The sequence below is a fragment of the Ruditapes philippinarum genome, unplaced genomic scaffold, assembly GCF_026571515.1.
Source record: "Ruditapes philippinarum isolate M1 unplaced genomic scaffold, ASM2657151v2 ctg3454_1_1_1_1, whole genome shotgun sequence".
Taxonomy (NCBI): domain Eukaryota; kingdom Metazoa; phylum Mollusca; class Bivalvia; order Venerida; family Veneridae; genus Ruditapes; species Ruditapes philippinarum.
Genome location: NW_026863246.1, coordinates 29 through 72,117, shown reverse-complemented (window position 1 = coordinate 72,117; position 72,089 = coordinate 29). Strand labels below are relative to the sequence as shown.

Below are 72,089 nucleotides of genomic sequence, written 5' to 3'. Positions count from 1 at the left end.
AAGAACACTTTCAATCCACGTAAAGGAAAAACGTTTTCGAGTGAACAAAGAAACTAAATTACATATTACTTTCTTTGTTCACTCGAAAATGTTTTACCTTTAATTTACATTAAATTTTTAAAAATTTCATAAAATTAGTATGAGGCTGGAGTTTTTAACATACTTTTTTCACCTAATTTCTACTAACAGTGTTATCTTTAACATGTGAAAATTAGATTAAAAAGACTTGTCTCAAACCATCATTTATCAATAACAACAAGTATTAATTTCGCTTACTTACTGTCAATATTAGAACTGCGATTCTATTTAACGAAACATGCTTTTTTCTGACATGTTTTTTTTTATTGTCTGTCAACAGTCTTACTTTATTTTCTTTTCTTTTTTACTCGTTTTTGTAAAGTCCTTTATCATAACCCCTCGAGCAAGGATACGAATGTCAGTCTTTGTAAAACACTTTAGACCTTACCGCTATATTAACTATTTAGGTGTGAAAATTAAATTGCATTACTCAATTTCAAGTTTACTAATGTGATAATGTATAAATGGATTTCCAAAATGGTAATAAATCAGAGCGGACGCTGTGGTGCAGTGGTAACACTGTCGGACTACAAATCTAGGGGTTGCGAGTTCGATCCCCCGCTACTCCACTTAAATACTAACAATCTTTCTACTTCACTAAAATACTAACAATCCACCGTATATTAATAAATAAAAACTACTCACAAACTACTCAAATATTTACACACATGACACTATACACACAACACGAACTCAAAAGACACAACTCACATACTGACACACGGGACACTACTGCAACACTGACACATAGAACACTACTGACACACAGGACACTATTGCAATAATGACACACAGAACAATACTGACACACAGAACACTACTGTAACAGTGACACACAGGTCACCACTGACACACTAACACTACTGCAGTACTAACACACAGAACATTACTGACACACAGGACACAACTGCAACTCTGACACACAGGACACTACTCAAACACTGACACACAGGACACTACTAACACACTGACACACAGTACACTACTGACACACAGGACACTACTGCAACACTGACACAGAGGACAATACTGACATACTGACACAAAGGGCACTACTGAAACACTGCAACACAGACAGGACACACAGAATTCTTCTCAAACACTAACACAGGATTCTCAAACACTGAAACACAACACTACTCACACTGACACGCAGATGCAGACTTCTCAAACCCTTAAACACAGGACAACTCATACCCTGATACGCAGGACATTATTAAAACACTGACACGCAGGGCACTACTGCAACACTGACACAGAGGACAATACTGACACACAGCACACTATTGCAAAACACTGAAACACAACACTACTCACACAGAAACGCAGATGCAGCACCGAAACACAGGACACCTCTCACACACTGAAACACATGACTACTCATACCCTGATACGCAGGACATTATTAAAACACTAACACACTAATACACTGATACCAAGTGGATACTTCTCAAACACTGATACGCAGATAACTACTAAAACACTGACACACAGGGCACTACTAAAACAATTATACGCAGGTCACTGAAAAGGACACAACTCATACACTGACACACAGGAAACTTCTTACGCACTAACCTGACAGACAGGACACTACATAAACCCTGCCAAACAATGCACGTCTAAAAGACTGACCTGAGACACAGGGCACTGTCCACACACTGACGCATAGAACACTACTGATATAGTAAACATGACTCACAGACCATGCATCCACTATGTTCGAACATATCATACAGAATAAAGGAGGGGACCAAGTTGGTTATTCGCGCGAATCCCCAACTACCAACCAGTACTTGGTAATTCGAACGTAGCATGTTTTCCCTCAAAACAGAAGGTATTTTTAGGAATAAATGCAACAGATATATAGCAAGATAGATGTGTTCTTCATTATGGAATCACCTTGTTTCCACGTGTCTCCATATAGGGGAATCAGTTGGTTATTCGCGTGTATTCCCAACTACCACCCAAAAGGTAGTTGGTTATTTGAACATTACATGTATTCCTAAAGATGGTGCTTCGCGTGAATTGACAACTATCTTCTGGTAATTCAACCTTTGCATGTTTTCCCCATTAAAAAGTAATTTCCCGAAATAAATGTAACGGATTTATAACACATGGAAACACAGTCTCCTTATGGCCACCAGTGGACTTGGTTGGTTATTCGCGCGAATCTCCAACTACCATCCAGAAGGTGGTTGGTATTTCGGAATAAATATAACGGATATATAACAAGAAAGATCTGTTCTTCAACAAGAAACACCTTGTCTCCTTATGTCAAACAGGGGACTCAGTTGCTTATTCTCACATATACCCAACAACATACTTGGTAAATCGAACTTTTAAGGTTTTCCCCTCAAAACAGAAAGTACTTTTCCGGAATTCACGCGAATAACCAACCAAAAGTCCCCTGGTCAACGTAGGGCGATAGCATTTGGTAGAATTCATCCATCTTGTCATATTAACATGTTAAGTTCGAATTACTAACTACCTGCCGGCAGGTAGTTGGGGATTTGCATGAATAACGGACTGGGTCCCCTCCTTTATTCTGTGATTAAATATTTATGATATGTTAAAACATTTCAAACTGGTGATAGTGGATTTAATTACCAAGGACCAGCTGTTTAATATTTGGGAATTACCAACTACAAGCTAGTAGGTAGTTGGTTATTCGAACATTCAACTTCTAATTACCTACCAAAGTGATGCTCATCAAAAATTAATCAAAAGTCAAAATCTTTAAAATCATCATCATTTCTCTATATGCTAACCTGATAGCTTGATAAAATTACACAAGAAATCGTAAAGTAAAATTTTAGTACATAAAATTAGCGTTTAGGAAAATTGTTTATTATATGGAAATGACGTGAAGCTATCATATTTTAACAAGGCAGGATCGAAAGCAATTCAAATGCAGAAACAAACTGATTTATTGCATGTTAGGTAGGAAATATATTTTTGAACAGCACCAAAATCAAAATCGATGATAGGAATGAAACCTATTTCAAAATCGATGCATTTCTACGCCAGAAAAGAGAAAATTTGCACTTTATCCTAAATGCGGATCTATTTAAGTATATTATCATTATTATCATTGTGATTATTATTATTATTCTCAGTTTAGAGCATGTTAATTTTGTACTTTTTGAATGCATGACGACTTAATATTATTGATTAAGATTCTGGAAAGGCTGAGCCCCTTATTAATTCGTTGTTTTCATGTTAACATTGCTGCTAATACAGTACGTGTAAGCCCCTCAAATTATGTACCCTTTTGTAAATGAAATGATTTCCAAACAATATTCATAGTGGATGTTTTTGTTACACAATTAAAGAGGAAGTTAATATTGTGAAAAGAAGAAAAAAGAGAATAATAGCAATAGCATGAATAAAGCACTTACAATAAAAATATACAACCTGAAACAACGAATAACAGACAAAATATTTTGATAATGCATTTAATATGAATCAGATAGAGTTACAAACAAAGTATTATTTGCAACTGTTTTTAATCTTAAGAATCATTATCAGAAGAATGTGTGAAGATATATGTCGAGTAATAATCATATTATTAACAAAATTTACGGTAACAGAAACAAAAAGGCACCATAATTGCGATAATAAGCGGCTAGACATGTTATACCAAGAAGCAGTTTAAATCTACAACTTCTTTTTATGGTGCACTGAGCATAAATTTGTTGTTTTTTTCCAAAACTAATCTACATAATTCTTTAAATTTCATATTGTCTACACGCAGTTTGTTATGCGATATCTGAAGGATATCATTCTCTAAAGCCAAGGCCAAGTACAATTGCATTAACATTTAGGACCTTGCATCGCCGAAACTAACTGATTTAATGTGTTTTCACGTGTTTGTCTGTGATATAATGTTTCCACTTATAATTGAAACTATTAAAACTATTCATATGTCTAAATTTAAATTCTGATGAAACTGATTAATCAGAGAATGGCATGACTAAAATGGGGATTCTAAATAAAAATGATGAAGTATGAAAGACAAACACAAAAACATTAGAATTTGAATTATCTCATAAGATATGGCATATTGGAATAACAAAGGCTGTAAGAATTGGTTAAATGGAATTTGCTTGTTAAACACTTATAATGGAATAATTCTACGTTATTTCTATCTATGATTGCATATGTTATGATGTTCCTGACATTGTTTGCATTTCTTCTTTTTACCAATTCGATATGCTATGAAATTCAACAATACCCATTAAATGTTTGATAAAAAATATATTACTTTGAAGTATGATTTTTTTTGAGTTTTTTAAAATTCTTGCACGCAACTGGTAAGAATGTTTAGAATCTGACAAAATATGTTTTCCATGACTGTTGAATCCATAAAAACATCTTCAAGTATATTTTAACATAACAAACTGAAAAGTCACACGACATTTCCAAATCTATCACGTTTACATGTATTAGCAAAATTATACACGAAATCAGGAATCAAAATTTTATGCGCCACAAGTCTGAGACATACACGTTGGAATTGTTCTATATAAAATGCAGTCTATGACTTAGAAAACATTAACCTTCATACAAAACATTGTATGAGAAATTGAACGTGAAGTGCTTTTGCTCATATAAGAAACATCAGGGAATTAATACAGTCATTTTGAAGTTGTAACATAAGCATTTCACCAGGAAATATTACGATTAATGACGTCGATGCTTCTGTATTAAATAGCTGTATTCTTGTTTTATTAAGGACGACATTTTTATTGCTTTCAAAATGGGCTTAGATGTCGTTTTTTTCCGTTTCAACACAAGGAAAAACAAAACATTATATTGTTTGTTTTTGGAAAGTTTGACATCACAAAATGTTGTTGTATTCAAATTCTTTTTCGATAAAGGTTAACAGTGTTATTATATCAAATATCATATTCTGAAGACAACAGTAAAATGTATGTTGTGATATTTATATATATATATATATATATATATATATATATATATATATATATATATATATATATATATATATATATATATATATATATATATATATATATATATATATATATATATATATATATATATATATATATATATATATATATATATATTTATTCATTATATTAGAAAAATCCTCATATTGTACACAAGTGGTTGAGTGAATAAAAATATCTGTCTGTCAGTCAGATTGTCTGTAAGATAAAAGACAACAATAAATTGTTTGTTGGAAGGCTGAAGGACAACCTTAGTATCTTTGCTGCAGTAGAAGACAATCTAAGTATTTCTGCTGCGGTCAAAGACAACATTTGAATAGCTGCTTCGGTAAAATAACGCATTTAATCAAATATCCTGATGGCGAACGAAACATTCTGCCTGCAACACGGGACGTGGAAATAAAACAAACACCAGAACATATTTTAAATTTTATTTCTTTCCTCTGTTTGTACTTTACAGGTTATTGCATGTGCACAAAACCATAAAAAATATTTCTCTTTTAACGTAATTGCCCAAAATTAATTTCATTGCCTATTAGAGAATTGAACCATGAATTATTTCATATCGATGCCGAATGTAAAGTCCAATTCACTAAAGTACATAATAAAACACTCATACATTGTTTGAATGTTCTGTAAATAACATTTGGATGATAACATTATAGCAACGTAAAGATTCTTGGAAAACCACTTGGTAATTAACGTACAATTAACCGTAAATATAGCTGTAATTGATATTATGCTCCAGCAATGATTGCTCTTGAAATAAAACTGGTGACAATATGACAATTAGAATGCATTTATGAGATAAATGAAAGTACAATTTTATGCAACTTTTCAGAAGATATACGTATTTAATGAACGGCCAAGTTTGTACGTTTCTACTTATTTCTATATTCTTGTAACTTATGAGTCCATCTAAGATGCATATAATCATTGTTTTATATAAACAAATGTGTTTTTTTATTTTTTTAAAATTATCAAAGTACAGAAACACTATTGTATAGTTTACCTAAATGTTCGTGAAAGCTCTTGAGATCAACATACTGTAAGGTGCTGCTTCTGTGGTAACTTTACACTCAGATGATTCTGTTTAATCTCCAATTATTTCACTGACATTTGCTGGACTCGTAACTCTTCTGATGTTTTAAACACGCTTTACTTGCTTTAAAGACATATGATGCAATAACTTTGATTACAGTAGTCCATATTTTGCCAATTTCATCAATGATTGAAATATTCTCAAGACAGCAATTTTCATGTCGTAGAATTGCTTTTATCTTTATGATAATTATGTTATCTAAATAAGCCCCTGTTATAGACGACTCGATTGGCAATTCTGTTAAACGTTATTACAAATTGTTTATAGGTTGAAACAAGATATTACTATAAGCGTTTTTATCTGATCCAAATAAATTTCTAATGCAACATATCTGTTTAGATGCATATTCATTTGGCCTCAATTAAGGGTCTCAAATGAAAATGATAAACAACGCACACCGTCGGGTTAAACCAATTTGTAGATCGTTGCACCGTGAATCGGTCCAACCGGGTTGATTTCTCGGACGGTACAGGTCACTTTCACTGTTATCGATCATGAAATCCTTTCACGGTCAATTGCCCTGTATCTCTGCATTGGCACATATAGAAGTAACAAGAGTACTTTGCGAAGTGAAGGCATCAGGTATAGATAAACTGCTGGACAGCTTGCCCAGAAACGATGCTGTAGCTGAACTGTGTTCTGGTGAATTAAAAGTGTCTTACTGCTCTGAACCGGAGGCTAAACCGAGCCTGCAACATTTTCAATTTTGCCGTGTTGGGCTTTCTTTAGGGATTCTGTTTTTCTCTTTTCTAAGATAAACTTTGCTTTTGATTTCGCATAACATAACATAAGTGCGTGTAGACAAAATAGAATTTGAATAATTATATCGATCGGATTTTGGAAAAATGTGCACAATGAAATACGAGGTTGCAGACTTTACTGCTTCTGTCATTACTTGTCTAGTATCTTATTATCACAAATGTGATGCAGTTTTGTTTCTGTTACTGTAAATCGGAATTGCTTTTTCGTTATGTTCCGCGAATATGATTAAACTTAAACAGATGCTTTCACATATTATTCTGATAATAATACTAAAATCTAAAATAATCTGAAAAAAATATTTGTTTGTTAATCTATCGCATCGATATATATTAGGCTATAAAATATGTTTGTCTGTTAATGTGTTGCTTCTTGTTGTCTTCTATATTTGCTGTTTTGTTGGTGTTTTTATACGCATTCTTCATTTTCTTTGCCCTTCTTTGTTCTATTATTCTTTTTCTTGTTTTCTTTATCCCCTTTATCTTTGATTTTGTTATCAAAACTAGATTTTTTTTTATTTTATGGCATTTTTATTTAACCAATTACTTCATGAGCATTTTGTGAAAAATGGCTGTTTTCATTGAAAAGTCTCCCGTTACAAGATCAAATTGCTATAAAACTATAAAAACTGCTTCAATACTAATCAAACTTGGCAAACATGTCGGCACATCCCCCTTCTGGCAACCCCCTGATGTATCTTTTGGTTGGGGGTCCGCGCCGAAAAAATGGTCACTTTTTTATCAACATTTCTCAAATGAAAACATGTGTTTGGGGCCCAAACAGGACATTTTTTCACTATTTGAGGCCTAATAGAGGGGGGGGGTCGAAAGTGCGTTGTTTCGCGTATATATGAGATAAAGGGTTAATAAATTATGAGCTTTTTTATACTACAAACATCATAAGTAAAAGGTAAGTTTTGAACATCATTTTATATTTTACCACTATAAATACTGTTCCGAAATCAATGTGTTTACATAACGGTAAAGATGTTAAGGGGCGAGGCTTGCACGTATCATGCTGGTAGCAATGAAGGACGCTTTTTACATGTAAGAAATATCCTTTTATCATTACAGCCAATATGGTTCGTGTTTCGAGCCCCTCATATTGTAAGCCCTTTTGTAAATTAGATGACTTCCGAATATTATTTGTATTCAATTTTTGTTAAAAACAGGTATTTTGATTACACAATCAAAGAGCAATGAACAAGCAAAAAAGAAGAATAATAAAAGAGAAGGAAAGAAAGCAGAGATAAAGTCATAAGAAAGTGAATAGAAAAAGGATAAGCACCTGCAAATCAACAAATATGCAAGACAACAGGAAACAACATAGTAGACAAAATGTTTTTACAAATCATTTTAATCGATCAATTAGATTTACAACAATTTTTTATTTGCAGCTGTTTTGAATTTTTAAGAATCGTTATCTGAAGAATGTGTGAAAATATATGTCGAGTAATAATTTTATTAAAGAAATTGACTTTAACATAAAAAGGCACCACTTTTGCGATGATAAGCGACCAGACATATAATAACAAGATGCAGTTTAATCTTCGTATTTTATAGTGCACTGTGCATTTATTTGTTTTCCCCGAAACTGATCTACATAATTCTTTAAATTTTATATTGTCTTCACGCACTTTGTTATGCTATAACGGAAGGCTATCTTTCTCAAAAGCCAAGGTCAATTTCAATTTCATTAAAATAGGCTGAACCCTACTGATTTAATGTGTTTTGTCTGTGATGAAGTTTTCACTTATACTTTAAACAAAAAGAAACATATATCTAAGTTTCCATTCCGATGAAACTGATTAATGACTAAAATCGGAATTCTAAATAAAAAAGTATGAAAGACAAACACAAAATCATTAGAATTTGTAAGAATTATCTCTGCGACATTGCATTATTGGAATAACAAAGGATATCCGTATTGCTGTAATGGAATTTACTTATTATTCATCTTAATAATTGCATTTGTATGATGTTCCAGACACTGTTTTTTTATCTATTCGATATGCTGTGAATTCAAAGATCCTTTATACCTAATAAATGGATGAAAAGAAATAGGTCATATTGACGCATTATATTATTTGAATATTAGAAAGAAAAAAAATACTTGCCCACAACTGGAAAGAACTCATAAAATATATCATCTGAAAAGGTGCACAACACTGTGCTCATAAACTGATTGTTGTTATATTATCTACATGTTTGTTTCAAGATCAATCATTGTTGGAGCATAATATCAATTACAGCTATATTTACGGGTAATTTTACGTTTATTACCAAGTGGTTTTCCAAGAATCTTTACGTTGCTATAATGTCATCATCTAAACGTTATTTACAGAACATTCAAACATTTTATGACTGTTTTGTTATGTTCTGTTGTGAATTTGGACTTTACATTCGGCATTGATATGAGCTACAGCAAGATTCAATTCTCTACTAGGCAATAAAACAATTCTGGGCAATAAAAATTTAAATAGAAATAACAAAATCATTTATGGCCTGGTGCACATGCAATAACCTTTTAATTTCAAGTAGAAAAAAAGAAATAAATATAAAATATTTTACGGTGTTTGTTTTATTTCAGCGTCAGAATTTTTCGTTCGCCATCAGGATTTTAAGTATGTTATTTTACCGAAGCACCTATTTTAATGTTGTCTTTGACGCAACAAATATACCAAGATTGTCTTCTACTGCAGTTCATATACTAAGGTTGTCCTTCAGCCGTCAAACATTTATTTCTATCTTTTATCACAAAGTACATTTTCATATAATATAACACAGTTATCCTTTACCACAAAAGCATTTTAATACATTCACATTTTGTATTATCAAACATGCCAAAAAACAATGAATAAAATGTTGTGTTTTCCTTCTTTTGTACCGAAAAAAAATATCTGAGCTCTTTTTGGAAGCAAAACAAATGTATCCTTTAATAAAACAAGAATACAGCTATTTAATACAGAAACATCGATACAATTACTCGTTATATTTCCTGGTGAAATGCTTATGTTACAACTTCAAAATGACTGTATTAATTCCCTGATGTTTCTTATATGGTAAAAAGCACTTCACATTCAATTTCTCATACAATGTTTTGTATGAAGGTCAATGTTTTCTAAGTCATAGACTGCATTCTATATAGAACAGTTTTAAGATGTTTGTCTCAGACTTTTGATGCATTACAATTTTATTCCTGATTTCATGTATCATTTTGTTTATACTCGTTAACGTGATAGTTTTGTAAATGATGTGACTCTTCAGTTTGTTATGTTAAAAATATTCTTGTAGATGTTAATATGGATTCAACAGTCATGGAAAACATATTTTGTCAAATTTAAATTGTAATTCTAGCCTGCAGATGTTTTCTCACATGCATCTAATAATGATTCTAAAATCAAAAAAGTATTTGTTTTAATTCTATCTCATAGATATACATTTAACTATAAAATTTGTTGTGTGTCATTTTGTTGCTTCTTGTTGTCTTCTATATTAGTTGTTTTGTTGGTGTTTCTTAGTGCTTTCATCTTCTTATTATTTTTCTTCTTCGTTTTCTTTTTTTCTTTATTCTTTTAATCTTTGTTTAGTCCCTTCTTTGTGATTTTTGTAATCAAAACTATCTTTAAGATTATGAGCTGATGTGTTTATACTACAAACTTTGTAAGTAAAACGTAAGTTTTGAACATTATATTTTACTACTATGAATACTGATACGAAATCATTTTGTTTACAAAACGGTAGAGGTATTAAGGGTCTTACACGTGTCATGCTGGCAGCAATAAAGGACGCTTTTTACATACATTAAAACAATGCATAAATAAGAACTCGCTTTTCATGATCTTGATAAATGATACATGAGTCGTCATGCGTTTAAAAAGTATAAAAAGAATGAAGATTAATTGGTCCCAATTGTGAATAATAATAATGATAATCATGATGACAATGATGATAATAATACACCTAAATATAAATGTATCTTCATTTAAGTGGCATGTATATGATAACTTTTAAAGTGCAAAATTTCTCTTCCCTGGCGAAGAAAAGCATCGATTTTGAAATACGTTTCATTCCTACATCGATTTCATTTTTGTGCTGTTCAAATAAAATTGTCCCTGTCTAAGTGTTCAAATAAAATTGTCCCTGTCAAAGTGTTTTTGTCCCTGTCTAAGTGTTCAAATAAAATTGTCCCTGTCTAAGTGTTCAAATAAAATTGTCCGTGTCTAAGTGTTCAAATAAAATTGTCCGTGTCTAAGTGTTCAAATGAAATTGTCCGTGTCTAAGTGTTCAAATAAAATTGTCCCTGTCTAAGTGTTCAAATAAAATTGTCCCTGTCTAAGATGCAATAAATCAGTTTGTTTCTGATCGATCTTGCCTTGCAAAATTATGCTTGTTTGACGTCATTTCCATATTATCAACTTTTTTAAATGCGAACTTCTCGGCAAAAATTTTAACGAAACGTTTATGTTCATAATTTTGCCGGTCTTAAAGAAGATGATTATTATATTTAGAACTTATAGGAGCATTTATCCTTTCAGAGAATTACTTTCGTAAAATACGCGATTCAACGCAACATACCGTTTTCTTTCATCTAAATATACCCTTTGTCTACTCACAGTGATCCATTCAACTAAACGCGATATGAGCCGCGTCACGACAAAACCAACATAATGGGTTTGCGACCAGCATGGATCCAGACCAGCCTGCGCATCCGCGCAGTCTGATCAGGATCCATGCTGTTTACTATCAATTTCTCTACTTAATATACGGATGCTTAGGCTTGTCTGGATCCATGCTGGTCGCAAACCCATTATGTTGGTTTTGTCGTGACACGATATCAGAACAAGGCTACTTTCATCTGAAAGCGATACATTGAATCTTATCTAAACACTATTTATCAGCTTATGTCACTGTCAAACTTTTTTTTAAACTTGATGAAATAAAACGTTATGTTTAGGGTTAGGTTTTCATTACAGGAAAGCTCCAAAACAGGAAAGCTCCAAAACAGTTATGTCGGCATGAAAAAGCATTTTTAAAAAAGCAAGAACATGTGATAGGAACATTAAAATCTACGTATTATTAAGGTACTGTTATTGTGATACTTGGCGTTAACTATGATTGCCCTTGAAATTAATATTGTTTGTGATTTGCGTTGCACCAATACTGTAAAGATCATATACGACTTTCCAGCTTTACTGGTGAAGGGAAACCTAAGTTGCTCCTCCGTTCATTATTTCAGCTACGAACGGGCACCTGAGTAAACCACCGACATTTCACTAGCTAGCTGGATAGCTACCTCACATTAGAGAATCCAAAGTATGTGGCGGGATTTAAACCCACAGAGGTTATGAGTAAGTAGCTTGGAGTCAATGACACGGACGTCCAAATTTGAAGTACGTACACATTTACAATAATATAACTTGATTTAATATATTGCATCAGGAAAAAAAACACACAGAGTTTGCAATGAGAGTTTTCAAAAGGTATATCTTGAGCTGTTAGATGTTCTTTTTTTCACAGTCACCTCGACCTACCCAATGTTCCGATTGTGCTGCTGGTAAGCTAATGCAATAACTCAAGTCAAAGGAAAATAACATATGTCCAAGAACCAAGGTCACCAGAATCAGATGCCCTCATGGCATAGACGTTAGCCAGCGAGTCATCTGTTTGTTGTAATTTCTACGCATTCTAACAAAAACAGCATTGTCCAGTGCCAATCGTTAAGTACCCATCGGCCTGCAATAACTTGTGGGCTTTTCATTATTACAATATGGCACTGGATCAGGAAACATGGTCGCCAGATGTCCGCATGGTATATTGTATGCAATTTAGAACAAACAGCAATTCTTATTACAAGAATAAAAACTAGTCCATAGTTGCTTACTCAGTTATTGCCTAATTGGAAAGGTTGAAGGACCGCTATTATAGGGCATTTTGCGCTGGTCCAAGAAACAAGGTCAGCAGAGCCACACAGGAACAAGGCACAACCCACAACACATTTATTCTACATACAAATGTATATTTTATTTATTATATTCCATATACTAAGTTCCTTTTACAAAACATGTTGAGTGACACCTCTCTTAACAGAAATATTACAGAGAAATTAAGTATGTTCGCAAATTCGTCTTCGGTGGCAAATATGCTTTTAAAGATGTATCATTCCTGTATCGAATAAGCTGATCGTGCTGTACAAATAAAATTTTCCTTGCCTAAAATATAATAAATCAGTGACAAAATGGTTTCTGAATGCAAATTACAATCGATCTTTCCTTCTCCAAATATGGTGAGTTTGCGAATATCTGTAATATAAATAAAATAAACTTCTTGAGCTGCTTGGCATTAAGTATTATAATCAAAAGTTATTCTGTAATTTAGAAAATTTATTAAAGCGAGAGTATCGACCTATCCTATGATTAAAATGTGCCATTAAATAACAGCATGTCCGAAGTCAGAATTTGTCGTCTGTATGTATTGTACTGCGTTTGTAACAAAACAAAACAAAAACACACAATTTGTAAATTGCAAATTTATTTTGTAGAGAGAACAGGAATATGTCTAACAAGAAATATAAAAAAAACTGTCTCTTAATACGTTCTCAGTTCATCATCTGAAACATTGTTCATATCTTATACCTTTCACTTTTTAGTGGAGTAACTTGGTTTGAACCTCGACTTATATTTAAAAGGTAACCTGTGGTAACCTATTTAACTTATGATACGTTTTGTATAATAACTTATATATTTCAAACTTAATAAGGATCCATTTGCCCTTTTAGGCCATGAATTCAGGAGAAATGGTCCTAGACATGCCATATTGATCGTTCATTCAAAGACCTAAACAGATTCTGAGTAGCTTGTATTTATGACAAGTAAAAGCCATATTTCATTTAGAAATATGCTTTATTTCTTTAATAATGAAATCGACAGATTAACTTAAAACATTCTGAGGCGCTAAGTATTCTGTAACTTTTTTATGAAACATGCGTTATATATATTTGTTGGTTCGAAAACTTGAAAAAGAATTGAGTATATGCAAATGATTATGCAATAATGGAGTATTATACCGAATATACACATATAAATAATAGCACCTGGTACAAAGACTTTTAAACCTTTTAGTATAGTACTTTCAAAGGTATGAACTCTTGATAACAGAAAATGACAAAAAGTTTATCAAAGGGAGAAAACTGTTTCAGTGTCAATAAGTCTCAGTGACCATGTTAGAAGTAACACTTTGTTCATATCTACTAAATTCTTGTCAAATTAATACTTATTTTACATTACAATTTGTTCCGAATTTATCTAGTATCAGCATTATCTAATAGGCTTTATGTTCACGTAAGTTGACGTTCTTTGCCGGTCTCCAAATTTTCAAGTAGACAAATATTAAGACCAGCAGACCCCGGACCGATGAAGACCGTCAATTAGTAGGTAGATTAAACAATAATCGATGGTCTTGCTCTGGCAAGGAAGTAGTCCCAACCCGTTGTAGTCTAGTAAAAATAATTATTTAAAATGTTGAAGAAATTCCAAGTTAGGCTTGTCATAATTTAAGTGTTAATACATGTATGAGCTAGTAGTTTTCGTGTGATATCTTGTTGTTTTAAAAGATGTTTTGTGTACATTCTTCTGGACCTCATCTCTGTGCGGAAGGATTATAGATATGTACAGGGTATATTTGAAAGACCCCGTTATGCATTATGTGCCAGCAGACACGACATTCTAAACAGAACAATTTCAGGGGTGACCTAATGAATTCGAAATTTTGTTAAACATCTAGATGGTCAACATAAGATTTTCTGTCCTCATTTTGTTTGGATAATGCTGATGTTATTTTAAGTCGAAGACAGTATACATAACATGTTACTCAGCAAAGAATTTGGAATCCAGAATTAAGCTTCAATTGTGACTGATTTAAATATAACTTGTAAATTACAGATGCATCAAAAATGCATACATCCGAACATGGAAATTTTTAGGGGTTTTTATTATTCTATTCATTTATTTATTAAAATTATTACTTTCAAACTGAAGGCCTTTTACCTGAATAAATTAATAATTCACTTATTTTTTCACTCTGGTCGACAACGGTCCTGGAATACACCGGAGACCGGAATCCATCTCCATCGATCAGAAGAACCGGAATCGGAAATGCACGGTCTCACTAAAAAGCGTCCCGAAGAAATTTAGCGTCCCGAAGCGTCCTGAAGCGTCCCGAAGCATTATTGTTAATTTAAACAGTCAGAAGGGTTATATTTATTGTAAATAATGTATATTATTATGTATTGAGTTATTTATGGTAGAAAAAAATAATCTTACTTATCATTTTTTCTATTTATATAAAAAAAACAAATATTCCTTCGACTCAAGTTCACTTGCTCAAAAACCACCGTATACCGACAAAGCGTCCGGAAGGTTTAATATTTATCTGAACCAAAATTATTTTGAAATACTTCGTAATTTTAGTTAATGAAATAGTAATGTAAGTAACAATAGCGAGAAAAATGTTTTCCATACATAAAATCATCTTTATAGCGCCCGAAATCGTACATCTATCCACGCATAGTTCAATATGCTAACTGACTAACATAGCGTCCCGAAACGTATTCATGGTTTCTATTTTTATCTAAGCAAAGATAAATCGTAATTAAGTTCTTTTATGATACGTGTAAGTGACATTAAAAAGGAAATAAACATTTCATCCACAAAATATTATTTTACAGCACGAAAACTGACGTTTCCCATGGTGCGCTAACAAAGCGTCCCGAAGAATTTAGCGTCCCGAAATGTCAAGAAGCGTCCCGAAGCATTAATCTTAATTTAAACAGTCAGAATGGTTATATTTATTGTAAATAATGTATATTATTATGTATTGAGGTATTTATAGTAGAAAAAAATAATCTTACTTATCATTTTTTTCTATTTATATAAAAAAACAAACATACCTCCGACAAAGCGTCCGGAAGGTTTAATGTTTATCTGAACCAAAATTATTTTGAAATACTTCGTAATTTTAGTCAATGAAATAGTAATGTAAGTAACAATAGCGAGAAAAATGTTTTCCATACATAAAATCATCTTTATAGCGCCCGAAATCGTACGTCTATCCACGCATAGTTCAAGTTGCTAACTGACTAACATAGCGTCCCGAAACGTATTCATGGTTTTTATTTTTATCTAAGCAAAGATAAATCGTAATTAAGTTCTTTTATGATACGTGTAAGTGACATTAAAAAGGAAATAAACATTTCATCCACAAAATATTATTTTACAGCGCGAAAACTGACGTTTCCCATGGTGCGCTAACAAAGCGTCCCGAAGAATTTAGCGTCCCGAAATGTCATGAAGCGTCCCGAAGCATTAATCTTTATTTAAACAGTCAGAATGGTTATATTTATTGTAAATAATGTATATTATTATGTATTGAGGTATTTATAGTAGAAAAAAAATAATCTTACTTATCATTTTTTTCTATTTATATAAAAAAACATTCATACCTTAGACTCAAGTTCACTTGCTAAAAAACCACCGTATACCGACAAAGCGTCCGGAAGGTTTAATGTTTATCTGAACCAAAATTATTTTGAAATACTTCGTAATTTTAGTTAATGAAATAGTAATGTATGTAACAATAGCGAGAAAAATGTTTCGCATACATAAAATCATCTTTATAGCGCCCGAAACCGTACGTCTATCCACGCATAGTTCAAGTTGCTAACTGACTAACATAGCGTCCCAAACGTCTTCATGGTATTTTTTTATCTAAGCAAAGATAAATCGTGTTTTTTTGGTTTATGTTATGTGTCAGTGACATAAAGAAGGAAATAAACTTTTCATCCACAAAATATATACAGCACAAAAACTGACGTTTCCCATGTTGCGCTAACAAAGCGTCCCGAACAAATTTAGCGTCCCGAAGCAGTTTCACTTTCAACATCGATATAATTAAAAGAAATCACTATTATTATCAATCAATGTGTATGTTTGTTAAAGATACCGATGTATTAGGTGATGATTATGATTGACTCATTCATTCAAATTTGATTAGTGACCACCTGAAATTAATTAGAAGCTTATATGCTGTTAAAAAATTAAACACGTTTTTGTTTCATATTTTTTTGAAATTACTTTACAAACAAAATGCATCTAAGGAAACACATTTATATTATATCTATATTCACAGGCACAAGTATCGAACCTGGGAAGAAAAAATATGAAGTTATTTTATCAATCTGTTCATATTTTTTCTTTCCAGGTTCGATAATCGTGCCTGTGTCTATATCAATTTTATCGAATCTGCAAGACAAATAAATTACTTTTCTTTCTAAATATACTTTATTTCCGCAGAGGTACAATGCATAATTATATAATAATAATAAGATATTTCTTATTATTCATTTACCTTTACAACATGCAAAGCAAAGTAAATACGTTATAGGCCTATATATTTTTGTAAAGTGGGCCGAGTTGACCCGTGCCGAGTTGACCCGTGCCGAGTTGGTATAGGGCCGAGTTGACTCTTTTCCAAGACAGACCCCATTGAAATAGTCAAATCGTAGAATACATTCAATTATCCATTAAATCTTAAATTGTTTGAACAGGACTCTTAGCAGAAGAATGAATATAGGGCTGAACACGACTGTTCGTTGATCCGACCCGCGGCATAACACATCAATTAAAGTTTTGCATGCAACGTCATTATATCTCATCAACCACTAGGCACTTATGATAATTTCTTGTAACTCCTCACACATTTTTGGGAGCATAATAGGACTGGACTAGGAGATTCCTGTTCAAGGCCCATAACTCCAGCCTATATTTTAACAATTATTGTTCTTTTTGATCTTTATATAAAATTCTTGGTTAAAGTTTTGTATGCAACTTCAGTCTTTAAAACTACTTGAAACTTAATGCATCATTTAAGGTTCATAACCAGAGGTTACTGTCCAAGGCATATAACTCTGTCATGGATTTAGTCTGAATTATGGCCCTTAATTTACCTTGAATATTCTTGGTCAAAGTGTTGAATGCGTTCAATATAACTACTTAAAATAATTAATTTTTAAAGGTATTCACTTAAAATATTTAAAAACAATATATGTTTGGGGGATCATAACAAGGCCCATAATTAAGTTAAATAACTCGTGTTGATTTTATCTGAATGATGGCCTTCTTTAAACTTACAAGTTCTTAGTGCAATATTTATCTTTATAACTTAATGTCGTTGGGATCATAACATTTATCTTTCATAAAACTGCTGATAGTATTCACTTGAAACTTAATTTGTGCATTTGGAATTACAATTGATGGTCACTTTACAAAATCCATGCATGGAAGGCCCAATAAAACTCTAGCATGGATTTTGAATGAAATTATACCCTAAATATGAACTTATCCAAGACTCATAACTACATTGTATATGTGATGTATATTATTTGTAATTTTGTGAATGAAATCTTCCTCTTATCATATGTTTGCATGTTATGTCCCAGATGATATTCATTTGGCTATTGGTAGTTATGAGTAATTTCTTCATTTTCAAGCTTAGAAGGAATACATGTACTATTGCTGTGAAAGAAGAATTACAGCTTGTAAAATAGTTATAAATGCTACTTCATAAAGTTTATATGATTTTACAGATGTGAGTAGGATACTGGTGAAACATCAAAACTGCACAGATACTGAATGGGCCGCACTCTTCGGAACACATGTACTTCGTCCCCTGGCTTTAATGGACTCTATGCTGTTAAGCGATGGAGATTACTCAACAGGAATAAAATCTTGTCCCTGTGGCTGTAAAATTCCAGTGATGATGGGGGATACCAGTATAGGTTGGTACAGAACATTGTATAACAAAATACAATAATGACCTTGTCAAGTTGTGAACAAGTATTATATAGGCTACATTTTACAGTCCAGACATCTTGATAATTATAGATACAATATAGGTCAGTGTGAATGTCTTGAGGATCTGCTATAGTTCCACTATACCACATTCTTTTTCCAAAAATCAGAATAATGATTACAAATATGCAACACGTTATTTTGCATCTAGATTAAAAGTAATCCTAAGACAACATTTTGTGGACCCAGTCTCCCTTCAAACTGTGAAATACAGGGGCCTTAGATAACTTTTTAAACTGACCAAGCTATGCCCTTTAAACAACTCATCTCTTCTTAAAAGTTTCAAGTAGTGTTTTGGTCCGATCCTTCATATAATTTTAAAACAAGTTGTAAGTATTGGAAATGAGAACCTGTGAATTTTGTATCATTTTATGCGGATAATGCCTGATACAGTTTTACAGTTGTTTTGTATGAAAAATATCTTTTGTTTTTTTTAGAATAGAAACAAAATTTTAATGGGGAAACCAAAAGTTTTTTCCCCAAAATTCATTAATGATTAAACCTTCTTTAATTCTTTTTCGGGCTTTGAAAGTGTTGGCATGGCAGTGTAGACTTTTTACTTGGTAAAAAACGTGGGGGTTTAGGGAAATTTGCTCCGAAAATTACGAACAATTTATGGAAAAAAGGAAAAACCCCGGGTTTCAAAATTTAAAGAAAACAAACCCTTTTAAAAAATTATGTCCCTTTAAACAGATGGTCCCCAACAAAAATTGTTTTTTCTTTTGTAAAAAAACATCGGAGTTTTTCCCTCCCAAATTTTTTAAATTTTCCAAAGACATGTAAAATTTTTTAGTACAAAACCCCCGCAATGTTTTTGTTATACGAAAGAAACGCAGTGAATTTAATTCCCGAAAAGGGGAGACGGTTTTTAAAAATATCCTATGGGTTTTAGGTTTTTGGTTTCCTTTTAATTTTTGGTCACTTTTGTATTGGCACTAAACCTTCCAATATTGCATTTGGTTATAAAAAAGAGTTTTCTTACGACAGCTATGAAGAAGTGAAATTTTTTTGAATAATGACACATGTTCCTTTGACCTTGGAAACAAAGTTAATTTGTCTTTGCACATTTGTACAGTCTGACCAGGTTCTACACTGTGCAATTATTATTTTTTTTATATTAAAATCTGATAAACATTGAAGTGACTGTTTCAAAAATATGACTATTCAGTTTCAGCTAGTTAAGGGTCAAAAGTTAAGGAAGATTTGCTGCTTCCACAAGCATCTCAAGTTCATTTAAGGATTACATATAATGAAATGTTACTATTTTGTAATTTATGTATACTAAATATAGATGTATAAAGGCCAAAATCTTGAAAATATGTCATTTTACCAAAGTTTTTGGAAATGACTGAAAAAAATTTATGAATTTATCCTACTAATTACTAAATCTATCAATGCAAATAGTGCAGACCAAAGATCAAGCTGAATATTATCCATGCCGTCCAATCATGGTCTTTACTATTTGCTATTTAGTTTAGTAAGTATCTTGATTTTTACCTAACAAAAAAAAGTTCTGACAAGATTGGAATGATACAAAAGGCCATTTTCATCACCTTAGTGCTGTAAAAGTTTAACTCCTTTAAAATTATATAAGGAGTTAACCTGTTTACTGCTATGATGTGACAATTTTGTGATATTCAGTAAAGATTAACTCTGAGAAACACTGAGTGGTACCTGTAAAAAATTTCAGACCTTGCATTGCTGCTAAATTTACAGTTTCAATTTTTCTAGCAACCCACCTCTTTATAAAATATTGGCACAGACTAAGGCAAATGTGTTTGTTGGATTACCGAAACAGTCTAATATTAAAGGGACTCCACTGAGGTTTTTTTGACATGACGGGACTGGGGAAATAATTTTTTGGGATTATTACTCCATCTGATGTAGACCTATACTAATAACCCTATGTACAAAATTTCAGCTTATTCGCTCACTCTGTTTTTTCCAGAATAATTATTAAATAGTGAAAAATGACCCAAAATTGAAAAAGCGTTTAAACGCTTTTCAGTTCAAATCGAACTTGAGAATAGCACAAACATATGATTTTCAATGTATTTCTTAATTATAATTTATTTATATTTCTGTTTTGAGTGCTCATGCTAAATCTATGTGAAAATTAAATTTTTATGTTTTTAGGCTCATAAACCTCAGTGGAGTTCCTTTAACGTGGGAGATGAAAAAAATACACTGGGTTCACTGGGTCTTAGAAATTACCAAGACATACAATGTACCTGAATTTGATTTATGCATGTACATTTATCTTAAAGTGACATTATCATTTTTTTCGCTGTCATGTCGAATTACATATAGTAATTTTATTTCAAAAGATGTATATATTATATGAATTTTTGTTTACAATGGTACTATAATATTATGATTTTTGTTTACAATGATACTAGTATTTGTTCCATTTGAGTTAGATTATGTGGCAAATTACCCTTCAACTCATTGAAGTATCAAGTGTCCTTGGTGATCTCCCTATATGCAATGTTTTTCCAGGTCCATGGTCGAGTGGTTAAAGTCATTGACTCAAACAACTTGCCCCTCTTCACTGTTGGTTTGAATCCCGACAGGGACTTTGGATTCTTTCATGTGAGAAAGCTGTCCAGCTAGCTTACGGAATGTCAGTGGTTCTACTCTGGTGCCAGGTGCCCAAAAGTACTAAGGGGCAGCTAAGATCTCCCTTCACCAGTAAAGTTGGAAAGTCATCATATTATTATTTAGTGTTGGCGTGAATAAAAACCCAATCAAAAACAGTGAAAAAATATAATCCAAATTATATATTTAGTATTTAGCTCACCACAGCACAAAATGCTCATGATGTGCTATTAAAATCACTTAATTGCTTCATTTTAAAAAGTTGTAGTTTTTTGGCAGCAGTGCCACCTTAAATGGGGTAATATTGTACATATATACATGTACTGCAGTAAGGCACAGACAGGAATCAATTTCCATGTTTATAATTATAAATATTAATTCTGAGGAAAAGTAAACAGATTTCAAGTCATCTCACGATTTAATTTAAACATTCATTTTAGCCCTATAGTGATGAAACTTTATTTGAACCACTTTAAAAATTTCCTTCCCAGAACTGTGAAGTACAGGTATTATATATGAGGAAATATAGGATTTCATGACCAGAAAAGGACTTGTAGTCCTGACCTTTTGGTTGTGAGGCACATATTTTATCAACAAGGCCACATCTCCCCAATCTCAATACTTACCAATGCCCATGATTGAATATACCAGATGACAATGATTGAATATGCCAGAGTCAGAAAGATTGCCATGATTGAAAATACCAAATTTAGAAAGATTACCATGATTGAATATACCAGATTCAGAATAAATTGCCATGATTGAATATACCAGACTAAGAATGATTGAATACACCAGACTAAGAATGATTGAATATACCAGATTTAGAAAGATTGCCATGATTGAATATACAAGATTTAGAAAGATTGTCATGATTGAATATACCAGGCTCATAAAAATTGCTATAATTGAATATACAAGATTCAGAAAGATTGCCATGATTAGTTATACCAGATTTAGAAAGATTGCCATGATTGAATATACCAGATTCAGAAATATTGCCATGATTGAATATACCAGATTCAGAAAGATTGTCATGATTGAATATACCCTACCCAGAATGATTGCCATGATTGAATATACAAGATTCAGAAAGATTGCCATGATTAGTTATACCAGATTCAGAAAGATTGCCATGATTGAATATACCAGATTCAGAAATATTGCCATGATTGAATATACCAGACTCAGAAAGATTGCCATGATTGAATATACAAGATTCAGAAAGATTGCCATGATTGAATATACCAGACTCAGAATGATTGCCATGATTGAATATACAAGATTCAGAAAGATTGCCATGATTAGTTATACCAGACTCAGAAAGATTGCCATGATTGAATATACCAGACTCAGAATGATTGCCATGATTGATTATATCAGATTTAGAAAGACTGCCATGATTGAATATACCAGGCTCATAAAAATTGCCATAATTGAATATACCAGAAACTCAGAAAGATTGCCATTATTTCAGAGAGATTGCCATGATACAATATACCAGATTCAGAAGTATTGCCATGATTGAATATACCAGAGTCAGAAATATTGCCATGATTGAATATACCAGATTAAGAAAATTGCAATGATTGAATATACCAGATTCAAAAAGATTGCCATGCTTGAATATACTAGATTCAGAAAAATTGTGGTGATAAGTAAGGCCCAAATGGTTATGCGTTTACACAGATTCGTTTTGATTTTCATTCATAAACGTTTACGATATTTTTTACCGTTTTTTTTTTTTTAATCGAAATGACCATATTGTCTTACAAAATTTCTTAATCATTGCCTGTTATCATGGATTTTATCAATTTTAGTGGTTTATTCCAAATTAAGAAATGGAAATGGAAACCCTCCACACAGCATTACCGTGCAAAAAATTGCTCGGACATAATACATTTTTGGTAAAAAATGGGGATACAATGCAGAAAATGTGTGCCGACCCATTCGTGATGAGCCCTAAACATTATTTGTACATGTATTAAAAATAGAAAGTGTAGTATGTTTACCATACTGTTATCTTGAAACAGACTATAGCTAGTCTATACATGTAACCTGGCTGGAATTATCCGTCAGTCGTTGACCAACTACACTTGTAGTAAGATCGCTTGATCATATCTTTATATTACTAGTCTTGTAAATAAACTGTATATATATATGTATATCGGACTTTGTTATTATACTTGACTTTATTATATAGTTACAACGATACAACAGAAAGTAAGTCATCATTTGGCAGCTCAAATAAATGGTTTATATAGCACATAGAGGTACCACCGTTTAAACAGTATCGTTTCGGTTCTTAGCAATCGTGTAAACGTTTACAAAATATTAGTGATTACATAATATTCCAGATCCATAAAGATTCAGATTTAATTGAAAAGAAGAAAAAACTTAAAACAAAACATGGCAATTTATTAATGAATAGAATAATTCAAATAACAAAACACTATTTTGGCAGAGCACAACATGCAAATTCATTGACAAGTGAAATACTGGAAATAACTTAACATTTAATTTGGACAAAACGCAACATGGTAATCAAATGATGAATGGATAACAAATGTACCTGAATTTAACAAACATAATACCAAAATGCAACATAAATGAAGCATAATTGTATTCAATCAAGATTAATATTAAAGAAACTCCACTGAGGTCCAAAAGACTGAAAAGATGAGCTGGGGCACTTAAAATGGAAAGATATGCAAAAGATGAAAAAGAAATATACTCGAAAATTAAATTTTTGTAATTTTCTTAGCCTGATCAAAATGAAAAGTATTGCAGCAAAGCATTGCAACGCTTTTCAATTTGGGTCATTTGTCTTATTTAGAATGATTATCCTGAAAAAAAAAAAGCAGAGTGAGCCAATGCTCTAAAATTTTGCACATAACTTATTGGTCTTAACCTTTATCAAATGGAACATTAATCTCGAAAAATTATTTCCAGTCCAGTCATGTCAAAAATCTTAAACAAGTCTACAATCTCATCTTGGTTTCTACTCAAAGATTTCATATTTAACAATGCAAAAATTTAGCACTTTGCTTTATGGTAATGAAATCTATAAATTCAAAACTGGTCATCTTATATTGAAAGCCACACAAATCAATTTTACTTTACTTTTGTCAATAAGAACGTTAAACGTAACTATCAGCATCATATGTCATAGTTTTGATATTTAATTATCCATAAATTTTACTACTAGCATTTAGCATTATGGTAATGAAATCTATTCAAAATGTTGACCTCAGACTGAAAGCCAAACAAATCAATTTTAATACCTAATTCTTTTCAGAAAGATAGTTAAATGTAACTATCAGTGAAATATAAGTCATATCATACTAAAACTGAGTGAAATATAGAAAATTGGTTCCAGTTCATACATTGAAAGATATAGCGAAGTATATCAAACACCAAGTACAGATTTCATGATATCATTATTATAGTTAAAAGCTGCCATTTTAGTTTTAAATACAAAATGTAGTTTCGATGCAAAAACAATTGGATATACAATGTTAAATAAAAACTTGTTGTTCTTTTTCTTTTAGTAAATAGGGCATATATCTGATTTTGAAGAGAGATTTTTCTTTATATCTTTTACACTCATGCTCTGCACTTTTAAAAAATACTAAAGAATTTCCAAAAACAAATCAACTTATTTATTAACTTAAATGTGGTTTATCGACAACGTTCAGCAGTTTAAATGTCCCATCGGGATACAAAAGAATTTGACACTGTTCCGCATTTTCGGGAATTTCCAAAAATTTTTTCCCATTATCGGGCTGTTTTTCTGTCAAAAGGGTCACCAGTGATATTATTTATCCGCTTCCGAATTAAGTTCGTTCCCTTTGTCAAATTCCACGAATTCTATGAAACTTTCCCTCCGCTTTTTTGATCAAAAATTTGATTCGTTACCTTTCTCATTTGATAAATTGCCGTCATATTCAATCAGACGAAAAATTTTCCCCTGAAAAGGAATTGTATCATACTACCAATGCCGTATTTTGTATGTTTGTCGCAATCGGTACCTTAATCATTCCGCCAGGCACGGATACGTATCCGGACGTATTAGGCATTAGCCTCACAATCTTCCGTTCTAAAGATTCATTGTCGGTGTTATCAATATTAACAACATTATAGTAATTTGGCTTTTTCTTAAGTTTAGTCGGCACAGTGAAACCTTCGTGGATAACTCTTTCGTGTCTCCGGGCCTTCTGTCGTGACGGGAATAAATCACCGCAGTATTTGCATGGTCGACTCGCTCCTTCTCCATGTCTCCACATATGGATGGTAATTCTGTTTATGCAAAAGGGACCCAGCATTGGTAAAAGGGAAATTCTTTTCTCTGAAACCATAAATTAATTAAAATAAATATGAACAGAAAGCAAATTTTTTAATTTTTTGAAAAGTAGTACATGCCAGCTATAGATAACAGACAATATCACGAGTCACATGATAGAAAACACAAAATAAATATGATACTTAATCAGGTACGAAAAAATATATATTCATTTTTTACAAAGAATGTAAGTTTTGTTATCCAAAACACACCGGCTTCCCCTCCACGAACAAAACTATTTTTGGAAACAACACAGCATCCCCAACTTTAAATAAACCAAAAAAGGGGAAAAGGGGAGAAAATAATAAATGTAAGTAAAATAAAAATATAAGTGCCCAAAACCAACAAAAATTTTTATCCGGTAAGACAGCTGATAATATAGATATGGAAAACCATTACAACTGAACAAGTGGATTTTAATAACATTAGAGGTTGTTCAGTTGAATTAAATGAAATTCCAAAGCAAAAAATTATTCCTAAACCTATTAATTTACTAAAGAGGAAAAAGAAAGATTGAGAACGAACTTAATAGATTTTTTAAACATTGGAGTTATAGAGAAAGTGGAAGATAATTTAGATAATGAATTCATATCAAACATTTTTTATAAAGACCTAAAAAAAGATGATCGTGTACGAATAATTTTGAACCTAAAACAGTTTTAATGAGTTATATTATAGAAAAAACATCACTTTAAAATGGAATCCCTTAAATCTGCAATTAACGCTATGAGAAAAGATTATTTTAATGGCCTCAGTTGACCTAGCAGATGCTTTCTACTCCATAACCATTAGAGAACAGGACCGGCGTTATTTCCGATTCTACCTTCAATGATATAAAATATCAATTTACAGCATTAGTTATGGGGTATCATCCAGCCCTCGAATTTCACAAATTTATACTGAAACTGTGTTCGCTTATCTTTCGGTCCATTAGGTCCATGTTAGTGTTTATTTCATTGATGATTCTTGGCTAGTAAGGAGATTCCTTATCAGTCCATGTAATGCGTAATGTGAACGAAACTGTCACATTAAAGGATAAACCCGATTAACGGTAAATAGAAAAAGTCGGGTGCTAGAACCGGTAAAAAGCTTATTTTTTAGGCTTATACTGTGTTCTGAATCCATGACAGTTAAACTAACATTTTGAAAAGGGGGAAGTATAATTAAACCTTTGTTCGAAAGTACTAAACAACCAAACGAATCAAAAATTTCGTGTCTTTGGCTAAAACTATCGGGAAACTCACGGCGCTGAGCCGGGAAGTTAAACATGCACCACTATATATCCGACCGCTTGAAAAAAAAAAGAATGAATTAAAACTTCACAAGGGAAATTTCGAAAATTTCATGAATGTACCGCAGTAAATACATACAACCTTACTTGGTGGATAGAAAATATACAGATTAGTTTTTTAAAAATATTTTGTGCAAGAGCGAACACTGTTATTACACTGACGCTTGCATTAAAAATGTTCGGGAATTCAATGAAACAATAACGGTCAAAAATCAAATGGTTTTGGTGCATGAAGAACAAAAACTTCATATAAATATTTTAGAAATGAAAGCTTGTGAAATTGGGCGTTACGCACTTTTGTTAAATTTCTAAAAATATTAACTTGTGAAATTGTATACGGACAATACAACATGTGTTCGTCGTACATTAATAGATATGGAGTAACAGGTTCGAGCTCTCGACGATATTGCACGAAGAATATGGTTCTGGTGCATTGAAAAAATATTATGTTACGGAGCCCCATATTGCTGGCGTATCGAACAGACACGCTGACAAACTTAGTAGAACTGGAAATGATGATATTGAATTGGAGACAAGGAATTTTTGAATAAAATCTTAAAACATCACCAGAACATTAAAATTGATTTATTTGCATCAAAATTGAATCAAAACTTAAAAAAGTAGTTTCGCGATATCCGATCCATCCGCTATGCAGTAGATGCAGCACATTTAAGTGGTGTGATAATTTATTTTACATATTTCCACCTTTCAGCTTGAATAGCACGCATCCTTCAAAAGATAGAAAGAGACCCGCACGGAAAAGCAATTTTGATAGCACCAATCTGGCCTACCCAGACGTGGTGGCCAATTCCTCAATGAGATTGATAAAAGGTCCATGCTTGATTCTCCCAAAAGTGGAAAAAATTCTGAAACTAAAACACCAAAAAAATCAAAACATCCCCTTTAAAAAGGAATTTCTTTTCGATATAAGGGCGGTTTTCGAAGGGAAGGGAACGAGAGAGCTCGAGCATCATATACAGTCCTGGAAAAAGCAACAAGAAAAAGTAAAAATAGTTAAAAAATGGGTTTAATTCTGTGGAAGGAACTAATCCCTTAAATTCCCAATAAAACATTTCAATTTTTTGTTTTTTTACCAAACAAAGGCTGAGTTTCTTGCAAAACCAGACGTTTAGTTTGTTTAATTTTTTGAGAATTTTGGTCGTAAAAAACATGAAAAAAAATAATTCCGTGTTTTTGAAGGGGGTTTTTAAGAAACACCCCCCCGGGACATAAAAAGAACATGGGCGTAAAAACGTTCTAAAAATATTAAAAAGATGGATACTAATCCTTTCTATCATTATTGTAAATTTTTGCATTGCTATTTTTACTTGTTACGGCTCAAAGATGCCAGACTTTGCATACTATAAAATTATCTGACATTAAAAGAGTAGGTGAAAATATTTTCATTCAAATATCAAACTCTTTGAAACAGTCAAGACCAGGGTTCAGTTTAGAACCGATAATTTTTACAGCCGTATAAATTAAAAATCTATGTATTGTAACAACTTTAAATGAATATATCGCTAGATAGTGAACATTTAAGAATAGAATGAGTGAGTCACTTATTATTTCCACAGTAAAACCACATAAACAGGTTTCCAAACAAACAATAGCACGATGGATTAATAATTAACAATGATGAAATGCAGGCCTTTGCTGACACATTCAAACCTCATAGTACAAGATCAGCATCGACGTCAAATGCTTTTTATAAAGGAATCCCTTTATCTGACATAATTAAAACCGCGGGATGGAGTACAGCAAATGACATTTGCTAAATATTATTCAAAGACAGATTCTTACCACTGAAACTCAAAATTTTGTTCTAGAATGAATCTCATTCATGTTTATCAGATATTAAGTACGGGCAATAGTAAATACATAATGATGTTTACACAATACAGTTATCGCCCAGTTATCTATACATGTATATTTCATTGCATGATATTAGTTTATAATAATATGTAGTAACTAGTAAGCCATACATATGTTTCTTGTTATTATTGGCGTACTCGTTTTTCCTTTTACAATATTTATCAGAAATTCTCTGAACAATCTGTGGGGCCTTTAAGGGAGTTTATGTGTTGATGATAAATTTAATGATTAAGCGAGACTTACCTTCGTAGAAGTAGGTGAAGATTGATCATAATTTCATCCGACACAAAACTCCCTAAGGGCTCACACGCCCGCCCACTACCACCCAAAACGGATTTCTTTAAATATTGTCATCTTATACATAAGATACAAACTTTAAAATATGACCACTCCACATCGCTGATCGCTGCGTCTGTAATCTGTGTGAGCCCTTAGGGAGTTTTGTGTCGGATGAAATTATGATCAATCTTCACCTTACTTCTACGAAGGTAAGCCTCGCTTAATCATTAAATTCAATAATATATGTATCCGAATAACTTTAGCTTAAATATTATTATATAAGCTCGTTTGTGAAGAAAACTTGTAGCTTATTTGAACCAGTGTCGAGTCTAAATCTTGGAACTAACCAGTACTGGTATCATATCAGAAAACATGGTTGTGACCAGAGCATGTCTCAATTCTTCAACCTCTGGTTTGAGAGGTCTTTATCATCAAAACATCTCTCCCCTAAATTTAAATACTCTAGGATACAGAAATTCCAATAGATATATATATATACTGTTTAATCAAAAAATGTCTCTCACTCATATGATGAGATCTATATTTAACCCTTAAGTGACATTATGCCCATCCAAGTATAAATGCTGAGGGTACAGGTAAAGATTAAAATTAGTTATACATTTTGTCATATTTGTTTCCAATGTCATATTCTTCACATTAACCCATATGACACACAGAAATTTCTAAAAAACATATATCAGAATGTATAAGTATGATTTAGTTTATAAAAAGAGAGGAGGCAGTCTTTTTACATTTTAGGCAGTTGAACATTTTACCCTAAAACATTTGTAATTATCAATATTTGGTCAATCAACATTAAAATAGTCAAACTTTTGAAATATGTATCTAATTCACCTCAACTTGGCAACGAAAAAATGAGCATAATGTCAATTTACATTTTGAGTATGTAAAATAGTACTGCATTACTGTAATTTGCAAATCCCAGGGGTTTAATATTTAAGTAATAAAATTAAGCCACAGACAATATGAAGCCTTGCCAGACTGCAGATGGAAGTCATGTGTAGGACTGCCCTACATGTAGCTTTATACTGGTGGCATAAACAAGTCAATATTGTTGCTAGGATACAAAGAAATCAATGTACAACCTTCATGTGTAAGCTGATGAGTTTTCAGGTACATCATAGTTGTGAATCCTTTACCACAAATTGGACAATGTTTGTCTTTCGGTCCGTGTGTCTGCCTATGAATTTCTAGATAAGTTTTTCCTTCAATATAAAAAAATAAAAATATGTTAATAACAACATAACTTTTGTTACTAAGCTAGCTGGATAGCTTCCCCACATGAAAAAAATCAGAACTCCCTAGGTGACCTTCACCAATGCGTCAAGGCGGCTCCATATAATTCTTTAAAGATAATATTAAGAAACACATCACCGTTAACAAAATTTCTTAATGACCACTTTATAAAATTTCATTTTGAAGAAAAACATTCTACGAACCTTAAGAGTTTCATAAAGTGATTACTTCAAGCTTACCTTTAAACTTTAATCCGCATATATCGCATGGTATTTTTGTAGCATTATGAGTCTTCTTCATATGATCTGTGAGGTAACGCCTCGTCTTGTAATAATTATGACAAATTTCGCACTGCCAGTCCTTGGTAGTATTGTGCACTTCTAGATGACGTTTATACCTGATACGCAGCACCACCATACCACATATCTCGCACTTCTAAAATAACGTTAGTGAAACTATAGCTTTATGAACAATCTTAGCAAAGCATTTTTAAGAAAAATCAAATATTTTGAAGAAAAGTCACTTCAAGTGTCAGTATAAATTAATTTGTAAGTACTTTATAGAGTTTTATAATACAGACAATATAAGACAGGAATAATATTATAAATGTTGAAGAAGTAAATGCAGGTTTAAACATATAAAAAAAGTTTATAGGAAAAAAAAATACAAAACCTATTTTTTTTAAGTGAAGCCTCTTATAAATCAATAGTCATTTCCATTTAGTAGATCACTAACCATAAGTTAAATATTTTAACAAAGTTTTGTCAAACCTTTGAGCTCTCTTTCAAACGCCTTGCCTTTTTCCTCGCCTTTCTCTGTGCAATCTCTTCTTGTAACTTTTGAACAATTTCCTCGGAATAATACTCATCCTTCTTCATCAAGTGCTTTCCTTTGTGCGACCACAATGCATATGAACTTCTTAATCTCTCCCCGCATATATCACAAGCTATGTCCCTTTCACCATGGACATTCACCATGTGAGTATCAACATGTTCCTGGGTTTGAAAAAAACCTTTACAGATACCGCAACTATATTGTTTTTCATCATTATGCTCTAAAACATGCTGTACCAAACTCTCATGTGTTGGAAAGTTTCGTTTACAGATTTTACAAAATTGGTTTTTGGTCGTGCCGACCACATCAGCTTGTAACACAATGTGCTGACCATACAAAGGACCGTCTTTCAGTAGGCTAATATCGATCCCATCTTCCACACTTTGCCTTTCCAAATCTTTCTGCACTTTGTCTTCTTTCTTCTTTTTATTGGCTTCACTTGCTACATATTCTTGCTGGCCTTTCCATTTGATATACTCTTCCTCAGAAACCTCTTTCTTCTCCACCTCGTCCAATGCCACTGTTATCTCTTTCTTCAAGATGTGCATTGTTACATGTTTCTCAAAACTCTGGTTCCCTTTCAGAATACTGTCACATTTGGGGCAGCTGAATTTCTTCATGGCATGGACAGATCGTATGTGATCTTTAAGATGTCTGTCACTTTTGTATTTCTTCCCACACTGTGAACACTCGATTAATTTCACCTTCACATGTGCATACATGTGCTTCTTCAGAGCTTTCCATAAATAGTAACGTCCGCAAATTGAGCACGGATACAAACAATTCTTAAGAAGCTGGCCACCATTTCTTGTCCTAGTAATACTCCGCTTCTTCCCGTTAAACTTCTTCAAATACTCCTCCGGGTTACTTGTATCCATCAATGACACAATCACATTACCATCTTTATCTTTTGTCTCTAACTCAGGCATAAAGTTGGGATCATTCACTTCATCATCTTCATAATCTTTCTCTTCCATAAAATCATCATCACTATCATCATCTGATGCATTGTTCTCATAATCTGAATCTACCTCAATTTTATACATGATTTCAGAGTCAGAGTTAGTATCAATATAAGTTCCATCAGGTTTAAAGGCAAGTTCTTCCTTTTCTGAATTTTTGTTTCCAACAAATTCAACTGTCTCCTTTTCATCCTCACTACTAACTGTTTCTTCTTCTTTATTTTCTGGATCCTGATTGGTTACCTCTAAGCTCATCTTATTCTCCAGGCTATTCTTTATAGAATCTTTAGGTACATTCTCAGTTTTTATCATTTTCATTGAAACAACTTTGATTTTGTTTGAAGTTACATGTATCTTAGTTTTACTCTTTATCTTATTCATATCTACATCTTTATCTACTTCATCTTCTGGTTTATTTGTGTCTACCTTGTTCATTTTTGTCACAGTCTGGAGACTTCGCAATTCTTTCTTTGTACTATCATCATCATCATCATCATCATTTAACTTGTTCTTTTTTGAAGAGGTGTCAGTATGGCATTGTCTAGATGACTTCTCAACATCATCATTATCATCATCATTTTCATCATAATCATCAGAGTCATTGTTTGTTGATCCATATCCTGCAAGTGCTTTATAATCGACACGTTTCCGAGATCCCCTTTCACTCACTCTTCTACTTGATCTAGTTAAAGCGACAGAGTTTCCACTTGATCCAGGAGTTTTGACCACGGCTGAACCTATTTCTTTCTCTTCATTTTCTAAGATTCCCTTTCTTGACACCTTTTTCTTTTTAGTATAAGACCTAACACTTTCATCACCTTCATTTAATGGAGATTCTGGAGATTTTCTTTTTCTTTTGCTTCTACCAATGTTTGAAGATGAACCTACAATACTTTCAGATTTTTCAGGTTTGTAATCAGAGACACTTTTTGATGTAGCAGCAGAGTCTGGTCTTGCTGTATGATCAGCATTACTGTAATTATAATCAGGCATATTCTCTTCTACAACCATATGCTCATGTAGTAAACTCATAGAAGGGAAGTCAATTTGGCAAATACCACATTTAAATACATTCTCGTTCACTTTATCCTTTACATTCAGTGCTTCTAACATTTCATTCTTCTTGTTCATCTGAGAAATAACATCAAAATTGTCATGTGTTTTTAAATGAGCATAGAAGGCAGACACTTTGTCAAACTTGTCTGAACATATACCACAAACAAAGGGACATACTTCTTTATCAGTTAAAGAACATACAGCAGCAATTTTATCATTAGCTCTCTCACTTTCGTCATTTGGATTACCATTCTTAAGAACAGAATATTGAGAGTCATTTCGGACATCAAGATTAGTTTCTTTAATACTACCACCAACAAACTCAACTTCTTCAGTTTCTTTTGATTTTGTTACTTCATTCTCCCCAACATCTGTTTGATTCAAATCACCCTTATCATCACCAAGGTCCTTAGCTGTGTCTTGTATTTCATTCAGCTTAGTACCATTATCATCATTTGGAAGCCCATCAACAAAGTTTTTCTGTACAGTTTCCATAAGGACTTTTAAGGTTCCTACTTCAAAGTATTAACTGAAATTGAAAAAAGAATCTATAATATAATCTATGGGGAAACAAACAATATTTTAATCTTTTTGGAATCAGAAGCAGGCAGGGAAACAATTTTTCCTTAATTGGAAGTAGGCAGGGAAATGAACAATATATTCAGATTTCTATTTTTTGTGGGTCGGTAGCACATATGGAATCAAACAATATTTTATTTTTTGTTGGTGTAAGCAGGCAGAGAAATAAACAATATTTTATCTTAAGAATTGAATGAAGTACCAAATTCATGTATTTTCAAGCTTAGTTATCTTAATAAAAAAACTCTATGTCTAATTTCACATTATTCTCTGTACCCATTAGGCATTCGAGGACGAATTTCAATATAGCAGGGGATTATGTGACGGTTCAGAACTGTTCACTATTTAGGGGAGATAGCATGTAGCAGTCTATGCGAAAGACTTCTGAGTTTTACTGGACAGTAGGTCCTGTAAACTGAGAATTTTTACTGGACCAAACAGGATTTTACTGGACCGAAAAAAACCTGATTGGTATAGCATTTTGAGTCACTTGATATTAGTGTCAGCAGTCAAAAAATTTGTGTACAAAAAGAAAATTATATTATCAACGAAGTGAAGTTATCTTTTTTCACCACAATCAAAATGTAAACATAAATATTGTTATACATGTATTCAATGGATTTTGCTATTTAAATTTTAATTCCATACAAACTATATACTAGCAAAATGAGAGGGTAAATTTCAGCAAAAGTCTGGCATATGTAAATAGAATTATATATATTGGTAATTTAGTGAAGTTGACAGATTAATTGTTCAATGATTTTGGTACATTCACAGTACAGTTTAATTTTCGTCAACATCTTGAACGATCTTACATATATCCCTAATTCGCTGCTAAACACCAGTTGAGCACACGTGTAATTTAGCATTACTCTGTGGATTAAAGACGTAAATTTTTCCAGTTAATACACTAACACTTTCATCTGTGTAAACAAACTAATAGCGGGTGACCTTTCACATCTGGGCTGCTTATGTAATTTATGCGGCCGCTTATTGACTTTTAATTGTACTAGTTGTCGGATATTTTTATCTTACGTTGTTACATAAAAGTTTGCATTATGAGAATGCATAACAGTTGACAAGCATTGCACGAGCTTATATTGTGTAATGACAACATTTTGATATGTTTTGAATTTAGGTAAATGATCGGCCTTTGCAAAATGTTGAATGTAAGATTTTTATAAAACCTTAATTTTTTATTTTTACTGGACCGTCGGGCCGTCAATACATATATTTTTATCGGACCTTCTGGTTTTTTTACCGGTCAGGGCCGACGGTCTTTCGGAATGACTGATGTGGATTCGCCTCCTGGTCAGGCAGCACATTTTTTTCACCCTGTGGCTGCCCTTTGACATCTATACATATAATATTATCAGTTTCCGTTTGTAATTTGCAGTTGAAATAATAAGTCATATTCTCGGTATACATGGTGATACCCTATAGAAATATCATGAGTTATCTCTCTGACTGTCTGGTTTAATATGACTACTTTACCCAAACAAGTTACACATGCATGCAGTATCTCATATAATATATTTCATAGATTGCTGTGCTTTTGCCAATATCCTGGATTAAACCCAGGGTCTTAGCAAGGAATGTATGTATTCTATATAGTAGGCTCATTTCGTAGTTGCAGTTTATTAATGTATAAAATAAAGACACCTGATATAATTTGCCCATATAATTTTTTATTTATTTTTTTCTTTTATTTTTCTTTTTTTTGTAAATAGAGGATCTAGATCTATCAGCGTAGCAGATTTTGCTTCAGTATTTTGAATACATTATATTTACCTCCGCAATTTGCAGCATTTGTTTAATATTCTTTGGTTGAATAGTCATAAAAAGTACATCTCTTTTGTGAAAATTTGCCGGTTAATAAACGACATTTCTTTAATCCGAAAATGGCGTCTGTAAAACCTGGTTCCCGTCATAGGTACGAAATGTATAAAATATCGTACTCATACAAAAACGTACCTAACAAAAATGAGAATATAAGGATATTTATACACCAAAAACGACGTAATATTCTATTTATTTCCAGTGACCCCAAAGTAGTTTTAACATGAGCTTCGGTTATCAGCATGTGTAGCGAAGTAAGGGGCACACTGCGTAGGACTTTGCAAAAATCTGAAAATATATTTAGATAGCTAGTTTTTTTACACTTTTAGTCTGTGACATTATGAAGACAGTTTTCAAATAATTAAAGATTGAAAATCCTAACTAAATGGTTAATTTTTTGACATTTTCCCCGCCCTTCGAATTTTTAAAATGTGTTTTGATTTTTTTAAGTTATGACCAAAAGAATAAAATTAACATTTTAGGACATTTACTAGAATTAAAGTATGTCTGTGTATTAATTATTAAGGTACCCGAATAAAATTCTAAAAATCAATAGTTTATAATCGATTTATTATCTATACATGTATATATAATATAATGCAAGACAATATTAGTCTATTGTTACCCCGGTGGTGGTTAAATCACTAGCTGCTTTTATAAGTGCCCGAGGTCACACAGCAAGATATTGACATACAGCAAGTTTGACATAGCCAACCATCGCGATTTTGGCGCCAAAAGCACGGGCCTGGAACTGTTACACGGAGGCCATTCAAAAAGAGACAATGCTAGTTAAATATGTGCCAAACTAATATATACAAGTTCTTAATGTCTTTTAAATTTTATTCTGTAATAAAATTCTCTGACAATGTGTAAATGTATTCCATGTATCGTTTTAAATGCGGCAAATATTTTGTTAATACATGTATAAAATGTTTACAAAATCAATTACTTTCTTTTACAACTAAATGAATGAACAGTTGAGGTTACAAATATATATTAAATATAACGGGACTATGTATAGGTAAACAAAATCCATTATGCACTGGACAGTGTTCACTTAAGTATCACAGATCTATGTCTCGAGCTAGCTGTATAATTATATAGTATAGATATCTATAATATTGCATATATAGAGGATATTGAATGAGTGTAGTTTAATACTAATTATTACGAGTTGAATAAAACAATATTATGCTCGCCAGAGGCTCGCATATTAATATGATTTTATTCAACTCGTTCAATAAATTTAGTATTGAATCTACACGAATATAATATTCTATTTATCACATATATAAAATAAGAACAGTAAACTTTTAAAAATGAGTGATTTTTCAATGACGCGCCTATAGTGTAACACTAACATTAGCTAGCGCGCTTTTAAAACGCTATGTTTATATATAGCGCGCAAATGACGACGTGTAATATCGTTTTTATTACACTCCTGTGCCGCGGTTTATGTGATAAATACATGTACATGCAGCAGTTTCCTCTAATATACAAATACATGTATCATGAACAGAGTTTATTATTTTCAAGAAATAGGAAACAAAAAATTAAAAGAAGCAATATTTCAGACTTTATTTTCATATTTTTTATTATAATTTTGATTTGCAACAGAGACTTTTATTACAGATAATTAAAGCTCCGTGTGTGTACGTACAATGTACGCATGTTTAAATTGTTTAAACTACCGTTTGCTCAATTCATTAATTTCAACACGGTTAATTAGATATCTACATAAATCCGTGATTTTGCCTAAATTATCATTAAACTATGCTACAATAACCCAATTACCGAATAGTTAAGACTAAAAATTTTCATATCGCTGAATATTAACATGCTTGAGGTGATTCAAGAAATAAGGTAAACGACATTTATATTATAATTATTATCTATTGAGATGGACGGAATATATGGTCTCGAAAATATTGAGAAACGAATAATTTTACCGCGCACAAAAAACAATACCAGCAGAGTGAACGTTTTTGCAGTGTTTGAAATTTCTGTCCAAAAAATGTTTAAATTAATAAAATGATTCTCAGATTGTCAAAGAGATATACTTAAATTGGTTTGCGCACATTTTAGCTGAAATAGACTGTGAGTTTCAAGTGAATTTTAGAGAAAATGGATTTTATTCCGTTCAATAACGGTGGGTCGAACAGAAACAAAACATCTTCACCACACAGTTTTAAAAACAATGGTAACTCACAAAAGAAATCCTCAGACACAAACAGCAATATGAAAAAATCATTATCATTTGGAAGTCCAGCGGTAAACATGCCTGCGTTCGGCAGCCCAGCTGTAAACTTTGGTGCACCAGCTGTGCAGAACAGTGGTCACCCTGGACTAAATAGGTACAACACAACTCCGAGTCCAAGGCATTTTAGCCCACAGACACAGTATTCCCCGCGTGCACATGTACACAACCAGAGTCCGTTTCAGCGAAGTCCCAGAGGACAAAGCCCGCATCAATATTCACCTTATGGGGGTAATAAACAATCGGATGATTATTATAGATTCTCTAGAGATGGAAGTAGTTTTAAAACTCCACATCAGTTTTCACCTAGCCGTGGAAGGGGGAATGGTAGAAAATCCTTCAACAGACAATTTCAACAGGTAAATTTATCCTTGGACATAACATAGTGGGACAAGCAAATGTTATCTCTACAAGGGGTAGTCCAACTAACAAGACTTGTCAAAGAGACATCGAGATAATTAATTTTTGATGGGCAACTGATGTCTTTTTGACAGTAAGAAAAAAAAAAGTTTGTAAAATGGGTCAAACTGTTCACGCCAAATTAATTAGGCTATACAAGTCCTATAACATAAGACGTTTCCGTTAGTAATATGTACGTCTTATGTTTAGTTATAGGACTAGGGGCGTCCATGGCCTAGTGGTTAAGGTCATTGACTTCAAACCTTTTGATCCTCACCGCTGTGGGTTCAAATCCTGGACTCGCCATATGACATATACTGTGTTGGTGTGATGTAAAATCCAATTAAATCAAACTACACTTATCAGACAGTAGCTCCTTTTGTATTTCACTAAACTAAACATTTGTCTTAAACTTTTTCCTGCAGGAATCAAAATATTTGGACATCTATTTTATTAGCCTGGAACCCCGTTGTATCGATCTATTAACCCATAAATCACAACTGCAGTTAAAAACATTAAATTTCCCTGAATCTTTATTTTGTATCATTTATTTTGATTCTTTTGTCATAAATATTACATGGCAAACATCACTGATATATAGTTTTTAGCTTTGGAATATACGATTTTTTACATATATGTCAAACAGGTTGAAGAATTAGGACACGCCATTATATCGATGCATTGTGAGAATCGCTCTTAAGTCAAAGTTTTGGAAGTCTGACCCATCTTTATGCTACATTTTTCAGTCAATTAGAATCAAAGATGTCTGTTTTAAAATGTCAGCATAAATTTAGGAACTTTCAACAGACAGTAAATGTGTTTTTAATAAGAACACACTATTTATAAGTCCATTTATTATCTACAAAGTCTGACGGTTACTGGAAACCTGTTTTTTGACCATTTTTACGGCACAAAACAAATGCAAAATATTTTTGTGACTCTTTTGTAAATGTTAGCAATCAGTAGCAACTTCATTTTGCCAAAAAATCGAAAGATTTGTAAATAGATCGATACAATGAATAGCATGATACAATGGGGTTCCACTATATATAAAGGATTAAAGCTAGATTCAAGAGAAATATCTTTTATAACGGTGATGATCATATTTATATTATAAAACAAACATGTATGTTATATTATAATATTTATTTTCATTCACAGAATTCATCCTTTGACTGTAATGCTGGCGGCAGTTTAAACATTGAAGACTATTACCTACCTAGTATGGTTGAAGATCCTTGGTGCAATTATAAACCAGTCTTTCTAAAGACCTGATAAAGTTCAGGCCAAAGCAACATGTGTTACTAGTTACTGTTAGGTAATATTGAAAGAAGATCTCATCCGATAAAAGGATAAATAATGTGTTTATTAAAACAGTGTTCACCTCACTGGCTGAAATTTGTTTTTGTAGAAGTAAAAATTGTTGTGGGATATTCAAATAAAAAACATGACGTACAAGTGGGTCCGACTTACATATATATATATGAGTATCATTACTGGAGTGACAGCATATGAATGGTGTATGGGTAGTGAGAAAAATTCAGTTTCAAAAAAAAAACACACAAAAAAAACCAGATAACAAGCTCAATTGCTCAACTGTGCATTCATTTCTAAAATGTTTTCAAAATAGAGGAAACGTTCTCCTATTTGCTAATGATGTGGAAAGGGAGAGTTATTTTTTTTTAAAAATTCACCACAAAACCTGGAAAGGGGATGAATGGAAATATAACAACTGGTCATTACAAATCCCTTTTTTCATAATTTTTGTCTTTAAAAAATTTTTATTATTTGGCTTGGCTTTAAAGTTTAAATCTTTTTTTGGTAGGGTTTTATATAAAAACATAACTCATATCTAATTTTCCCTCAAATTATTCTTACATTAAATGAAAATTTGACCAATCACATTATTTAGTTTTCACCATTTAAATTACATACAAGGGGTAATTTTTTTTCCATTTATCAATTAGGGGAAATTTTTTAAAAATGATCACACATTAAATTCTTTTGGGGACAGTTTAAAAATTTTTAAAAAAAAAAAATTTTTATTTGAAACAACTTTTTTTTTCAATGGGAATGATAACATGTATTTGAAAAAATAGTTTGTAAAAGCATTAAAATACAGGGGATCTGCCCCGACTGCTACTTTTGAATCCAATGCTCATATTAAGGAACTCCAAATAGGTCCAAAAGCCGAAAACCATCGAATTTGAATTTCTTACATACTTGTAGATCAGCACAGAAAGATAAACAAAAGATAATTAAGAAATAAACTCAGAAATAAGTTGAAAATTGTATTTTTGTGCTATTCTTAGCCAGATTTGAAGTGAAAGGCATTGCACCAGTGAACACTTTTCAATTTTTGGTCGTTTTTCACAATAAGAATAATTATTCTAGAAAAATGGAGTGAGCAAATGATCTGAAATTTTGCACACAAGTTACTGGTCTAGAACTACTTCAAATGGATTATAAATCTCAAAAAAAATTTCCAGTTCAAGAAACTTGGTGGAGTCCCTTTAAAGCTGCACACCTACAGATGAAAGAAAATCAATATTGAGAAAAATGTACTTTTAAGATTTTAAGAAAGAGAAAAACATTCAAGATCCAAGTTATATTTTTCATGTTATGTGCGGTTTAAGACTGATTTCGCAGTATTTTATTTATAATTACCATATTTCTACTGCGTTACTAATGCAGTAAGAGCTATTTTTGCATTTGTTGACAACTTTTTGGTAATTTTCTTTGATTGTAAATGGCAATTGCAATTATGTCAATTACTTTATTTGTTCACCTCACAATATTTTACTTTTCAATACATTTCCAAAGTTTTCATGAAAATTAACATGAATCTGGAGGCGTGCTGCTTTAATATATTAATTACAGACAGTTCCAAATTCAAAAAGAAAGAGACAAGTTCATTTACTAATTAATTAATGCAAGGGGAGTTTCTGTAAAGAATTTCTAAAACCTTTAGTTCTCAAGATCTTTTGTTATCCTCAGGATTTTAAGTCAGTTACTTCATGTGTGATTTAAATCACTTAACTGAAATACTTGGCAGCATTTGAAATTGTATATAAATAATTGTGTACATGATTCACCTTCTCATTTTATGCATTTTTGTAAATAAAATGTTACTTTATTGAAAAGATGACTTTGTAAAACAACATTGTTCAGTACTTCTTGAAACCTGCATATTTTTTTTTTATGGAAAAAAGGTTCAAAGGTTTTATACAATCATTGACATTAACTTTATAATTATTCTTAGAAAAGACTAAATAATGGTTATCATACTCATCTATGCAGGGTTTTTTCTCTTTAAATTAGGAAAAAAACTTAGCCTCTTGATTTAAGGCCTAATGATTATGGGAAAAATTCACCCTAAACTTAGGTTGTCTGTGGCTGAGTGGTTAAGGTTGTCAAATTCAAACCGTTCGCCCCTCACTTGGGTTCAAATCCCCAACAAGGACTTGGATTCTTACATGTTAGGAAGCTATCCTAGCTAACGGAATGTGTGGTTATACTCAAGTGACTGTTGTGCCTGAAAAAATGCACAGGGGTGTGTACCTGAGGTCTTCCCCCACCAGTAAAGGATGTTTTCTTTGAAACACAAAATTATCTCCGAGTTTTGGTCTTCAGACAGATTTCAGACTTTATATGAAGGGCAGCCCAGAACTTTTTTAATTTTCCATAAAAATGATGAATTCTTTTGTCTTGATTGAAAGTTCATTTAAGATATTTAGCTGCTACATAAATGCACATTAGAATTTAACTTTTGTTCTCACAAGAACTTTGCCAGTACATGCATACTTAAAGCTGATAAAGCATAGGTTTTATTATTTCTTGCATCAAATTAATTTCGTCTTGGAAATAGAAATCTTAGAGAGAAAAATTCTGGCAAGAACTGTTAACAATTTATGATATATGAAACAAGAGCCCGGTTTGAGCCGGGTGATGCTCCCCGAATAGGTTTTGGACACAGGAAAGCACACCTCTTGTAGTTTCAGAGTTATGTCCATGGAAAAAGTTCAAAGTGCAATAATTCCAAAATTAGGAAAGGCAGAGTTACTATTCTTTGCACTGCACTTCTAATCACTGTTATCTATCAACTAACCAAGTTTCTTGTTGATATCTCTTATGGTTTCCGAGTTATGTTCCGGACAACTTCAAAAAGTAAAATAAACAAAGGGCAATAACTCCAGAATTAGGCAAAAAAGAGTTATGATTCTCGTGCACTGCACATCTACCCATTGAGATACATCTACCTACAAAGTTTCATGTTGATATCTCTTATAGTTTTACAGCTATGTCCAGTACAAGATTTTTCTTAAAGGGGAGATAATTAAAAAATGAGGCTTAACAGAGTTATGTTTTTTTTGCACTGCACTTCTACTCAATTAGATCTATCTACCTACAATGTTTCATCTTGATATCTCTTATAATTTTAGAGTTATGTTCCAGACAAAGTTCACTGTTAAAATTAACTAAGGGCAATAACACCAAAATTAGGGCAAAAAGAGTTATTGTTCTTATGCACTGCACATCTTCCCATTGAGATCTATTCACCTACAAAGTTTCATGTTGATATCTCTTATAGTTTTAGAGTTATGCCCCTGACAAGATTTTTCTATAAGGGGTGATAATTCAAAAATGAGGCTTAACAGAGTTATGGTTCTTTTGCACTGCACTTCTACTCAATGAGATCTATCTACCTATAATGTTTCATCTTGATATCTCTTATCGTTTTAGAGTTATGTTCCGGACAAAGTTCAAAGTGTTGAAATTAACAAAGGGCAATAACTCCAAAATTAGGACAAAAAGAGTTATTGTTCTTATGCACTGCACATCTACCCATTGAGATCTATTCACCTACAAAGTTTCATGTTGATATCTCTTATAGTTTTAGAGTTATGCCCCGGACAAGATTTTTCTATAAGGGGAGATAATTCAAAAACCGGGCAAAATAGAGTTATGGTTCTTTGACACTGCACTCCCCCTCAATGCCCTCTACCACTGTATGAAGTTTAAACAAATTATCTCCAAGGGTTTTCAAGTTATGCTCCGGACAAGAAAACGGACGGACGGACAGACGGACAAGGCGCCGACTATATGCTCCCCCGAAATTTTTCGGGGAGCATAAAAAAACACAATAACAATGTTTGGAATTCATTTTTTATTTTTTCTTTGATTCTTTCAAAACGCACACATGACTTGTGTATCAATCAATAAAAAAATAAATAAATAAAACGCACAACTTTATTTGAAGTAACAATGCAATTACTAGTTGCAACATTAACAGAACAGTCTAACCAAACTTTTAACAAAACTTCTATTATTTCGATACTAACATAATATGAAACCAATACATGTCACGAACAAGTAAGACGGTTTCATTGTACATGAAAAAATTGTACGTCACCAGGGTGATATTAAGATTTAATATCAAATATATCTCACTAAGTTTAGTATATCAAATATATCTCACTGAGTTTAGTATATCAAATATATCTCACTGAGTTTAGTATATCAAACATATCTCACTAAGTTTAGTATATCAAATATATCTCACTGAGTTTAGTATATCAAATATATCTCACTGAGTTTAGTATATCAAATATATCTCACTGAGATAAGAATATCAAATATATCTCACTGAGTTTAGAATATCAAAAATATCTCACTGAGTTTATATATAAACACAACATTGTATTGAAAAAGAAATAAAAACTTTTCATGTAACAAAATTCTAATATGAGAAGTAAAGAAATTTTGTATTTTATTTACAATGTCTATGGATTGCTTCATCCAAACTTGTGAATATCTATTCATTCAAACTGTTTAAAAATATAAAACAATCTCATAACAGGTTGGCATTGCGAACTTTGATGGTACAGTTAGCCACATCTGATGTAAGGTCTTCTCCAAACGGTACCCTGAAATATCAAACAACATTTGAGATTTACATTAGATATATTCTTTTTGTCAATATATTACATGTCAGAATGATATGTTACAGTATTTAGTAACTATTTATTTGGAAAGCAGTGTACTTTTAGTACTAAAGGCTTCAAACTGATTCAGGTAAAGTGTCAGTGTCAAAGAGAAAATACAGCAACAGCTATCCATTTCATCTGTATTTCCCTAATTTATTTCCCTTTTTTTGTGTTGTACTTTACCTGAAAGTTGTTGTGCTACTTGCTACAAAATGAAAAATATTTCATAAATCTATCTAAAAGCTAAAAATTCACATCCAATTTTGAAAACTTTGAGTGAAAATGTTTCTGACTGTAAACCAATCAAAGAGGGGCCCCTCAAAAATCTCAATATTAAAGTACCAATAAAAGGTAAAGATGAAGGTCTTGTTTATTATAGTGTCACCCCTACTGAAAGGGCCAGCCATTTTTGACTTATGAGACACCATGTACCACTCAATTTCTACCACTATGCCAGGCGCCAGGCCAATAATTACCTAAAACTTGATTAAACAAGAACATGTTCTTTTATTCAGGAAATGACTTACTTTGGAATGAACCTCTGAGACTGCGGATCCTCAGCAAAACCTCTTCCTGCCTTTAATTTTTCAATACCGTTCCTGAAATAAATATTCAAATGGTTAACGTTATATGCAAATACCTAATCTCATATCTGATAATATTGCACATAGTAATGGTAAAACTTTGTGAAATTAGATACTGATTATGAAGTCAAGATCAAATGTTGATCAAAATAAAGCTCTAATTTAGAGTTGTAATGTTTCGTGAATTTTGATTCTGATTAGGCAGTCGAGAAATGGGGCGTCTAAGGTAGTTGACTTCAAACCACTTGACCCTCACAGCTGTGGGTTCGAATCCAGGCTTTGGATTCTTTCATGTGAGGAAGCTATCCAGCTAGCTTACAGAACGTCGGTGGTTCTACTCAGGTGTCTGTTTGTGCCTGAAATAATGTACAGAACGGCACCTGAGGTCTTCCTCCACCAGTAAAGCTGGAACGTTGCCATATGACCTATAATGTGTCGGTGTGGCGTAAAAACTCAATTAAACAAAACAGGCAGTCAGGATCAAATGACAACGCATCAAATTAAAGCTCTTATTTAGAGATACGATACATGTATGTAAAGTGACACTAATTTATTAATAAAGATTTTTCTAAATAACATGCACATGTATTTCTTCTAATGAGTCAGAAAAGACTTACATTTCTATAACTCTTAGACTAATCAACTTTTTTTATGGAGAGCGTTAATATTGATAAATAAGTAAGTTTGACCTGAAACATAATATTATTTCTGCTTATTGTATGTCCCTAGTTTGAAAGTACAAAACAAAGTAGGTCCTACTCAGGTACCCGTTTGTGCTTGAAATAATGTATGGAAGAACACCTGAGGTCTTCCTTTCCTCCGCGAGTAAAGCTGGAACATCACCATATGACTAAGTATATACTGAGTTGGTGGGAATTGTAAACCCAGCAAAAACCCCAACCCATTCCGTCCCCCCTCCTAAAAAAAAAACAACTGAAAGTATTGTTACCAAGCTATCATGATTCCATTATCTGTACACAGGTGAGGTGGTGGACACACCAGTCTACAGTCGTACTTCTCACATACTTTCTTCAGTCCTTGTTGAATGTACTGGTTACAGGCAACGCCACCAGAGACCACCTGCGTATCGAGGAATTAAAATTTCTCTCACTTTCATTGTGAAATGAAAATCAGAATTCATATAATAGTTCCATATTATTGAACTCTCTGCAAGAAAATGTTTCTAGTTTTTTTCTATTGTAAAATGAAAATCATGAATAGCTTTATATTGTTGAACTCCACAAGAAAATTTATCAAGTTTGCAAAGATAATGTCACCTCTCACCCACATAACCTGTTTGAAGCCCAGCCAGCCTGAGCAACCAAGCAGTCAGGCTAGACCCTATACTGACTGTTGCTCAATTTAAGCTGTTTTACATAGAAACCAGTTTACATAGCACAGGACAGTTTCAATTCAATACAATGATATTATATTATTACTAAGGTAGTCATACTGTAATGCTGTCCCGCCAAAAAAATTCTAACATTGGTCAATATCATATCGTAATAAATCGGTCATTTCTGGAAAGCTATTTTTCCCAATCTTTGGTATTCAATAAATTTTTTACCATTTATAACTGGAATTTAGTATATAGCTATAAAAGATAAGTGATTGTAAGTAATCTTTATGTCCGAGATTTTGAAAAAATAGCGTTTTTGGAAATAACTGATTTGCTACGATATTGGCCAATGATGGAATTTCTTGGCAGGAAAGCATTACAGTAAAACCACCTTATATAATTAAAAGATAACACAGGCACCACATGTGATGCAAACACTTGTTGAATATAAATGACAATATGTACTAGGCAGTATGCTATAAAATGCTACTGAAAATATCTTTTTAAAATGCAGTTGTGGAAAAATAAATTCCTTTTTCTAAGCTTTTGACATACATTATACATGTACAATAAAACCTTTTTTTTAATGATTTTGACCATAAAAAGCTGACAATATGTTTAGAAAACCAATCAAAAATTATTTTGCTCATTTCATTTTACGAAAATTGACTGTTCATAATGCCTTTCTACTTGCATTAGAAGTGTTAAAACTTTGGATACGGTAACTGCAAACAGGATGACCTAATGACGCAATTTTATGTAGACGCAATTTTATGTAGATGTATATAAAAAAAAATCTTACCAAAGTTTTCCCATCCTCTGGTAACAGTTCTCTCATTTCACTAAATAAGAATGCCCTATGCAAAGGTTTGGCCAGGTGCCGAACCAAAGAATACTGGAAAGATGCGCACACATCACCGGCGTTTGATATCACATTACTGGCAACTATCTCTGAAAATAATGAATCTACATGATTATTACAACCATTCTATATCCTGCTAGTTTATGGGGGGGGGGGGTGGGGGTTAAAGTTATGCATACACCAACATTTTAAAGGTCGTAAGATGACTTTGGCTTTAATGGTTGAGGCAGACCTTTGCATGGTAGCCTTCTGTGCATTATTTCAGGCACAAGTGGGCACCTGAGTAGTAACACCAACACCTCAACATTAAATTTCTTCCACACATGAAAGAATCCAACCCTTACATTTCTTTCATTCTTTCTAACCAAGTCTTCATTTTCTTGTAAGCTCAATGCATCATTTTGTTTTCAGCATTTAAACAGCACATTGCTTCTTTAGTAATTGAGGTTTTTAACTTGAGTCAATTGCCTCTCATACATATTTAACTGAATGTTTGAATCCAACTAAGATTCCAATTCATATATATTGTAAACATTCTTGCCAAAGTTTTAAGAAAATCGGATAGAACAATTATATGGATCCAGACGAACTTATGCACAACGCCATTTCAGTATCTCTCTTCTAATTTCATCAGCAGCGGACAACAATGGACAGTTACCAATTCAAAATAGGTCAAGTCCATTTTGTTCTTGCATAATTTTGCAGAATGGATATGGTGTTAAACTGAAACTGCATAGAGCCATCAATGCAGCCTGAAAATACTTTATACTGTTAGAAACTAAATTTTTGTATTTTAACACACTAAAATCCCTTAACATTTGAATGGACTGTTCCTAATTCAAAACAGGGCAAATCCATAACACAAATTTAGCAAGTGAAAAGGTTAAGAAAAGCACCTGAAATAATCTCATTTCTATAACCTTACCTTGTTCCTTTTCTTCCTTTTCAATCAACCTCATGTAATAAGTTTTCATTCCGGAGAAAGAGAAGTTACAGCTTCTATTGCCAGATAATATCTCGAGCGGCGGGAATTTCTCTATGTCGCCTTGTTTTGCAATGTGCTCTACCATAGCCCCGCCACTCATGTTATAACATTCTGGTAAATTCTTCAACTTCATTCTCCTTGCAACCTGTAAGGACATTGCTATGTTGTAACTTTGTTAACTTATTTTGTGAGTAAAGATATTTCAGTTTTGTAGTATTGTAAGAGAACCTACATTAATATGCTTATTTACTTCCAAATTATTTCAAATTACTCTACCAAAAACAACAATATGACTGTTGTTGCCACTTGTTTTCTTTTCCAATCTACCCGCTCTTACTACTGAAGCATTTCCAAATTTGACCGAAACTTGGCCCGCGCCAAAAAGGGTCAGAGAAAAACAAGAACTGGTTGAACCGGGTGATGCTCCCCGAGAAGGTTCTGGACACAGGAAAGTAAAAAAAATTGAACAAAGGGCAAAAAATCCAAAATTAGGCAAAGCCGAGTTATGTTTTTTTGCACTGCACTTCTATTCAATGAGATCTATCTATCTATACTTACTTACTTACTTATAAAGTTTCCTGATGACATCAGAGTTATGACCCGGGTAAAATTCAAAGTGTAAGAAATGAACAAAGGGCAATAACCCCAAAATTAGACCAGGCTTTGTTTAGGTTCTTTAAGTATTACAGTTCTATCCAATTATATCTACCTACCTACAAAGTTTCAAGTTGATATCTCCAATAGTTTTAAAGTTATGTCCCAGACAAAAGTCAAAAAGTAAAAATAAACAAAGGGCAATTACTTCAGAATAAGGCAAGGCAGAGTAATGATTTTTAAGCATTGCACTTCTACCCAATGAGACCTATCTATCTACAAAGTTTCATGTTGATATCTCTTATAATTTTAGAGTAATGACCTGTACAAAGTTCAAAGTGTCAAAATGAACAAAGGGCAATAACTCCAAAAGTAAGCAAGGCAGTGTTACAGTTCTTGTGCACTGCAAACTGACTCAATGAGATCTATCTACCTACAAAGTTTCATGTTGATATCTCTTATACATTTAGAGTTATGTCCTGGACAAAGTTCAAAGTGTAAAAATAAACAAAGGGGGATAATTCAAAAATAAGGCAAGGCAGAGTTAAGGTTCTTGTTTACTGCACACCTACTCAATGAGATCTATCTACCTACAAAGTTTCATGTTGATACCTATTATAGTATTAGAGTTATGTCCCGCACAAAGTTCAAAGAGTAAAATTAACAAAGGGGGATAATTCAAAAATTAGGCAAGGCAGAGTTACGGTTTTTGTGAACTGCACACCTACTCAAAGAGATCTATCTACCTACAAAGTTTCATGTTGATACCTTTTATACTTTAAGAGTTATGTCCCGAACAAAGTTCAAAGTGTAAAATAAACAAAGGGGGATAATTAAAAAATTAGGCAAGGCAGAGTTACGGTTCTTGTGCACTGCACATCTACTCAATGAGATCTATCTACCTACAAAGTTTCATGTTGATACCTCTCATACTTTAAGAGTTATGTCCCGGACAAATTTCAAAGTGTAAAATAAACAAAGGGGGATATTTCAAAAATTAGGCAAGGCAGAGTTACGGTTCTTATGCACTGCACACCTACTTAATGAGATCTATCTACCTACAAAGTTTCATGTTGATACCTTTTATACTTTAAGAGTTATGTCCCAGACAAAGTTCAAAGTGTAAAATAAACAAAGGGGGATAATTAAAAAATTAGGCAAGGCAGAGTTACGGTTCTTGTGCACTGCACATCTACTCAATGAGATCTATCTACCTACAAAGTTTCATGTTGATACCTCTCATACTTTAAGAGTTATGTCCCGGACAAATTTCAAAGTGTAAAATAAACAAAGGGGGATAATTCAAAAATTAGGCAAGGCAGAGTTACGGTTCTTATGCACTGCACACCTACTTAATGAGATCTATCTACCTACAAAGTTTCATGTTGATATCTCTTATACATTAAGAGTTACGTCCCGGACAAAGTTCAAAGTATAAAAATAAACAAAGGGCAATAATTCAAAAATTAGGCAAGGCAGAGTTACGGTTCTTGTGCACTGCACACCTACTCAATGAGATCTATCTACCTACAAAGTTTCATGTTGATACCTCTTGTTGTTTCAAAGTTATGTCCCGGACAAGAAAAGGGGATACCTCTTGTTGTTTCAAAGTTATGTCCCGGACAAGAAAAGGGGACGGACGGAAGGACGGACGGACAGACAAGGCGGCGACTATATGCTCCCCGAAATTTTTCGGGGAGCATTAAAAACACACATACACTAACAGTTACACTGATACAACTAACCTTATCAAAAGCTTCCCCAGGTGAGGAATCTAACGCGGTCCCTAGCAACAAGAACTTGTCAATGTCCTTAGCAACTGCAAGTAAACAGTGACCGCCACTCACCAACAAGACTAAAAATGGAAAATCTATTCTGAAAAGGAACAATTACAATTTTTAAATAACATAGTTAAGCAGTTTTTGCTCTTCCTGTAATTATCATTATGTAAAAGCATAGGAAAAATATATTTTACTCAACGAAACTTACCACTATTGGAACTTTCCACTATTAACCCTTTTGATGTCTACAAACAGTACCATGTACAATGTATTTACTAACAAGACAATGACTGAATACCCTTCTTTGTGAGGCAATCTCCTGGATTAGATGTCTTTATATAGATGTATTTTCAGGAGTAAAACTTGTATAAAACGATATTATGGCCCTGGTGAAATGCGAAAAAAATATGGCAATATCCCAGTAAGAAAAAACATGAATTTATGAAATTCATTTCATCATTTCATAGGAATTTCCATTGTCTTTGTAAGAATGAAAATAATTTTTTTTTTGCGAAAAAATAGTTTACAGTTGTACCAAAAAAGTCAAATTTGTTGATTTACTTGTGTCTCATTACTACATGTATATGTTTGGGCCTCAATGATGGCTTTTATTTCGATTCCCATCAGGGACCTAAAATTCTTTCATATCGGGGAAAGCTATCCATATCCAGCTCACTTACAGAGCTTCAGTGTACCTACTCAGGTATTCATTTTTTTGTGCCTGAAATAATGTGTAAAGGGACACCTGAGGTGTTCTTCCATAAGTACAGCTGGAATGTCATCATGATTAACTTTACAGAGTTAGTGTCATATAAAATTCTGACAAAAACAAATATATATTGCCGGACAGCCACTTGGCGACAAGTAAAGGGAGAGAATAATGTAATATGATACATACTGTTCAATCATCCGCGCAGTGAGGGCATGAGCTTCCATGTGGTGAATTGGAATCATTGGAACCCTGAAATAGAAAAATTCAAAAATAGAAGAAATAATTATGTAAGTAAATTTTTGTATCTATAGCTGTATATGACTACATGTTATGTTCTGTTAACATAGGGTGTGCAAGTTGACTCAAAAGTGTTTCTTCAAATACATTTTGTAAGCTACCAAGTACGTATTTATTATAAAAGATCTAAAATGGTAAAATATTAAAAATGTTTAAATGTAAGCTAAAATGCTTTGAAATGTGTTATTTAAGCTGAAAACTAAGAAAAAAATCAAGGAAAATAAATGTATAGCCTCATCATTTGTGAGTCAATTGACAGTCAAAATTTAAAGGCATCATGATAAACAGTAAGTCACTGTGTGAAAAATATGGAAGGAAGATCATACTGATAATAATAATGCCTATGTAAAAGTATTTCAACAAAAACATGTACTGTGTCATGATGTTACATGTCAAACAAGCCTATATCAGTTACCCTTTAACCTGACAGGACTTGTCCAGTCTGACCAGGCTCTATACTTTTGGCAGCTCAATTATTGTATTCTGACACAGAAATCCCTATACACTGTAAATAGTTTGTTCTAAACTCAATATTTGTTATTGGGTTTTACGTCACACCAACACAGTATAGGTCATACAGCGACGTTCTAGCTTTATTGCTGGAGGAAGACCATTTCCGTGAATTATTTCAGGCACAAACAGTCCCCCGAGTAGAGCCACAGACGTTCCGTAAGCTAGCTGGATAGCTTCCTCACAGTCCTTATTAGGATTTGAACCCACAGTAGTGAGGGGCAAGTGGTTTGAAGTCAATGACCTTAACCACTAGGGCATGGATGCCCCCTCAATATTTGTAATCTAATATCAAAATTCCTGAAACATTAATGGACTGTTTAAAACTAAAAAGCAATACACAAATATGGCATGTTAAGGGTTAAGTGTCTGTCTTACCTGTGTTCTTGAACTAGTTTCTTGGCATAAGAAAGACCAACATTAAGACACATACTGATTCCTGGTTTCACAGTAACAGCTACTGCATCAAGGTCCTTAAATGAGTAATATACACTATATGGCAAGAAATAAGAACTCTTTTTTAACTTAGAAGGGTAGTGTTTTATACGATTGTATGCCATTTAGCAATTTTTTCAACATTATTACTACCAGTAGATAAAGTTTAGCCAGCAAATTTAGTAGGGCTTTCATTGATGGAACATTTTGTATCGATATATCAAAAGACAAACATCAAATGAAATATTTTGTGGAAAACACAGTAAAACATCATCTTGGTATTAAGCAAACATATTTTATTATTGAAAACCAAAAGAAAGTAGGTTTTCGTGGTTTTATATCTAACAGACCACTGATAATTAAATACAGTGTTCAAGCAACTGAAAAATTTATTATTTTACAAAAAAATTCAAAGAATGAATTTATTTTTACCTTCACTGTTACATTAGCTTCTTTTAAAGCTTGTTCCACTACATCTTCAATATGAGCTTTGTGCTGGTCTCGAGCATGAAATGGAATAACACCGCCTACCCTGAATCAAACAAATATTATATGGTAAGTTACATTAATTTTGTAGTCCCATTTTGAATTATATAATTACTTTAGTGTCCAACTTTATTTGTCATCCAATGAAAACGCTGTATTCCTTCAAAATTCTGTGCGTTAATTTTCATAGAAGTACAAAAGTTGATACTATATCGAATTCCGTCCATAGTCGACTTCTATATTTCATAGTACTTCATAGAACCCCATAGTGACGTAATAAAGTGAATAATAATGAGGCCAAATAAAGCTTGACACTAAATATGTTAGTATTCATCCATGCTGTTCTACAGAAATTAGAAACATTCTCCTGTCGCTATTGCTTATGCAAAGTTTCTAATTTCTGTAGAACAGCACGGATGAACACTAGCATATACTTAGATTTCAAGTTACAACAGCACTATAAAGATCACTTGTGGTGAAAATATTCAGATGCTCATATTGCATTATTTCAACAACAAACAACCACCTGTGATTGTGTAGAACTACCAACTTTCCATAAGCCTAGTGGATAGCTTTCTAAAATGAAAAAAGTCATGGTCCCTGGCAATACGTACAGAGGTGAGGTCAGGGGTAAATGATTTAAAGTCAGTGACCTTAACCATGTAAACATGGAGGCCCTGTTATAAGGTTAAATCATAAGGTTAACTGCCACACACAGGCATTATAACAATTGCACTTGCAAATAATGGATCTACATCATGTAATACTTGTAATACTATGTGCCCAACTATCACAGTATTGGACTGTTAGCCAATTAGGGAAGATTTTATGTCAGCTGAGCAACTGGATTGCTCAGTCAGTGATACAGTAGTCTGAGGGTCCCAAGTTCAATTCCCAGTTAGGCTGCACATTTTTCCCATCCTATGACATATGGTGCTGCAAACAGGGACAGTGAAAGAATAAAGCTCAAGAATCCAATTTCACATTGTTCTCTGTACCCATTAGGAATTAGAGGACGAATTTCAAGATATTGGGGGAGTATGTCATGGTATTGAAATGTTCAATTATCAGGTGAGATAATGTGTAAGCAGCCAAATAGGTCAGTTGGTAAAACCACAGTACAGCATTCTGAGTGTCCCAGATTCAAGACCCTGTTTGAGGCTGCACATTTGTCTTAGCTTATGACACAAAAACATAAGACTTAGTGAGCATTTAATATATGGTTAAGGAGAAGTTGAAATTGCATACAATGACAGCATTGGTATATATCTGTCAATCACAATACACCCATTGAAAGTATATATATGAACTACGTAAATAACTGAGGTATATCGAGTGAAAAAATACAAGTTGTTTCCCTTATCTTTGAGTAAAATCAATATCTCTAATGCTAAAACAATGCTAATTTAGCCATTTTTAAACCACTAGTCAGAGGCGATTTAATGTCCAATTTTAAAAAATATTACACCAATGAAAAGCTTGTGATCTTAGCTTCGTTTCAGTATACATTTCAACACATTGTTTAACAGTGAGCTCGAAAAGCTGGCCCAAAGGGCCTGCTTGCACAGCGAGCTTTACGGTATCGGGAGTACCTGCTAAATATGATGGTTTTGAAAACTTTCGTCCGACGTACCAAATTGACACATCGCAACTTTTCGAATTACAATATATCAATAAAAGCCGAGGTATTCTGATTGAAAACTGAAGCGTAGACTGGTGTCTTGCGCACTTATATGGAAATGATAATAGGAAAGGGAACCACACTAACAAAGTTTGCACTCTAACCCTATGCTACGACCGGATGTAAACAATACGTTCGCACAGGGCATGCGCGGTGGTTAAATCCCACCCATTTTATTCGATTTAATTCTAGAACAACCACTACTTTCGGTTTCAATTTTGCTGACAAGGAAAAGTTTGAATCAACGTAAGCGTTAATTTTAATTGCAATGTCGAAAACTTTGCACTACACGGCGTAATTTTCATTACATATCTGGTATTATCACCGTCATAATAGTTTTTATTCCAGTCTGTCATTTTGACCGTACACATTTACATGTAAACAAACAGATTTAACTTCTTAGACAATTTAAATAAGGAATGGACACACGGTAAACTCTTTTGCAACGTAAAGTATATTCATAAACCTGTTTGAGAAAAATTGTCTCTGTGTTCAAATAAATTTCAAAAACGGGAAAAAAGCAGTCTTTTACCGATACCCTGCAACAGAATCTTGTTATTCTGACGAATTAAATTGACTTTATAAGGCTCGTATACAATTATTGATTGATCGATTTTCATTATATTCATTTTGTAATACCTATTATTCAGTATGCAATCAAACAAAACCAAGTTTTCCTACATTCAAGGAAACTGTAAGTTAGGACGAGCTTTCAAAACGAACAGGTAGTAATTTCCAACACGCTAACCGAAACTCCAACATGGCGGCTCAACGTGGCTCATTTGCATAATTTATTCATAAACGCAGGAGCATAGAACTTTGTTAGTGAACCAGAATAAACGGAAGCAGTGTAGGCCTATAAAATATCGAATGACAATTTTAAAACGGAAAATGTAAAATAAATTTGAACAATTATTTTAAACTATTTCAAGGTAAAAGAAAAATCGAGCTCGCTTTGAGGCTTTGCCTTTTTCATATTATATATACTAAAGTTATTTAAATTTACGGTTTAACCTACCACGAGTCAGACCATTTGACATGTGTTTTATACAGTAAGATACGCAACCAGTTATATTTACTCGCAATTCTACTGATAAGAATAGCCTGTCGTCTGCTAGTTACTAGTTAGGAAACTGTCAATTGGTGTATAAAAAACAGCTATTTAAATTCAAGGTGGAAGATTTGTGTATAAATATGTTCTTACGCAACAGTCTCCTGGGTTTGAGATTGAAGCGCATTTCCAAGGATATTTCCATATTCGTCTACTACTGCAGCGCCAGTATCATCACAGCTTGTCTCTATTCCTAGCACTCTTCTACCAGTTGTGCATCTTGTTGAACAGAAAGAAATTTGCGTTTTTCTAGAATTATGTAACGTTTGCAAGAATGTCAGTTTCTGTTTACAATATTTCAGTACGGAATAAGAATATCTACATTGCCCTAACATATTAACAAATATCAGTAGTAATTCAAATGTCTAAAAATAGTAAAAAATAAAATTGTTGAACTCTCATGTTGTTTACCATGGGCGCAGACATATTGGATTTTACCCATAAGCCAATTTACCAAAACTGATAGGAATTCGGATTTGATGAAAAAAATGACAATAAAAATCGCAATTAAATGAATTAGATAATAATATTATCGACTATAGCTAAGAATAAATCTTTAAAATATATAAAATTACCTTCACACTTGATCTTTGTAACTTTTGTATGGTATACTATTTTCGGAACCGTAGTAACACCTTGCTGTTCCTTTCGATTAGCGGCATAAACCGGCTTCCGTGGCAGATGTCAAAGCTGATGCAAGTTGTGATCAAACAGCTGTGCAGGCGAATTACACAATCTTGCATTGTCACAGAACATTTGTATAGATCCATTTCTTCTACTGTCTCCTTATCAAAGACAGTCTCTGGGTGGGGATCCAAGAAGCAGAAACATTTTGTATTGAAAGAAATAGACGTTATGGATCCAAAAATTGAAGAACAGCTTGCTCCCTTTAGACAAGCTGTGAAGGAACAGGTATACCAGATTCTATTTTAGTATTCTATATTGCAATTGCTTAGAGTATTGGGTTTGAAAATTGTATGATTTCTTAGCCACTGATCTGTAGTTTTAAAGTTATGAAATGTTGAATCAAACATGTATGTAATTCTTCTCATGTTGCCCACAAAAAGAGCAATCTCCAGCAATAGACCCCTGTGTCTTACATTTTCTGTTAATATGAAAAAGGCAAAGCCTCAAAGCGAGCTCGATGTACTTTTAACGTGAAATAGTATGCAATAATTGCTCATTTTTATTTCAAATGCAGTGACGAGTGCATGTGACGTCACACGTACTGTGTTAAATATGGCTCCACCCCTGTCGTTAAATGAATAACGAGTTTTGATAAAACTTTGTTTGTTTATTTTATTTCACTCTATAATTTTTCAAGCGAAATAAAGATTATTAAAAGTGAAATAAATGTAAAACTTAAAACGTTTGCGACATTAAAATAGCGTACTTGATTTGATTGTTTTGCACGTGCTGTTTGGCGCTACATTGTGACGTCACGTAAACAATACTTTAAACGTCTGTACAGCGTTAACGACTGAATAAAAGATATTGGTGTTCGGATTCATTTTCTTAGTTAGACCATTTTCTTTCATTCTAGATAGTTTTCACAACAAAATTCGACAAAAAATTGTTTTTATTTATCAGATTTTTCAAACAAAATGGCGCCTTCAATTTTCATTTTACATTTTCCGTTTTAAAACTGTCATTCGATATTTTATACACAGCTTCCGTTATTCTGGTTCCCTGTCCAATTATGGTTCCCATAGACGTGCGCGGGTGACCAGTCTACACATCCGTTTTCAGTCAGAATTCCTCAGTTTTTATCGTTATCTTTAAATTCGAAAAGTTGCGATGTGTCCAATTCGGTACTTCAAAACCATCACTTAGCAGGTACAGGCGTTACCGTAAAGCTTGCTTTGCGAGCAGGCCCTTCGGGCCAGCTCGTCGAGCTAGCTATAAAGGTGTCATCCGGTATTTCATGCACTGCTTCCGTTTTTACTCGGCACACCTCAACAATTATAATTATATTATAATGAAGCTGATAAGTTGCGATTGTTCCGTTATAGTAATGCCTATTATCATTGTGTTACATTGAAAATGGCGAAGCCAAATAGATATGACTTTGAAAATTTCACTTATAGGTATAAAAATCTACATTATTTCTTATAAATTGTTTTTATTTGATTTCCTTTCTAGTAGTACTTGTTTTATATTTAAACAGGGCAAGTACGCTTCAGTCAGTCGTAATGTGCCAGGAATCCGACACCATGTGTCTTATTTATATATATACCGTACATGTAGACAGTGCTGACAGGCTTGTAATGGTTTATCCAAATGCTTTGCACATTTATTAATTTATCCCAATTAAACAATATATAATCTTTTAATATGCAAATGAACAACAATAAAACATCAATTTTTTATTATACAGGGTGACATTGTTCGTCAGCTGAAGGCAGATAAGGCCCCTGATATTGATCTACAGAGAGCTGTTGCTGAGCTGAAAACGAGAAAACATGCCTTGGAACATAAGGTTTGTACAACCAGACTTAGAAATTGAAAGTTTCCATGTTTGATTTTTGTCAGGTGTGCTGAAAACCTTGTTTAAGCTGTCATGATGGCTAGTTTGTTTCAGTGCTTGCACTGATATTGTTACAATTAATATGCATGTGGTAGGTCCTCAGTTGTAATAGTAGAAGAAGTTCTTTAGAAAGATAAAATGTTCAAGGTAGAATGCCAGGTGGCAGAAGAATATTGGATCAGAATGACTATGTTTTATATACCTATAGATGTATAATAAGTCACAATTTTGAAGCTGAGAGGTGTTGCTCTATTTAAGTGGTTAACTTTAAAGTGAAGTATTACTTTGGGTAGATGTTTTTGTTACTTGTAAAGTGGTAAGTATTCTGCACAGGGCTGCTCTGTCGAGGTTTGACTGTATTGTACAATAAAAGGCACATTACAATAAATTTCTTTGTGTTTTACATAACTATCTATGATAACAGTCTTATTATATGATTCAGGAGATTGAGTTGACACCAAAGGACAACTTTGACAGAAGCAAGATGGAGGATCTACTTAAACAGAAATTTTTCTACGACCAGTCATTTGCTATTTATGGAGGTATGTGATTTTAATTGCAAAAATGTAACGAATATTTACTGATATTTATTTGGTATTTGAATAGTGGTGGTGGTATTGGTAGTTTTCACTCCGGATCACTGCAGTAAGCCACATTGAATTTACTAGAGCACAGTTCAGCCACAGCACCGTTCCTGAGCAAGCTGTCAAGCAGTTTACCAACTTGTGCTAGTTGCTTTCACTTCCGCAAGGTACTGAAACTTCTGTACATGCCAGAGCAGAGACTGTAGAAGGATTACATGATCAATCATTACGAAAATGACCTGAAGCGTCCAGGAATTGAACTCAGGTCACAGTCATACACTCTAGTAGTCTACCTATTGAGCTAATCAGATGGCTGTGGGGTGTTTGAAAATGGCTGGAGCTCATTATTTAATGTTTAAATCCAGACATTTTCATTTCACAAACTTAGCATTATGTTATTTTAAAATGTTTACAAAAAAGTACAGCAATAACTTACAATGAAAAAACTTATTAGTTCTTTTACTTTATATTTAGTCTTATAATATTATGAAGTGAAGGTATGTTTCAGGGAGTAACATTACCAAATTTTCTATTAATCAGGTGTGAATGGACTGTATGATTTTGGTCCTATGGGTTGTGCTGTGAAGGCTAACCTGCTACAGGCATGGAGAAACTTCTTTGTGTTGGAGGAGAATTTACTGGAGGTGGACACAGCCATGCTTACTCCTGAGGTTGTGTTAAAGTAAGTAGACAGAAGTGGGATAACCTTTTAGTTGCCAGCAAGATGGATATACTCACCCTGGCTGGCAGGGCAATGCATTTGCCTACAAGATGATGTATCTGTCTTTGGATATCTGATTAATGCTTTTTTAAAACATTTCAGCTTGACCATTTGAAAAATAGGGAGGGTAATTGTACTCACCAAGGCGTTGGCGTCTCATTTTGTCTAAGCTTTTGCAGCAAGGTGGTATCTACAAAATTCCCAAAATGAATGGGTTGAAACTTCACATACTTGTTTGAAAACCTTATAGGTCACCGTCTAAGGCCCACAACTCATACATTGATTTTGACAGAATTACGGCCCTTTTTCAACCTTAAAAAATCTCAATTATCCAGGCTCTTACTGTTAAACAGAAAATAGTCTAGCATGCTGTCCTACCAAATCTATCTGAATTCCTGTAAAGTTTAGAAATCACTCGGGCAATTTCCCTTTGATTATTTAAATACAGCTGTGGTTGTAAAAAAAGTAACAGTGAAAGTTTTAATAAGATATACAAATTGATTTTATTAATTTGATTGACAAATGAAGTTTAAAGATTTAAAACTTCACCGTGCTGAAATGAGAACACCATCTTAACCTTTTCCACCAGTAAAGAGCTATGCCAGTGTACGTCTACTGTCTTTACTTTTGGCTAACTGTTAAATTTTCATCATTGTTTTCCTGAAATTGATAACGTGGAGTAAAAATCATGAATCATGTAGCCTTTATTTTAGGAAAAAATGTAAAGCATGCTGGTTCATGAGTACAACAATAATTACATCTCAGTTCAAAATTAAAAGGCTCTATTGCCTAGATTGTCAGGCAGCTGGTATTGACAAATGATTTTTTTCCAGAGTTTACTTTATAAATTATCATATGAGAAATCCTTTAAAATCTAATTTTGCCAGCCCTGAATGTATATTAAATTTTAACAACCAAATGATTTAATAATAAAAAAAAACAATCAAAATATTATCATGCCTTTTTCAATTTCTACAACCAGATTTCACTTTTATTTTTTTTATTTTTTTCAGGGCATCTGGTCATGTTGAAAGGTTCCAGGACTATATGGTGAAAGATGTCAAGAATGGAGAATGTTTCAGGGCAGACCATCTCATTGAAAGTAAGTTATTGTGTTAGTTTTGCAGTAGAAAAATATAACATGTAAAGTATTTATTGAATTGTGCATATTTTCTCTTTTCTTAAGATATTCCAGATCATATTTTTATGGCAATGGCCAAGGTCTGTAACTCTTAGAGTCTAGCAGGTACCTTGTGAATTTAGATTCTAATTAGCCAGTATGAGTGGTTTCACTTCCTATCTTAGCATTTATTGTGCTCCTTCGTCAACAAAATAATATTATGTAAAACAGCTATTTATGAAAATAAATGATATCACAATAAGTGTAAAAACACTTTTCTTTTTTTTTAGAAAAAACCCAACTGAAATCTCAGTTTCATGAAATCTTAAAAGTCATATTGGTATTTCAGTTTTCATGAAATTCAATGTTTTTAGTTTTTAAATGAATTTTGATAGATTTAAAATTAGTATCTGTTTTTCAGATTCATTTGAAAAGATGTTAACTGATAAAAAAGTGACAGCGGAAGTAAAAGAACAAATCCGGAAAATATTGCCAACAGTAAGTTTGATAAGTCTAGTTTGAAACATAATTAGTTTTTAGCTTGAATATTCAAAGAATAGGGGAGGCTGTTATATTCATAATACTCGGTGTCACACTAAAGTTTTTGTGTACAAGTTGGTATCCCAAACTATGGAAGAGAATGTGTTGAAACTTCACATATTTATTTGACAGCATGATAGGAGGTCACTGTCATAGGTCCATGACTGTAAAATTGATTTTGACCCTTTTTAAAACTTAGAAAATTCTACATTATCCAGGCTCTTGTTTTGCAGAGAAAAGTAGAGCACTCTGTCTGTCAACAGCTCTTATTTCATTAGATATTTATGACTTTCTGAAGATTAGCCAATTGTTTTATCTTAACTATTAGATAATAAGAATATTATTTTTTCAATTCTTTGACTAAAATCTTCAAACAAAAATTATAGGACTAATAGTTGTTATTATTGTAAATGTGTGTGTTGTTAGAAATGAAATAACATAAATGTTTAAAGCTGTATGCCTCAAGATGAGCCAAAATATTTCAAGAAAATCAATATTGAGAAAAATGTACTAAAATTTTAAGAAAAGTAAAAACATTCAAGATCCAAATTATACTATATACATGTTATGTGCAGTTTAAGACTGATTTTGCAGTATTTTATTACCATAGTTTTACTACGTTACTAACGCAGTAAGGGCTGTTTCTGCATATGTTGACCACTTTTTGGTAATTTTCTTGGATTGTAAGTGCCGATTGCAATATGTAAATTACATTTTTGTTGAAATCAGGCTCACAAAATTTTACTTTTAAATACATTTCCAAAATTTTCATAAAAATTAGCATCAATCTGGAGGCGTGCTGCTTGGAATTTTATGTTGTATTGGTGACCCAATCTGACATATTAATTCCCAGTTTTGAGTAAAACACCATTTAATTTCCAAGTTCTAAGGGTATAGAACTCACAAGAAACTAAAAAAAATGAAAAAGACTAAGAATTATATAAAAGTTATATATAATTTTTTACACTAAGAAAAATGATACAAGTGGAATAAACAATCAACACAAGATAAGTTTTAAGTTTTTATTTAACGATGATAACCAACGTTTCGACTCTCTCACGAGTCTTCATCATGGTTATATTTTGTTTACAGATAGACAACATGGATAAAGATGAAATGGGTAAAACATTAAAACAGTTCAATATCAAATCACCTGTCACTGGCAATGATATATCGGACCCGATGGAATTTAATCTCATGTTTGCAACATCCATCGGACCCACAGGGACACTGAAAGGGTGTGTATATTGTTAAAGAGACACCACTGATGTTTTTTTTAGCTCACCTGTCACAAAGTGACAGGGTGAGCTTTTGTGATCGCTTTTCGTCCGGCGTCCGGCGTCCGTAAACTTTTACTTTAAATGACATCTCCTCATAAACCACAAGGCCAATTTCATCCAAACTTCACAGGAATGTTCCTTTGGTGGTCACCTTTAAAAATTGTTCAAAGAATTTAATTCCATGCAGAACTCTGGTTGCCATGGCAACCGAAAGAAAAAAACTTTAAATATCTTCTTTTAAAAAACCATAAGAGCTAGAGCTTAGATATTTGGCATGAAACATCTTCTAGTGAGTGTCTACCAAGTTTGTTCAAATAAAAGCACTGGGGTCAAAATTGGCCCCGCCCCGGGGGGTCATTGATTTTCCCTATATGCATATAGTAAAAACTTAAAAAAATCTTCTTTTAAAGAACTCAAAGAGCTATGGCTAAGATATTGAGCATCAAACATGTTCTAATAGGTGTCTACCAAGTTTGTTCAAAGAAAAGGCCTGGGGTCAAAATTGGCCCCGCCCCAGGGGGTCATTGATTTTCCCTATATGCATATAGTAAAAACTTAAAAAATCTTCTTTTAAAGAACCAAAAGAGTTAGAGCTAAGATATTTAGCATGAAACATGTTCTAATAAGTGTCTACCAAGTTTGTTCAAATAAAAGCCCTGGGGTCAAAATTGACCCCGCCCCAGGGGGTCATTGATTTTCCATATATGTGCATATAGTAAAAACTTAAAAAATCTTCTTTTAAAGAACTCAAAGAGCTATGGTTAAGATATTTAGCATCAAACATGTTCTAATAGGTGTCTACCAAGTTTGTTCAAATAAAAGCCCTGGGATCAAAATTGGCCCCGCCCCGGGGGTCATTGATTTTCCTTATATGTGTATAGCAAAAACTTAAAAAATCTTTTTTGAAAAAACCCAAATAGCTAGAGTTAAGATATTAAGCATGAAACATCTTTTAGTGAGTGTCTACAAAGTTTGTTCAAATAAAAGACCTGGGGTCAAAATTGGCCCCGCCCCGGGGTCGTTGATTTTCCTAATATGTGTATAGCAAAAACTTAAAATCTTCTTTGAAAAAACCCAAATGGCTAGAGTTTAGATATTAAGCATGAAACATATTCTAGTAAGTGTCTACAAAGTTTGTTCAAATAAAAACCCTGGGGTCATAACTGGCCCGGCCCCAGGGGTGTCATTGTTTTTAACTATATGTGTATAGTAAAAACTTTAAAAAAAATCTTCTTTTAAATAGCCCAATGAGCTAGAGCTTAGATGTTTAGCATGAAACATCTTCTTATGGGTGTCTACCAAGTTTGTGCAAATAAAAGCCCTTTGGTTAAATTGGCCCTGCAACGTTTGGGGGGGATGGGGGTTGGGGGGGCCTATATACAGGTGAGCGACCTCAGGGCCATCATGGCCCTCTTGTTTACATGATGGGACTGGAAATAATTTTTTTAATTTAAGGTTCCATTTCATGTACTAATAACTTGTGTGCAAAATTTCTGATAATTCACTGTCAACGGTTTCCAAACTAACTATTTTTACTTGAACATTGACCCAATATTGAACAGAGTTTCAACTCTTATAATCTGGATAAAACCATTCATCATTTTTAGGGAAAATTTCAAAATATGTACATAATTTACTAAATAATAAACAATGCAGATCATGATTAAGGATTTATATGAACTAGCATCACAGACTTTTAAACTGCATGCACTGGTAAGCAGACAAAATATTTAAAAAATCAACATGTTGCAAATATATAATTATTCTCTGTTGCCCTTAATTAAATTTGTACATTTTATTTGTATTTCTGTATATTTCATTTCAGTTATTTGAGACCAGAAACAGCTCAGGGTATATTTGTCAACTTTAAGAGGTTATTGGAGTTTAATGGTGGTAAACTTCCCTTCGGTGGAGCACAAATTGGCAGTGCCTTCAGAAATGAAATTTCACCAAGATCTGGCTTAATCAGAGTGAGGTAAAAATTATTTTCTTATATTTCTGCTGTAAGATAAAAATATTGAATAACAAATTCTAAAATCTTTGAAAATAAGGGCTTTTTCACTGTAATGGTGCTTAAATGTTAAAATATGCCATCCTAGACAGTGATTCTTTGCATTCATTTAATTACTGCAAAATTTAATTTCTACGAGAAAAACAACTTACCATGAACTGTTTTTGAAAATTTATTGATTGTAACCATATCTGATTTCACAACAAACGATTGGTCATTTGGTTTGATTTCGTATTCTCTGTAAAAGAAACAATAACATTATTTAATACTTTGATATGTGATATCTTTGATAAATATTTTCTAAGATGTTTATGTTTTTAACTCATTTCCTGCATGATTAGCTATTATCATCAGTAGAGAGTCTGACTAGCCTTCTACTGTTGGTAATTCAATTTTAGTATTTTGTGGTTTTTCCCCAGTATTTTTTTTTTTAACAAAAAATCACTGAAATTCCCAATTCCATGATTATGGGTCATGTTCCCAAATCCATGGAAAAAAAACCTGTGAAATATAAGTGAATAAATAAATAAATAAATAAGGTTAGAGAATTGCATCATTATGCAGAAAATTATGTTATGAGCTGGTTACTAGCAAATTTTATTATAGATGTCTTATACTATTTTCAGAGAATTCACCATGGCTGAAATTGAATACTTTGTCGATCCACAAGAAAAAAAGAAATTCTTCAAATTTGATTCAGTGAAGGATATCAAATTGACGCTGTTCTCTGCCTGTAATCAGATGGATGGTAAAGGTCCGGAGGCCAAATCTCTCAAGGATGCTGTTGCTGACGTGAGTCTTTTATTTGCAAGATTTTTTCTCAAATTTTTTAAGGTGGCACATGACCTTTACTGAGTATTCTTTTACTTGGGGACCATACACCACTTGTCATGGAATGGCACCAAAGTGTCCCACTGCGTGTTCCTTGATAACGGTCGTATGAACACATCTCGGATGTTCCTAAATTCAAATTTCACCATTTTTGTGTCGCCTTGAAAAAGGCGACATATAGGGGTTACTTTTGTCGGCGGCGTCGTTGTCGGTGTCGGCGTCGGTGTCGGCGACCCCTAAAGCTTGTCCGGAGCATAAGTCAGTCATTATAAGTCTAATTGACTTCAAACTTAGTATGCATGCTTCTTATAATGATCCGAAGTGCAGTGCACAAGAACCCGTACTCTGCACTTCTTATTTTTTGAGTTATTGCCCTTTGTTTATTTCCATACTTTATTTTTGTCCGGGCCATTTCTCCTTAAGTATAAAATCTACGGACTTGAAACTTCATAGGATGATAGATCTCATTAAGAAGAAGTGCAGTGCACAAGAACTGGTACTCTGCATTTCTTATTTTTTGAGTAATTGCCCTTTGTTAATTTTCATACTTTATTTTTGTCCAGGCCATTTCTCCTAAAGTATAAAAGCTATGGACTTGAAACTTCATAGGATGATAGATCTCATTTAGAAGAAGTGAGGTTTACAAAAACTGGTACTCTGCATTTCTTATTTTTTGAGTTATTGCCCTTTGTTAATTTTCATACTTTATTTTTGTCCAGGCCATTTCTCATAAAATATAGAAGCTTTAGACTTGGAACTTAATAAGATGATAGATCTTATTGATAAGAAGTGCAGTGCACAGAAACTGCTGATCTGCATTTCTTATTTTTTGAGTTTTTGCCCTTTGTTAATTTTCATACTTTATTTTTGTCCAGGCCATTTCTCATAAATTATAAAAGCTTTAGACTTGAAACTTAATAGGATGATAGATCTTATTGATAAGAAGTGCAGTGCACAGAAACTGCTGATCTGCATTTCTTATTTTTTGAGTTATTGCCCTTTGTTGATTTTCAAATTTCATTTTTGTCCTGGCCATTTCTCTTAAACTATATTGTTCACAAGGCGACACATCCGACTTGCGGAGTTCTAGTTTTAGGGAAGTCCTCGTCTGAGTGGTTAAGGTCGTTGACTTCAAACCACTTGCCCCTCAATGCTGATGGTTCAAATCCCCACAGGGACCTTGGATTCTTTCATGTGAGGAAGCTATCCAGCTAGCTTACGGAACGTCAGTGGTTCTACTCAGGTGCCCGTTCTTGCCTGAAATAAGCACGGAAGGGCACCTGAGGTCTTCCTCCACCAGTAAAGCTGGAACATCGCCAAATGACCTATACTGTGTCGGTGTGACGTAAAACCCGAAACAAACAAACAAATCACCATTTTCGTGCTTAAATGGTTTATTCTGCTTAACTCAGTGCAAGGGGCTGTGAACAGTAACTTGCACATCCATGAACAGACTCAATGAAAACAAGCCTGCAACATTTTCAATTTTGCCATTTTTGTGTTGCCTCTACGGAGTAGTGGCGACATATAGGGATCACTTCTCCGTCCTCTGTCTGTACGTCCGTCTGTCTGTCCGTCCGTCCGCCTGTCACAAAACTTGTCCAGACTACTCCTCATAAACTACTGGTGCAATTTCATCCAAACTTTACAGGAATGATCAGTACCAAGTCTAGTTGTGCATATTGTCAGCATTTTCCAGTTCAATGATTTTTGTCAAAGTTATGGCCCTTTAATAATTTTTAATTTTAAAGTTTGTCCGGACTACTTCTCTTATACCACTAATGCAATTTCAATGAAACTTTACATGATTGATCTGTAGCTCAAGTCCTTGCGCATATTGCACGGGTTTTCTGGTTGAATGATTTTTGGCCGAGTTATGGCCCTTTTGATAAAAAGGTGTTTTTTTCTGTGTGTTGCCAGATACGCAAAAGCTTGTCCGGACTACTCCTCATAAACTACTGGTGCAATTTCATCCAAACTTTACAGGAATGATCAGTACCAAGTCCAGTTGTGCATATTGTCAGCATTTTCCGGTTCAATGATTTTTGTCAGAGTTATGGCCCTTTAATAATTTTTATTTTTAAAGTTTGTCCGGACTACTTCTCTTATATCACTAATGCAATTTCAATGAAACTTTACAGGATTGATCTGTAGCTTAAGTCCTTGCGCATATTGCACGGGTTTTCTGGTTGAATGATTTTTGGCCGAGTAATGGCCCTTTGATAAAAAGGTGTTTTTTTCTGTGTGTTGCCAGATACGCAAAAGCTTGTCCGGACTACTCCTCATAAACTACTGGTGCAATTTTATCCAAACTTGACAGGAATGATCAGTACCAAGTCTAGTTGTGCACTGTTCATCTGTCTGTCACAAAAATTTGTCCCAACATTAAATTGGCCATCATGAGGCGACACATGTGATTTCAGATCGCTCTTGTTGGCATTCTTTAGGGATTCTGTTTATTCTCTATTTCACAGTGTAGGTGCAATTTAAATTTCATGAATTGATCTTATGAATATGTTGTATTTTACAGGGTACTATAGCAAATGAAACTTTAGCATATTTTATGGCACGCATCAACTTGTTCCTCATCAAGATTGGCGTGGACGAGACAAAGTTACGATTCCGGCAGCATCTGTCCAATGAAATGGCTCACTATGCTTGTGATTGCTGGGATACTGAATTGAAGACATCCTATGTAAGTTTTTGAAATTTTTGTGTATTTTTTCCACCCTTTAACGGGTTTAGTCAATGTAGAACTCTTGTAAGTGTGAAAAATAAGTATATATATATATACTATTTGGCCATTTAGGTCCAGCCCCAGGCCTACAAGTTGTTAAAAAAATTGACATTTTCAAAGGTCCCAAAAATACATTTAAAACAGGTGTGTGGTTGGTGATGGGTTCGAATCAATTGACTTAGTGTGTTTTAGGCTTATGCATGATTTACCGTCCCCAGTGAAGTTTGCATCTAATCAAATTCATAGTTTGAAATTATTGTTTTGATAATTTTCCTACGCTTATGGTGAGGAGAGGTGTCAATGACTCTCTCAACTCTTGGATGTTGGATACAAGCCTTACTGGGGTCACAGCCATGTTTCTTTATGTCACACCAGGCCTTCAGGTTGTAAAACATTTTTCTGCAATCTGTCTCGGATCTCATTATTTTCAGTACTGGTGTCATTATGAGGAAACAAGGCTGTGACCCTAAAAGAGCTCTTTTTAGGGTCGAGATGCAATCATAGTAATGACTTGGCAAAAACTTTGAGGCTTTCTTAACCACTGAGGTTTGATCTATTAGGATATGAACTTTTAAAAAAAATTACATTAACAACTTAATATAGGCTAATAGGATATGCATTTCAAAACCAAAATCATTTATTATCATTTATTATGTCACTAAAATGTTGAGAACCTATTTATATGAAATGACGTGTAATTTTCTTCTTACTTATCCTTTCTATATGAAATATAATTTAATGCTTCTGTTATTTTCTGTACAGGGTTGGATCGAGTGTGTTGGATGTGCAGACAGATCTTGTTATGATTTGATGTGTCACCAAAAAGCCACAGGTTTAAAACTTGTCGCAGAAAGAAAGTTAGACGAACCCATATCCTTTTTACCTTAATACACTAGTGACTGTGAAAGTAAGGTAAAGTAAGTGGTATAATATGAGCAATGTTGTTCTGAATAACACTCTAGTGTTCATACAGAATTTTATTTGTCCGGTCCTATTTGTGCATTTGATACATGCATTAAATGTAGAAAAATATCATATAGTATCATATTTTAACAAAATTAAATGTTAAAAATGGGACCAGACTGCAAGTACATAAGATTAGTTTTTTAGAGCGACCTTCCAGCTTTACTGGTGGAGGAAGACATCAGGTCACCTTCTGTGCATTATTTCAGGCACAAAGGGGCACTGAGTAGAGCCACTGACGTTCAGTAAGCTAGCTGGATAGCTTCCTTACATGAAAGAATCCAAAGTCCCTGTCGGGATTCGAACCCACAGTGGTGAAGGGCAAGTGGTTCAAAGTCATGGACACCCCTTGAATTTCCAATAATGAACATATATACTGTATTATCCTTAACTGAACTCACAAAACAATAGAAGTTGTGGAATGTAAAGTGAACAAAGGTGTGATGGGCAAAGTGTTTAAGAAAGATGCAAAGGTTGTGACTGACTTCATTACTAGAATGGAAGACAATGAGCTCGATGCCATGGACAAAATACTCAAGGAGAAAGGGTAAGTAATCTGGAAAAAGTCTCTAAATTTCATAGTCGTAATTAATCTTTAATCTGCTCAATTTGTATAATGATTTAACCCGCTTTTAGTTCGGGACAGTCCATTCAAAGTTAAAGGGATTTCAAATACAAAATACTAAAATTGAGCTACTAACAGTAGTAGGGTGGTCGGACTGTACTGATGCCAAAGGCTAATCATGCAGGATATGACTTAAAAAAACTTTTAAGTTTTAAACATTTTATCAAAGATATCACATATCAAAGTATTAAATTATGTTTCTTTTACAGGGAATTTGAAATCAAACCAAATGACCAATCGTTTGTTGTGAAATCAGATATGGTTACAATCAATAAATTTTCAAAAACAGTTCATGGTAAGTTGTTTTTCTCGTAGAAATATACCACTTCTGTATGCCAGTATTGATAGTTTGTATATCAGGAATATGTTTTTGTGAAACAAGTGGTTAAGACTCAAGGCTAGACTAATTGCTTGCGTTTGAATCCCAACAGGAATGTTTAGAATTCATCCAAGAAGCTTCTGGAAAAGTCGTTCTACACAGATAAGGGTGTCGCGGTTAGAAAAATGCTAATTGTTTAAACGGCGAAGTAAGATCTGTGTTAAACGTTTAACCGATCGTACTTATAAAATCCTTAAGTTTTTCAACATTAACTTTGTTTCTTTATGACAATATATGCCATTTTGTTCATATTTTGTTTTACTCAAAATGAGCGAATATTTTCCGCAAGGGTCATACCATATTTAATCAGATTGGAAAAAATACATTGTTGAGTACAACTAAAATACTAACAATTGTTTATATCATATAACATTATATTGTCATATCTTGTCATAAAAAAAACTAAGGTAATATTTAGAATCAATTTTGAGACTTTCCGCCCCCTTAGTCAAATACTAACCTCTGTTACCAGTTATTGAATTTTCTAACCAGTTTGTAGCTAAAACACGACCATACTGTTTAAACGGAAAAACTTGACATCCCTATACACATGTACCTGCTTGTAAGTCAAACTAATAAAGCTGGAAACTTACCTTAATAGGCAGACTGACCTTGCTACTTCTCTAGCCAAACGGTATGAAGTGAAGGAGGAATATTTTGTTTAGACAAGGGTGTAAAGGCTTGTCTTATTCCCTTAGCAGAATTATGTTACATTCCTTGCTGTGTTTTACAAAAAAGCTGTCATTAATAAAATAATTGTGCTTATTTCTTATTTTAAAACAATATTCATTTTACTTGGTAACAATATTGTTATGCTATTATTATGTTGGCTTGGTTACATTGAGGTACATATCGTATTATAGGACTTGTTTCTGTTTCTTCATTATTGTATAAACTCTATATTTACTTTATTATACAGTTGAAGATTTTAACCCATCTGTGATAGAGCCGTCGTTTGGTATAGGTAGAGTTATGTATGCCTTGTTTGAACATAACTTTAGAATGAGAGAAGGAGATGAGCAGAGAACGGTATACACCTATCTTTATAATTGAGCCGCGCCATGACAAAACCAACATAATGCATTTGCGACCAGCATGGATCCAGACCAGCCTGCGCATCCGCGCAGTCTGGTCAGGATCCATGCTGTTCGCTATCAGTTTCTCTACTTGTTATAGGGTTTGTAAGTGAACAGCATGGATCCTGATCAGACTTGCTAGACGTTGGTTTTGTCATGGCGCGGCTCCATTTTATATATCTATATGTTTGTGTAATTATAATAGTGTACAAAGGGGTGTCAGTGGCTGAGTGGTTAAGGTTGCTCCTTACAGGGACTTTAGATTCTTTCATATAAGGAATTTATCAAGCTAGCTTACAGAACATAGGTGGTTCTACTCGGGTGCCGGTTCTTGCCTGAAATAATACACAAAAGGGCATCTGAGGTTTTTCTCCACAAATAAAACTGGAATGTGGCCATATGACCTATACTGCATTTTCACTTGGATGGGCATAATGTCACTTTTAAGTTTTATTATTTCAGTATTTATATGTATGATTTTATTATTTCAGTATATATAACGTTTCATTTTATTGTTTCAGTATTTATCACTGCCGCCAATAATTGCACCCTACAAGTGTTCAGTTACCTGCCATTGGTAACAATGCACAGTTAATGCCCTTTGTTAACCAATCTTGGTTAAGTGTTATGAAAAACTTTCAGCGTAAAATTTGTAAATGGAAATTGATAAAATGGTTCCTGCCTGTCACTGTGTATTTTTAAGGAATATTCAAATAATATCAGTGCTGAAGTGGTTTTGGCTATTCGGCTATTTTAACACCAGTTTTTGGAGTTTCAATGTTTTAGGAATTTTGAGCATGACAACATATTTTTCTTTATACAAAGAACAAATAACAAAAACATGGAGTCCGGATTTACGCACGAAATTAGACAAAAACATGGATTTACTGAAATAAGACATTTAAACACGGATTTAACATAAACATTATAAACCAGTATA

At 33.2% G+C, this 72,089-nt stretch overlaps 4 protein-coding genes across 4 annotated transcripts; 2 read left to right on the top strand and 2 right to left on the bottom strand.

The window, feature by feature from the left end:
- Positions 1-30,237: 30,237 nt before the first annotated feature.
- LOC132721581 (zinc finger and SCAN domain-containing protein 2-like) lies at positions 30,238-35,844 on the bottom strand. Its single transcript, XM_060705901.1, has 4 exons — positions 35,688-35,844; positions 31,236-33,846; positions 30,705-30,900; positions 30,238-30,434 (listed from the first exon to the last, which is right to left on the bottom strand). Exons 2-4 carry the CDS (start codon positions 33,810-33,812, stop codon positions 30,253-30,255), a joined length of 2,955 nt encoding a protein of 984 aa, XP_060561884.1. The 5' UTR covers positions 33,813-33,846; positions 35,688-35,844; the 3' UTR covers positions 30,238-30,252.
- A 1,908-nt stretch (positions 35,845-37,752) lies between these two features.
- LOC132721577 (M-phase-specific PLK1-interacting protein-like) lies at positions 37,753-40,069 on the top strand. The gene is made up of 2 exons (XM_060705898.1): positions 37,753-38,351; positions 39,553-40,069. Exons 1-2 carry the CDS (start codon positions 37,860-37,862, stop codon positions 39,664-39,666), a joined length of 606 nt encoding a protein of 201 aa, XP_060561881.1. The 5' UTR covers positions 37,753-37,859; the 3' UTR covers positions 39,667-40,069.
- A 4,165-nt stretch (positions 40,070-44,234) lies between these two features.
- Positions 44,235-56,205, bottom strand: LOC132721579 (tRNA N6-adenosine threonylcarbamoyltransferase, mitochondrial-like). The gene is made up of 10 exons (XM_060705900.1): positions 55,849-56,205; positions 52,910-53,009; positions 52,421-52,515; positions 51,422-51,484; positions 50,488-50,617; positions 48,089-48,293; positions 47,104-47,252; positions 45,912-46,042; positions 44,906-44,977; positions 44,235-44,318 (listed from the first exon to the last, which is right to left on the bottom strand). Exons 1-10 carry the CDS (start codon positions 56,088-56,090, stop codon positions 44,243-44,245), a joined length of 1,263 nt encoding a protein of 420 aa, XP_060561883.1. The 5' UTR covers positions 56,091-56,205; the 3' UTR covers positions 44,235-44,242.
- A 187-nt stretch (positions 56,206-56,392) lies between these two features.
- LOC132721578 (glycine--tRNA ligase-like) lies at positions 56,393-71,712 on the top strand (the record flags this gene model as incomplete). Its single annotated transcript, XM_060705899.1, is given in 15 exon segments — positions 56,393-56,667; positions 58,133-58,234; positions 58,725-58,824; positions 59,407-59,548; positions 60,601-60,689; positions 61,129-61,205; positions 62,340-62,485; positions 64,353-64,502; positions 65,165-65,330; positions 67,900-68,064; positions 68,869-68,977; positions 69,472-69,616; positions 69,904-69,989; positions 70,993-71,102; positions 71,671-71,712. Coding segments are annotated over 15 exon segments (1,860 nt in total), but the record flags the coding sequence as incomplete, so codon positions are not given.
- Between the last annotated feature and the right edge of the window lie 377 nt (positions 71,713-72,089).

Bases quoted from the DNA above. Each gene is read 5' to 3' on its own strand.
- LOC132721577 (XM_060705898.1), top strand. From the start codon at position 37,860: ATGGATTTTATTCCGTTCAATAACGGTGGGTCGAACAGAAACAAAACA. The intron at 38,352-39,552 runs GTAAATTTATCC...TTTCATTCACAG, and splicing joins TCAACAGACAATTTCAACAG to AATTCATCCTTTGACTGTAA.
- LOC132721579 (XM_060705900.1), bottom strand. From the start codon at position 56,090: ATGTTAGGGCAATGTAGATATTCTTATTCCGTACTGAAATATTGTAAA. The intron at 53,010-55,848 runs GTAAGAACATAT...TGTTTGATTCAG, and splicing joins CAAACCCAGGAGACTGTTGC to GGTAGGCGGTGTTATTCCAT. The intron at 51,485-52,420 runs GTAAGACAGACA...TTTCTATTTCAG, and splicing joins AAACTAGTTCAAGAACACAG to GGTTCCAATGATTCCAATTC.
- LOC132721581 (XM_060705901.1), bottom strand. From the start codon at position 33,812: ATGGAAACTGTACAGAAAAACTTTGTTGATGGGCTTCCAAATGATGAT. The intron at 30,901-31,235 runs GTTTGACAAAAC...ACGTTATTTTAG, and splicing joins GTTTGAAAGAGAGCTCAAAG to AAGTGCGAGATATGTGGTAT. The intron at 30,435-30,704 runs GTAAGCTTGAAG...TTTATATTGAAG, and splicing joins ATGCGGATTAAAGTTTAAAG to GAAAAACTTATCTAGAAATT.